Source organism: Cherax quadricarinatus, chromosome 59 (genome assembly GCF_038502225.1).
Source record: "Cherax quadricarinatus isolate ZL_2023a chromosome 59, ASM3850222v1, whole genome shotgun sequence".
In the NCBI taxonomy this organism is placed as follows: Eukaryota; Metazoa; Arthropoda; class Malacostraca; order Decapoda; family Parastacidae; genus Cherax; species Cherax quadricarinatus.
Genome location: NC_091350.1, coordinates 14356262 through 14428350, shown reverse-complemented (window position 1 = coordinate 14428350; position 72089 = coordinate 14356262). Strand labels below are relative to the sequence as shown.

The 72089-nt window shown below is 39.9% G+C and overlaps 1 protein-coding gene across 3 annotated transcripts; it reads left to right on the top strand.

Annotated features, from left to right (window-relative positions):
- The first annotated feature begins 16537 nt into the window (after positions 1 to 16537).
- LOC128698730 (polyprenal reductase) lies at positions 16538 to 66091 on the top strand. Of its 3 annotated transcripts, none has more exons than XM_053791051.2 (6): positions 16558 to 17641; positions 28604 to 28752; positions 31740 to 31946; positions 32446 to 32568; positions 46387 to 46550; positions 64953 to 66091. In XM_053791051.2, exons 1-6 carry the CDS (start codon positions 17418 to 17420, stop codon positions 65043 to 65045), a joined length of 960 nt encoding a protein of 319 aa, XP_053647026.1. In that variant the 5' UTR covers positions 16558 to 17417; the 3' UTR covers positions 65046 to 66091. The 3 variants fall into 3 exon arrangements, with proteins under 3 accessions (XP_053647028.1, XP_053647026.1, XP_053647027.1); XM_053791052.2 differs by having other exon boundaries at positions 16569 to 17641; positions 31755 to 31946; XM_053791053.2 differs by lacking the exon at positions 46387 to 46550 and having other exon boundaries at positions 16538 to 17641.
- Positions 66092 to 72089: the final 5998 nt, after the last annotated feature.

The following is a 72089-nucleotide window of genomic DNA, read 5'->3' as shown; positions in this document are numbered from 1 at the left end:
AAGTGCTATCAGTCTGTAATTCTTTGCAACTGCTTCAGTGTCCACTTTGTGGAGAGGGGCTATGTCTGTTGTTTTAAGTGACTGTGGGATGACCTGCATCCATGTTCTCTCCATAAAATGCTTCTTGCAGTTCTTGATGGATACGGAGTTCCAGGAGTCTGGGCCTGGGGCAGAGTGCATGGGCATGTCATTTACTGCTTTTTCAAAGTCTTGTGGAGTTACAATAATAACAGAGATTTTTTAGATGAATGGTTCAAAGAACCTACATGTTGTTAAATTAGACATATGCGCAACTCTTGGGTATCTTTATTGAGGAAACGTTTCGCCACAGTGGCTTCATCAGTCCATACATAGGAGAAACTTGAAGAACAGGAGGAGAATGAGGTAATCAGTCCCTCAACCTTGAGTCAATGTGGTCAGTCCATCAATCTTGAATAGAATACGGCATATGAGCGGAGAAGCAGCTTATAAACCGTATGGCAGGAGAGGTGCAGCAGTCGTAGGTGGTGTCACATTTGTCCAATGTGGAAGTAGGTCGTGCCCAAGGGTTAGGCAAGCGAAGAATTCCCAAGTATTAAGATCCCAAGAAGTTAACAACATGTCGGTTCTTTGAACTATTCATCTACAATCCTGTCAGACACTGCAACTTCTTGGGATCTTAATACTTGGGAATTCTTCGCTTGCCTAACCCTTGGGCACGACCTACTTCCATATTGGACAAATGTGACACCACCTACGACTGCTATACCTCTCCTGCCATACGGTTTATAAGCTGCTTCTCCGCTCATATGCCGTATTCTATTCAAGATTGATGGACTGACCACATTGACTCAAGGTTGAGGGACTGATTACCTCATTCTCCTCCTGTTCTTCAAGTTTCTCCTATGTATGGACTGATGAAGCCACTGTGGCTAAACGTTTCCTCAATAAAGATACCCAAGAGTTGCACATGTGTCTAATTTAACAGAGATTTTTTAGTTAACCAAATTTTGAGTCCCGGTCATAAAAACATAATTTAGATTGTCAACTCTTAGTCTGGTTAACTGCTCACTAAACGCTGAGTCATACTGGGACTTCGGAATCTCACTCTTTTTTTTTTTGCTGTCATCTATGTAAGTCCCTGTTGTGATAGAAACACAGGCCTTATCTCTAGGCTTTATTGAACATAGAATCTTCATAGTACTTCTGCAACAACAAAATATAATGACTAGTACATCTAATAATAGCTTCTACAGGGATGGTGATGTCTTGCATATGTCAAGAGAAAAGTTATAACTACAGGCCACATATTTAAACTCACCATGTAATCTGCATCGCTGATAAATGGATAAAGTAGGAGAGAATCACACACCATGTGTTGGTGCCCATGACACACACCAAACTGTTGTTGTTGTTAAGGGCCCCTAGAGGTGGTGCAGTATTATCCTGCTGCTGCTCCCCACAGGACCAGTATCACTACAATCTCCCCCTTCTAAAATATCAGAGACAGTAATCTCCCAAACTGTTAGGTGGGCGACGTACACGTCCCGACCTTCGTAGCCCTTGAGCCTCTTCACCAGGTTCGATATTTTCCAGCGGGGTTTGATTAACTGCTGGAGCAGAATCCTCTATTTCCATAGGGGTAGTCTCAAGGGGCTTTCCAGGAGAAAACGAAGCATCTTTCACATCTATTGGTGTATCTTGAGATTCCACACTAATAGGGATTTCAACTGGGGCTAAATGTCTTGTAGATACTGTAGTCTCTTCACCATTTTGGTAGCGAATGTGGGCGTAATGTGGATTAGCTTGCAGGAGCTCTACCTCTTCCACTAAAGGATCCGTCTTGTTCATCCTACGGTGACTCTTCAGGAGAACGGGTCCAGGATGACATAACCAAGTGGGCACGGAGGCTCCCGTAGAGGAACGACGTGAATAGTTGAGGAGTCTTTCATGAGGGGTTGCATTAGTAGCTGTGCACAGCAGTGATCTAATAGAGTGAAGAGCATCAGGTAGGACAGTTTGCCAGTGTTGAACAGGTAGATTGCGCGACTTTAATGTCATTGTAACTGCCTTCCATATAGTACCATTGAACCGCTCCACTTGACCATTGCCTTGAGGGTTGTAGCTTGTTGTTCTGCTGCAGGCAATACCTTTGCTAGCCAAAAACTCCTGAAGTTCGTTACTCATGAACGAGGATCCCCTGTCTGAATGGATATAAGCTGGCATACCAAAAATAGAGAACAACTGTGAAAGACAACTAATAACAGTTGAAGCAGCCATATTTGCACAGGGGAATACAAAGGGAAACCTTGAATATTCATCTACTATGTTAAGGAAATACCTATTCTGATTTGTGCTTGGTAGAGGTCCTTTGAAATCTATATTCAATCTTTCGAAAGGCTGGGTGGATTTTATGAGATGAGTCTTCTCTGGCTGATGAAAGTTTGGCTTGCACTCTGCACATACTCTGCATGCTCTGATCACTTGTCGCACATCTTCCACTGAGTAGGGCATGTTCTTTGATTTGACAAAATGGTACAGGCGTGTAACTCCTGGGTGACACAAAGCCTTGTGGAGAGCTGAGAGTGATTGCAAATCATGACATGCTGCTCCACAGTGGGACCTAGAGAATGCATCAGGTGAGATGTTCTCTTGACCCGGTCGGTACAGAATATCAAAGTCATAACACGATAGTTCCATCCTCCAGCGTAATATCTTGTCATTCTTTATCCTACTTTTGTGCCTCTTGTCGAACATATACATCACGGACCGTTGGTCAGTCCTTATGGTGAAATGTCTACCAGTTAAATAATGCCTCCAGTGGCGAACTGCTTCTATGATGGCCTGGGCTTCCTTTTCTACAGCAGCATAACATTTCTCTGATCCTTGAAAAGTTCTCGAAAAGAAGGCTACTGGTCGTCCTGCCTGAGATAAGACTGCAGCAATGGCAATGTCAGATGCATCCGTTTCCACTTCGAATGGTAGGGACTCATCAATGGCTTGAACTACTGAGTTTTCAATGTCCTGTTTGAGAGTATGGAAAGCGGCTTCTGCTTCCTTTGTCACAGGAAATGTGGAAGCACTCAATGGGCGGACTTTACTTGAATAGTTGTAGATCCATTGTGAGTAATAAGCAAAGAGACCAAGAGTTCTTCGGAGTGACTTTTTGTCTTGAGGCATTGGAAGTTCCCGTAGAGGTCGTAGTCGTTCAGGGTCTGGGAATATTGAACCTCCTTCCACTACATAACCAAGGATGCTAAGCCTTTTAGTTGAAAAAGTGCACTTTTCCTCATTGTAACTGATATTTTTCTTCTTGGCGGCTTCCAAAAACTTATCAAGGTTTGCATCATGTTCCTCCTGGGTCTTGCCACAAATGGTAACATTATCTAAATACGCGTAGGTTCCCATGAGTTGCTCTTCCTGAATGAGTGAATCCATAATTCGTTGGAAGCAGGCTACCCCATTGGTGACTCCAAAAGGGACTCTGGTAAACTGATACAGGCCATCACTAGCCTGAAACGCTGTGTATGGTTTATCTTCATTCCTTATAGGGACTTGATGATAGGCACTCTGCAGATCAATTGTGCTAAACACGTAGTACTGAGCAATTTTGTTCACTGTATCGTCAATTCGAGGTAGAGGGTACCCATCAAGAAGTGTAAATTTGTTGATTGTCTCAGAGTAATCGATAGCCAGTCTCCGTTTCCTATAACCATCTTTAACAACAACAACCTGTGCACGCCAAGGGGAATCACTCGGTTCTATAATACCCTCCTTCAGCAGCCTCTGAGTTTCTTTCTCAATGAACATCCGATCCTCATAAGAATAGCGGCGTGACTTAGCTGATATAGGATGGCAATCCGCGGTAAGATTTGCAAACAGCTTTGGTGGGTCTACCCTTAAAGTGCTAAGTCCACAGACAACAAGAGGAGGCAGTTCACCTCCATATGTTAAGGTGACACTACCATGCAGCTTCTGAAAGTCCTGACCAAGGATAACATCAGAGCACAGTTGTGGCAGAATAGCTAAATGTACATCTTGATAATCCTTTCCATTAACTCTGAGATTTACCTTACAAAACCCTAAGGTCTGAATAGAGAGAGATGTTGATGCCATGGAAACGGTACCTGATGAGTGATGTAGAGTCAAGGAGAGCCGTTTAACTAAGTCAAGGTTGATGAAACTCTCTGAGCTGCCACTATCAATAAGACCATCTACTTCTGTTCCTTTGATGAATACTTTCACAACTGCCTTTGACAGTGAATTTGGAGTAGCCGCAGAAGTCACTGTTGCTAGAGTCGCATGATCACTGGAATGTGTGGAGGCACTAGCTCTTGTTGATGCATTAGCACGACATACTTTAGCAAAGTGACCTTTCTTGTGGCATTTATGGCACATTGCTTCACGAGCAGGACACTTTGGACGTGGATGTCTTGAAAAACCACAAAAGAAACACACCGTACCTGCTGCTGCTGTCACTGAGGCAGGTTCCCCAGTAACTTCATTGCAAGAGTCTTGGTCAGGAATTGCAGCACTTACCACTCGAGAAGGCTGAGTGGTACTGTATACTTCAGAATTCTTCTGGGCTGAATCTAGAGCTCTTGCCTGGTCAAAGGCAGCGGCTAAGTCGAGAGTTTTATTCTCCAATAAACGCTGCCTTATTATTGGTGATTGCAGGCCACTGATAAAAGCATCCCTGATGGACTCTTCACAATACTGAGCAGCTGTCACTGCTTGGAAGTGACAGTCCTTACCTAAAATTTTCAGTGCTTGAAAGTATTCCTCTAAGGACTCATCAATCTGCTGGCGGCGAGTTGCAAGGCGATAGCGTGCAAAGATTTCATTTGTAGGTTTAATATACTGAGACTTGAGGGTTTTGATAGCATCTTCGTAGGTATTACACTCAGAAATAGCCTCATATATCTTAGGTGACACAAAATTGATGAGCAGACTTAGTTTATCTAGATCTTCTTTAGGAAGGGCTCCCAAGAAGTTTTCGAAAGTCTTAAACCAGTGCTTCCATTCCTGAGCAGCCGTTGATAAGCTGGGGTCACAGTCTAGCCTCTCAGGTTTCAGTAAACGCTCCATGTTGTGATGTAGTCTAGCGCAGGATCACCACCAGGTAGCCCAGGATTCTATGTTCAATAAATTGTTGTGATAGAAACACAGGCCTTATCTCTAGGCTTTATTGAACATAGAATCTTCATAGTACTTCTGCAACAACAAAATATAATGACTAGTACATCTAATAATGGCTTCTACAGGGATGGTGATGTCTTGCATATGTCAAGAGAAAAGTTATAACTACAGGCCACATATTTAAACTCACCATGTAATCTGCATCGCTGATAAATGGATAAAGTAGGAGAGAATCACACACCATGTGTTGGTGCCCATGACACACACCAAACTGTTGTTGTTGTTAAGGGCCCCTAGAGGTGGTGCAGTATTATCCTGCTGCTGCTCCCCACAGGACCAGTATCACTACAGTCCCATCTTTAAGCAGGGGTCCAGTACTGGATGTTGTTTTTGCCCTAGATCTGGCATAAGAAAAGAAGTATTTTGGGATTCTCTCAGTTTCATTTATGGCTTTAAGTTCTTCCTGTGTTTCTTGTCTCCTGTATGATTCCTTATGCTTAAGTTCAATATTTGTTATTTCTCTGACCAGTGCCTCCTTCTGTATTTTAGATATATTGACACCTTTCAGAAATAACAAAAAAAGGCACAATACCGTGACTGGAACGATACACAAATAACCCACACATAGAAGAGAGGATCTCACGTATGTTGTGTCATCTGCAAATAATATGGGTTTGAGTAGCTGTAATGCATTCGGTAGATCATTGATGTAGATGAGAAAGAGGAGTGGTCCAAGAACACTTCCCTGTGGGACTCCTACTGCGATTGGTTTTGTGGAAGAGTTTGCATCATTTGCATACACATATTGAGTTCTGTTACTTAGGTATGATTTTAGGTAGTTGAGGGAGTGGCCTCTGATACCATAATGCGTTAATTTGGAGTACAGCAGTTCATGGGCGACTGTATCAAAAGCTTTACGTAAATCAATGAAAATGCCCAGCGGGACTTCCTTCTTTTCGAGTGCGGTATATATTAGTTCTAGCATGTGTATGACAGCATCATTTGTGCTTTTATTATTCCTGAATACAAACTGACAAGGGTTTAATATGTTGTGTGAGACGTGGTAGGAACAGATCCGTCTATGGATTAATTTTTCAAAGATTTTAGAGAGCAGTGGTAAGTTAGATATTGGTCTATAGTTATTCAAGTCAGCTTGGTCACCTCCTTTATGGATTGGAGTGACCCTCGCTATTTTGAGGATTGTTGGGAAGGTAGATGATTCAATGGATTTGTTAAAGAGTGTTGCAATAATTGGTGACAATACTCGAGAAGCTTTTTTGTAAATAAAAGCAGGCAAGTTGTTTGTGTCACCTGCATTGTTATTAATATGAGGAAATAAATTTTTTTGGTTAATAAAACAAACAAACAAAATTTATTTCTTTGCAAGATTACATTGAGATTATAAAATTACAATAATGAGTTGCAGTGCAAAGAGGCACTATCATGCCCAGGAATTATGGGCTTCCAGACTACATAATACTAAAGAAATTAATCATACTTTGTTTAAGTTGTACATCTTTTTTTTATTTATAGTTGACAGTAATTTTACTCTAAATACAATAGTTTCAATACTAAATATTGAAATTATATTATGGGATTATAACATTGTGATTTGTTGAAAGTAGTTTCCAGTATGAGAGTGTTACAGTTGGGTGTAAGGCAGTAATGTTTTGGGCAGGTATTTATACTGCAATGTAGTATTAATAATGTATGAACTTTGGGCGTCTAGATTTAAGTTTTAAAATTTAGGTAAGTGGGAGATTTTTTGTAAAGTTAAATAATAAATATTGAGTATTTAGTCTCGGGTGAGTATGTGGCTTTTGAGAAACTTTATTGTTTATTTGACGAAACTGATAACAGTATTGCAAGTAGTACAGTTTATTATACATACATTTTAGGTACGTAATAATGGTTTAATAATTGAGAAGGGGTAATAAAATATTCGAGAGAGTTACTTCAAAACTGGTTAATTAGAATAGTGTGAGTATGGTTATTATTGAGAGATGATTTTTTAGTCCTAAATTGATTTGTGGGCAACGGACCTTTTGCTGGTTCGAGCAAAGAGTTCCAGATCTTCGGGCCCTTTATGTGCATTGCATTTTTGCATAGTGTGAGACGGACACGAGAGATGTCAAAAAGTGTTTTGTGCCTCGTGTTAAGCTTGTGTTCTGTTGTAGCTGTCTAGAAGAAGATTGAGCGGAGGGTTGTATTGGAGTTTAATGTTCTGTATATATAGCAGGCACAATAATAAGTGTGTATATTAAGTAAGTTCAAGCTCTTGAGTAGTGGGATGTGTTGTCTGGCACTGGAGTTTGTGATGATCCGCACCACAGCTTTTTGTTGGGTTATTAAAGGTTTAAGGTGATTGGCCGTGGTTAATCCCCAAGCACAAATACCATAGGTGAAGTTAGGGTATGTTAGAGTGATATGAAGTAAAGAGCACCATTTGGGGTACATTGTATCATATCTTGGAAAGGATGCCTGTTTTGGAAACTTTCTTAGTCACAGAAACCCAAGGCAAGCGGAAACCAAGCCTGTGCACATACTATGCACTTGGTATCTGCTGGCATGGGAAATCTGGAAAAACAGATGGGACATGCAACTATGACCACCCTAGAAAATGCCATGCCCATATGACAACAGGAAAATGCAAACTCCCTTCCTGTAAGCTTTTTCACCCTGAAACGTGTACCTCTTCAGTACAGGAAAGACTGTGCTATAACTTAAATTGCCAGGCATACCATCTAAAGGGGACAAAAAGATACAAAACATCCAGGCCATGGGAAAACCTGGGTAGCCACAGCCACTCAAGAGGGAGAGGTTTTTTAGTGCCAGGAAGGAAAAAAGACTGGCAGGAAATGGCAGAAATCGTACACCAAATCCAGTCATTCCTGGAGTGGAACCACAGTCGATGGCCTCCACTCCAAACCAACAGATACAGATACTAATGCCGGAAAAAAAAATCCCCCCCCAGTACCAACAATACCACCAGTCCGATAACATTCTTCTTTGCAAATATACAGGGTCTAAAGCCAGCAACAAACAACAAAATACCTTTCATCCGTGGACTGCTTGCAGAGGCAAAGGCAATGTTCGCGGCTTTCACTGAGACCCACATAAAGGATCACTTGGACAACGAAATATGGATCCCAGGTTACAACCTATACAGATGTGACAGAGTGAACAGGCAAAAGGGGGGGGGGTTGGCCTGTACATTGCAGAGTCACTTGTTTGCACAGAACTGCTTAATGCCTCAAATGACGTAGTGGAAGTTTTAGCAGTAAAGGTCGAGAACCAAAACCTAGTCATTGTGGTAGTCTACAAGCCTCCGGATGCAACATCCCAGCAATTCCAGGAACAGCTGTTAAAAATTGACCACTGTCTGGAAAATCTTCCAGCTCCTGCACCCAACATCTTGCTCCTGGGGGATTTCAACTTAAGGCACCTAAAATGGAGGAATATAGCAAATAATATTGTTGCAGAAATAACACCAGGAGGCAGCTCTGATGAAAACTCACACTCACACGAGCTTTTAAATATCTGCACAAAATTCAATTTAAACCAGCAAATAATAGAGCCTACTAGACTGGAGAATACACTAGACCTCATCTTCACTAACAATGATGATCTGATAAGAAATGTCACCATATCAAAAACAATATACTCAGATCACAACATAATTGAGGTTCAGACATGTATGCGTGGAGCCCCAGACCGACAAAATGAGACTAGTCACGAGGGAGCATTCACCAAATTCAACTTCAATAACAAAAACATAAAGTGGGACCAAGTAAACCAAGTCCTAACCGATATAAGCTGGGAAGATATACTAAGCAACACAGACCCAAACTTATGCCTAGAACAGATTAACTCGGTGGCACTCGATGTATGCACAAGGCTTATTCCTCTAAGAAAAAGGAGGAGTAGATGCAAAATAGAAAGAGACAGGCGCTCCCTTTACAGGCGACGGAAAAGAATAACAGAGCGGCTAAAGGAGGTCAATATATCTGAAATGCGCAGGGAGACACTGGTCAGAGAAATAGCAAGCATCGAACTTAAGCTAAAAGAATCCTTTAGGAGTCAGGAATCGCGGGAAGAACTAAAAGCCATAAATGAAATCGAAAGAAACCCAAAGTATTTCTTCTCCTATGCCAAATCAAAATCGAGAACAACGTCCAGTATTGGGCCCCTACTTAAACAAGATGGGTCCTACACAGATGACAGCAAGGAAATGAGTGAGCTACTCAAGTCCCAATATGACTCAGTTTTTAGCAAGCCGCTAACCAGACTGAGAGTCGAAGATCAAAATGAATTTTTTATGAGAGAGCCACAAAATTTGATTAACACAAGCCTATCCGATGTTATCCTGACGCCAAATGACTTCGAACAGGCGATAAATGACATGCCCATGCACTCTGCCCCAGGGCCAGACTCATGGAACTCTGTGTTCATCAAGAACTGCAAGAAGCCCCTATCACGAGCCTTTTCCATCCTATGGAGAGGGAGCATGGACACGGGGGTCGTCCCTCAGTTACTAAAAACAACAGACATAGCCCCACTCCACAAAGGGGGCAGTAAAGCAACAGCAAAGAACTACAGACCAATAGCACTAACATCCCATATCATAAAAATCTTTGAAAGGGTCCTAAGAAGCAAGATCACGACCCATCTAGAAACCCATCAGTTACACAACCCAGGGCAACATGGGTTTAGAACAGGTCGCTCCTGCCTGTCTCAACTACTGGATCACTACGACAAGGTCCTAAATGCACTAGAAGACAAAAAGAATGCAGATGTAATATATACAGACTTTGCAAAAGCCTTCGACAAGTGTGACCATGGCGTAATAGCGCACAAAATGCGCGCTAAAGGAATAACAGGAAAAGTCGGTCGATGGATCTATAATTTCCTCACTAACAGAACACAGAGAGTAGTCGTCAACAGAGTAAAGTCCGAGGCAGCTACGGTGAAAAGCTCTGTTCCACAAGGCACAGTACTCGCTCCCATCTTGTTCCTCATCCTCATATCCGACATAGACAAGGAGGTCAGCCACAGCACCGTGTCTTCCTTTGCAGATGACACCCGAATCTGCATGACAGTGTCTTCCATTGCAGACACTGCAAGGCTCCAGGCGGACATCAACCAAATCTTTCAGTGGGCTGCAGAAAACAATATGAAGTTCAACGATGAGAAATTTCAATTACTCAGATATGGTAAACATGAGGAAATTAAATCTTCATCAGAGTACAAAACAAATTCTGGCCACAAAATAGAGCGAAACACCAACGTCAAAGACCTGGTAGTGATTATGTCGGAGGATCTCACCTTCAAGGACCATAACATTGTATCAATCGCATCTGCTAGAAAAATGACAGGATGGATAATGAGAACCTTCAAAACTAGGGAGGCCAAGCCCATGATGACACTCTTCAGGTCACTTGTTCTATCTAGGCTGGAATATTGCTGCACTCTAACAGCACCTTTCAAGGCAGGTGAAATTGCCGACCTAGAAAATGTACAGAGAACTGTCACGGCGCGCATAACGGAGATAAAACACCTCAATTACTGGGAGCGCTTGAGGTTTCTAAACCTGTATTCCCTGGAACGCAGGAGGGAGAGATACATGATTATATACACCTGGAAAATCCTAGAGGGACTAGTACCGAACTTGCACACGAAAATCACTCACTACGAAAGCAAAAGACTTGGCAGACGATGCACCATCCCCCCAATGAAAAGCAGGGGTGTCACTAGCACGTTAAGAGACCATACAATAAGTGTCAGGGGCCCGAGACTGTTCAACTGCCTCCCAGCACACATAAGGGGGATTACCAACAGACCCCTGGCAGTCTTCAAGCTGGCACTGGACAAGCACCTAAAGTCAGTTCCTGATCAGCCGGGCTGTGGCTCGTACGTTGGTTTGCGTGCAGCCAGCAGCAACAGCCTGGTTGATCAGGCGCTGATCCACCAGGAGGCCTGGTCACAGACCGGGCCGCGGGGGCGTTGACCCCCGAAACTCTCTCCAGGTATGCTGGATGTGGGTCTGAAATTTAAAATTACAGTCAAGATGGAGACCAAGAAATTTGTCTTCACTGTGTCTTGTAATGGGGGAACCAGTTCTCGATGTTTAGCTGGATATTTAATGATCTGTTTCCAAAAAGGGTGAAGTAAGTTTTGTCTATATGGAGAGTGAGTTTGTTGGTCGTCATCCAGTTTGATATTTTTAGTAGCTCGCTGTTTACAGTGTCACTAAGTATAACCTGGTCTGGGTGAAAAAAGCCATAAGAACAGAACTGGTTTAAGGAGTCGAGATGCACTTGGGAGGTCTTGTGTCCCTCGGAACGATTCTGCTGAGATCTGTCACTCATTTCTGCAACTTTGCAAGCTCCTGATGATGTGCTGATTGTAACACGAAAGGCCTAGAGCTATTATTCATCTCTTCCTGTGGTGGTTGTGCATATTAATATAATGCCACAGTATAGTATGTCATTGATGTCAGCTAGGTTTGTAATATCATGTACATGTATTTGTAGTAAATAAAAGATGTTGTGCTATTATTAATGCTTATATGAGGTGTTGACCGTCAGAGTGCATCAACCCAGCAGTGTAAGTAAGTAAGTAAGTAAGTTTATTCAGGTATACACAAATACAGTTACATAGAATTATCATACATAGCAGCATGTGTGTAGAGAACCTGGGATAACCCAAAAAAGTCAGACAGAGTGACTTATTTCCATTCGGGTCCTTTTACCTTATTATTATAATATAAAGGTTATAATATTTTCTCATTATTCTACAATGAAGATAACATCTTATTATCATACAAAAAGACTACTACACGAGGGTCATTAAGTCTATCTACAATACGAGGGTCATTACTAGGAATAAGGTAAAATTTACAAGTATGTTAGCTAAAAAATAGAAAATCATTCCCCTCCCTTTCTGTAGCTACATTCATCAGACACCTTTTGGCACTCTTCTTGAACTGGTTCATGCTGTGACTGGCTTTGACATGTGCGGGTAGTCTGTTCCATTCCTTTATTGCTGTACAATAAAAGGTGTTTGAAGCCTGTCCAATGACTGTGGGCACTACAAAGTTGTGCTCTCTCCCCCTAGTACTATGACTGCTTTGGTTCCCAACCTTGACAAAATTGACAGCAAGATATTCTGGACACTGTTTGTGAGCAATTTTATAAACATGATTTAGCTTCAGTTGTTTTACTCTGTCTTCAACATTCAGCATATCCAACTGATGTAATTCATCCTGGCCTACATGTTCTCTTGGTCCCAGCCCCAGGATGAATCTTACGATTTTGTTCTGGGTGATTTGCAGTCTATCTTTCAGTTTTTTTGTCAAGGCAGAGTACCATGAAGAGCAAGCGTAATCCATATGGCATTGTTTAAGGGCTAGACATAGGGTCCTGCGAGCCTCAGTAGGTAGACACTGTGCTTGTCTATACAGGAACTTCAGTCTGGCATTCGCTTTCTTTACTACACTGTTCCCTATCAATTCTCCTGACATGCATGGGTCAAAGGGGATTCCCAGATATTTTACTGATGAAACCAAAGTGATGGGCTCCCCATTACACTGAACATTAAAATTATTTACCCTTCTCAGTTTATGTTTCGTGCCAAAGAGAATGGCTTCAGTTTTCCCTAGGTGTAACGATAGTTTGTTGTCTACTAACCATTTGCTGCAGGACTCCAGTTCCAGTGTTAAAACATTAGCAATATCTTGTGGGTCTTTACCTGTCACTAACAGAGCAATGTCATCTGCATACAGTAGGAGTTTGCACTTGACACTGATAGGCATATCATTGACATAACATAAGAATAATAAGGGACCCAGAATACTACCTTGGGGAACTCCACATGTTATCGGCAGGGGTTCTGATTCCGTTTTGTTGATTTTGACTATTTGTCTCCTGTTGCTAAGGTAGGACTTAAACCAGTCTACAGAACCTATACCGATAGCTTGAAGTTTCTTACATAATATATTGTGGTTGACAGTATCGAAGGCCTTTTGCAGGTCTCAGGTTACCATACCTATGAGGTTCCCCTTTGACATTTCAGTTCTCAGGTAATCCATCAGATTAATAAGGGAGGTGTCGGTTGAGTAGGATCTTCTAAAGCCTGATTGAAAGCTATGGAGAATGCTGTTGTCATTAAGGTACTTAACTACTTGAGAATAAACCGCCCTCTCCAGAATTTTAGATATTATACTGAGTATACTAACAGGCCTATAGTTGCTTACATCAGACCTTCTATTTTTCTTGAAGATAGGAGTAACTCTGGCCTCCTTGAACCCCTCCGGTACGGTATTAGTGGTGATTGATAGATTTATTATGTGAGCAATAGGGATTGACAGTTCAGAAGCACCATCTTTTAGGAACTTAGACGGGATGTTATCAGGGCCTGTGCTCTTAGTTGGGTTTAACCTGCTTAGTTCTTTTTGAATGAAGTCATGAGATACACTTACTAGTTGACAACTGTTTGGGGCCTGGTGGCTAAAGCTCCCGCTTCACACACGGAGGGCCCGGGTTCGATTCCCGGCGGGTGGAAACATTTCGACACGTTTCCTTACACCTGTTGTCCTGTTCACCTAGCAGCAAATAGGTACCTGGGTGTTAGTCGACTGGTGTGGGTCGCATCCTGGGGGACAAGATTAAGGACCCCAATGGAAATAAGTTAGACAGTCCTCGATGACGCACTGACTTTCTTGGGTTATCCTGGGTGGCTAACCCCCCGGGGTTAAAAATCCGAACGAAATCTTATCTTATCTTATTGGTATATTATGTTTGAAACTTATCAGAGTCTGTGTTAAAGGTATTTGATGCAGCTGGTAGTTTACTTACTAGTGTTGATGCAACAGATGTGTAGTAGGAATTAAAGCAATTTGCCACCTTAGATGTTTCGTGGCATACCTCATTATCGATAGTGAGTACTATGTTAGACCTATCTACTGGCTTATGGCTATATCCCAACTGTTTTAGTTGTTGCCAGAGCATTTTGGGGTTATGCTTATACTCTTCAATTTTTGAGCAATAGTGCTTTGCCTTTGCTTCTTTTATAAGTCTCTGTACTCTGTTCCTCACCCTTTAGAATTCATTTAGTGCTGCAATATCCTGTCTGTTTGCTTTAAATCTTTTTAGTAGCTGGTCTCTGAATTTCATATTATCTAATATCTCAGTATTCATCCAGGGTTCAGTTCTTCGTTTAATCTTAACCTCTTTAACTGGTGCAATATTATCAAGGATGGTAGTTAGTTTAGTTTAATATGTTTATTATGCACCCCATACCCATCCTGTGGGCGGTAGTCAAAAGATTACAGAGGTACATAATTGGTCCAGGGACTGGACTCCAAAGTTTTGATAGCTGAGCAAGTTACAGAGGTAATGAACTCACAATTTACAAAGGTAATGAACTCACAATTTACAAAGGTAATGAACTCACAATTTACAAAGGTAATGAACTCCAGGTAAGTCTGGTCACAATCATGACAAGTTACAAAGGTATTTACAGATTACAGAGGTACGTAATGGGTCCAGGGACTGGGCCCCCAAAGTTTTGATAGCTGAACTAGGTACAAAGGTAATGAGCTCACAAGTTACAAAGGTAACGAATTCTGTAGAATGGTTACTTACGTTTATACTTTGGCTACAATCATGAACAAATTATAGAGTAATGAGCAATTCACACTTCCACACCCGGTCACAACTGTAATGAGTTATTGGTGCAAATATTGATTGTTGAGTCACACACACACACACACACACACACACACACACACACACACACACACACACACACACACACACACACACACACACACACACACACACACACACACACACACACACTTTAGTTTAATATCTTTATGCACCCCATACCCATCCTGTGGGCGGTAGTCAAAAGATTACAAAGGTACATAATGGGTCCAGTGACTGGACCCCAAAGTTATGATAGCTGAACTAGTTACAAAGGTAATGAACTCCAGGTAGATCTGGTCACTAATCATGGCAAGTTACAGAGGTAATGAATCAGCTTCACTCCTATACATGGTTACAGTCATGAACAAATTACAAAGTAATGAACCACTGATACGTCCACACCTGGTCACAATTGTAATGAGTTATAAATACAAATATTAAGTGGATCATACACCCACACTAGCGCGCGCGCGCACATACACACACGAGGGCGCACGCACGGACATGTGCACACGAGCGTACAAATATATGCATACACACAAGGACGCACACCCACACACACACACCCACACACACACCCACACACACACACACCAACACCCACACACACACACACCCTCACACACACACACCCTCACACACACAGGATGTTCCAGGGAGGGGACACAGAAACAAGAGGCCACAATTGGAAGTTGAAGACACAAATGAGTCAGAGAGATAGTAGGAAGTATTTCTTCAGTCATAGAGTTGTAAGGCAGTGGAATAGCCTAGAAAATGACGTAGTGGAGGCAGGAACCATACACAGTTTTAAGACGAGGTTTGATAAAGCTCATGGAGCGGGGAGAGAGAGGGCCTAGTAGCAACCGGTGAAGAGGCGGGGCCAGGAGCTAGGACTCGACCCCTGCAACCACAAATAGGTGAGTACAAATAGGTGAGTACACCCACACACACACCCACACACACACACACACACCCACACACGCACACACACACCCACACACGCACACACACACCCACGGGGCCAGGAGCTAGGACTCGACCCCTGCAACCACAAATAGGTGAGTACAAGGATGGTAGTGAACATTGTTTTGAATTTTTCCCAGGCATCGTTTACGTCCGTGCAACTTGTTATCTCTGTCCAGTCACAATTGTGTAGCCTATTTACCAGTGTTTCTTTACTGTAGTTTCTAGTTGACCTCATTTTTATTGTCCTGTGTAGGCCTATCCTATCCCTAGTGATTTTCCTGGTGCAGTAAATGATGAAATGATCACTAAGACCTGTGGTAATGACGCCTGACTGACTAATGTTCTCAGAGCGGTTACAAAGTATGTGGTCAATTAGGGTGGCTGAGAACTGTGTGATCCGGGTTGGTGTATTAATTAGTTGAGTGTAGCTATTTAATCCTAGAATTTGCTTATACCTTTTACATAGCCCGTTATTTTGCTGCTGAAAACAGATATTGAAGTCGCCCAGTATTATTGTCTCGCAATTGTTTTCAACTCCGGACAATACTCTGGAAAAGTCTTCTAAGAACTGGTCCTGGGTGGGAGGGCGATAACTAGTTCCTACTAAGATGGGTTTGGTCTTGGGAAGCAGCACTTCAAACCATAGAATCTCCAGTTTATTGTTATTTAAATCAGGTCTTGGGTTGTACACTGCTGGAGGCTGTCACACTCAACACCAGCTGCTGGGCTCGCCATCCCAACCGCTCGGTGGATGTTCCACTGACTCGCCTTCGAATCGGGCACTCGCGACTGGCGGCTCATCTGTAACGCCTTCGGATGACAGACTCTCCGTACTGCCGGTGGTGCCCCTCACAGCCTGAGACGGTGGAACACTTCCTGCTGTGGTGTCCACGTTAACACTGCACGGACTACTCTCCGTGCGGCCTTGCGCACACTTGGGGTGCACACTTTCACTCTACCTGTCCTCTTCAACAGGGAGGGGTTTTGCCCTCTGGACGGTCAGGAGATATTGATCTGTACCTGCTCCTTCCTGGTGGCTTCAGGGCGTATCAGGGACATATAATACGCAGTTATTAGTCAAACCATTCTTCCACTTTAGTGGAGGTTCCCTCTCCCAGCACTGGACGGCCGGGCTCGATACAGCGTATGCTGTCAGTGGCCCTGACACCCAACAGTAGAACACCAGCTGCTTCTTGGCAATTTATTAGTCAACACATCAAGGAATTTTAAAGTACATCGCTCTTATCCTGAATATTAAGAAAGTGAAACCAGAGTTACAGGGGTTGATTCGTGTCTGCAGCAGCCGCGTCATAACTTGTATTTTAACAACCCCAGCATCAAAAGGAAAAAAAAAATGACAGCAAGTCTAACTTGACCGTGAGTGAGACGCAGCAGTTCTGGCAGACCTCACTAGAAGCCTTTAATAAACTATAGCTAAAGTCAGCAACTTATTGTTAGTACCCAGGAGTTCGCCAACACTACTGTCACTATTACTGGATGATACTAACGTAATGATTTAGCGCTTTTTTGTGAGCAAAATACATCTCCAGGTCTCTCTCCAGGAACTTTCCACTTTTTTTTTAGCTCTTCTCTGCCATACCTGTGAACCGACTCTTCTGAAAGATGGAAGTTCTTAATAGCATTATATATCTCCTGATGGAATGGAATTTAAGTATGCTGATGTTTATAGTATATTTTGTGATAATAAGTGTCAGCGGTACTCTAATAAACTTCGTAAGGAACTGGGTGCCACTGCCTCATGCTTTCATACAGGCCTTCAAATTTGGTAAAATGGCTCACACTGCCCAAGTCAACGCTCTTGTTGCTCATCTAGAAGTCCCCAAGAGGTAATATAATAAATATAACCCATTTCATAACATTAAACAGACAGTTACAAAGACACTATCCACATCTGTTTTATTATTGTGTTCACTGTATGTATGTATATGTATTTTGTTATATTTTTTATTAACAAATCGGCCATTTCCCACCAAGACTGGATGACCTTCCCCCCCAAAAAAGCACTTTTATCATCATTCAGTTCATCACTGTCTTGCTAGAGGCACACTTACACTACAGTTACAAAACTACAACATTAACACCCCTCCTTCAGAGTGCATTTAGTTAGTTTAATATGTTTATTATGCAGCCCATACCCATCCTGTGGGCGGTAGTCAAAAGATTACAGAGGTACATAATGGGTCCAGGGACTGGACCACAAAGTTATGATAGCTGAACTAGTTACAAAGGTAATGAACCATTTACACTCCTTCAGAGTGCGGACACTGTACTTCCCACATCCAGGACTAAAGTCCAGCCTGCCAGCTTCCCTGAATCCCATCATAAATGTTACCTTGCTCACACTCCAGCAGCACATCAGGTCATAAAAACCATTTGTCTCCACTCACTCCTATCCAACACGCTCATGCACGCTTGCTGGAAGTCCAAGCCCTTCAAACACCTCCTTTTTCCCCCTCCCTCCAACCTTTCTTAGGCCGACCCCTACCCCTGCCTTCCTTCCGTTACAGATTTATATGCTCTCCAAGTCATTCTATTTTGTTCCTTCATCTCTAAATGTCCAAACCACCTCAACAACCCCTCCTCAGCCCTCTGGATAATAGTTTTGGTAACCCTGCACCACCACCACCTAATTTCCAACCTACTGATTCTGAGCAATATATTCACATCATACATGGCCCTCAGACACGACCTCTCCACTGCCTCCAGCCTTCTCCTTGTTGCAACATTCACCACCCGTGCTTCACACCCACATAAAAGCGTTGGTATAACTATACTCTCATACATTCCCCTTTTTACTTCCATGGATAATGTTCTTTGTCTCCATGTATGTATATGTATGTATGTTTGCTTATCTATTTATTTATCTATATACGTATTTCTCTTTTATTTATTCCCTGGTGAGTACTAAACCCTTAGGGATTATATAATAGTTATTGCTATGCATATCTGCTTGATTTAGAAAAAATTAAGACATTCATAGCTATAAATTATGTTTCAAGAAAACTGAATTATTAACCTCAGTGCTAATAAACCAGGATAACCCAGACTGACAAACATTTTAGCTCATTTCATTTGGATCCTTTATGTCCTCTTTCCTAAGCTGCGACCCATGACACAACAGTTAACTAACTCCTAGGTATCTATTTACTGCTAGGTAAATGTGGGCAGCAGGTATGAAGAAACTTACCCATACATCCCATTTTGGCCAGGGATTGAGCTTGAGGCTTATGAACTAGTTGCAAAGTACAGTGTTATCAACCAAGCAACTTATATATCAGTACGAATATCAAGTGAAGAATAAGCTAATATTTCTAGGTACAGGTCGGCCAGCACTAATCTGGCAATCAGTTATCCAGTTCCATCAGTAATCCAGCACTAATTTTGGCTAGCGTAATTTCAAATTTCATCATTATACTCAAATCATTATACTCACTCAAATTTCATCATTATACTGACTTAGAAATTGTGCAGATGGTTGTAAATCCAGCAGTGGAGGAGAGAGCAGTGATGAAAATGAGGAAGATGTAGCAGGAAGTCTCTCTATTGATAGGTTAATTAAGTGTATTCCAACCTAACCACTCTGTAATCCGGCAAACTCACTAATCCGGCACACTACAGGTTCCAGCGATGCCAGATTAGTGATGGCCAACCTGTACTGCAGATTACTATGCCCATTTAGCCACGGAGCTAAGATTTGGATATGCCCTACTGTAATAATGAGCTTAATGCAATCATTGTGGAAATTGAGAACTTTAGCCTGTAAAAATATGTGTATATTAAACCTAAATAAAGCTTATAGTGCAAGTTAGTGAAGAACCCATTTATTCACTAGCATTTCCCCCCAAAAATGATGCAGGCATATATGAAGTGCTATATCAAAACTGTCCTAGTGAAATGTGGCAGTGGCATAGATCACACTGCAGTTTACTCCTTTGTGAAGTAGTATGGTGAGTTTCAGTGCAGTTGGTTATTCTGTTGAGGTTAGATGGCTATTTTATGTCATGTCAATGCTTTGTTGCTATTTTTATTTTTGTACAACAGAATTGCATCTTTAACAGAAAGAACAGTATGTGACTGTGAAATTCTGCTTCAAGCTTGGTGAAGCTGCAAGTGAAACTCAGAATGCTTAAGCAAGCATTTGGTGACAAAGCAATGATTTGGACATGGTATTTTGAATAGTTTTCTTGATTCAGAGCAGGACAAATGTCAGTTGAGGATAAGAACATTCTGGTCGTTCATCAGCATCAAAAGTGAACGTGGCCTGTGGCCTGGTAGGCAACGCTCTCACTTCAGACACTAATTATCCATGGTTTGACCCGCAGCAAGGGATCACCTAGCTAGCAATTAGGTACCTAGGTGCTAGTCGACTGGTGCGGGTCGCACCCTGGGAAACAAGATTAAGGGCCTCAATGAAAATAAGACAGACAGTCCCTTGATGATGCACTGCCTTTCTTGGGCTATCCTAGGTAGCTAACCCTCTGGGGTTTAAAATCCGAAGAAAATCTTCAAAGGAGGTGACCAAGCTGACCTGAATAACTATAGACCAATATCTGACTTACCACTGCTCTCTAAAATCTTTGAAAAATTAATTCATGGACGGATCTATTCGTACCTCGTCTCACACAACATACTAAACCCCTGTAAGTTTGGATTCAGGAATAATAAAAGCACAAATGATGCTATCATACACATGCTAGAATTAATGTATACCGCTCTCGAGAAAAAAGAAGTCCCACTGGGAACAGTCGACCATGAATTGCCGCACACAAAATTAGCACACTGTGGTATAAGAGACCACTCCCTCAACTACTTAGTCATGCCTTAGTAACAGAAGCCAATATGTGTACACAAATGGTGCAAACTCTTCCACTCAACCAATCGCAGTAGGAGTCCCACAGGGAAGTGTCCTTGGACCACTCTTTCTCATCTACATCAGTGGCCTACTGAATGCATCACAGCTACTCAAACCCATATTATTTGCAGATGACACAACATATATCTTCTCCCACCCAAACCTAGTCATATTCGCCAACACTGTCAATGCCGAATTGCAGAAAATATCTGCCTAGATGATGACTAATAAACTTACCCTGAATACTGACAAAACCTATTTCATTCAGTTTGGAAACAAAGCTGCAAATGTTCAACTTAACATAATGCTAAATGGATCACCTGTCACAAGACTCGCAGAGGGAAAATTCCTAGGTATCCACCTTGACAGTAGCCTCAAATTCCAGACACATATACAACAAATTTCCAAGAAAATCTCTAAGACAGTAGGCATACTGTCAAAGATATGGTACTATGTTCCACAATCAGCTCTCCTTGCACTGTATCATTCACTCATCTACCCTTATCTTGCATATGGAATTTGTGCATGGGGATCAACAACATTAAATCACCTAAGACCACTAATAACCCAGCAAAAGACTGCAGTCAGAGTGATAATAAATTCCCACTCACGACAGCATACCCCACCAATATTCTAAAGTCTAAATCTGCTTACCATAAAGAACATCCATACTTATTCATGTGCCTACTACATACATACATAGAACAATACATGCAAACATAAACCCTCCATTCAAACTTCTCACCAACCTTAACAGGACACACAACCATAACACAAGACACATCTCTTTTTGATGTACCCCATGTCCATATCACACTGTGTAAAAACTTTATGCATAAATGGCCCCAAAATTTGGAATTCATTACCAGAAAATACTAAAGAAACCTGGTCTGAAAATCAATTTAAGACACTTCTCAAAAGCCACTTAATCACTCTAGACTAAATACTCAATACGAAACTTATCAATAAATCTCCCAATCACCCAAATCTTAAAACTTCAAGCCTAGATGACCAAGTTCATACATTGACTAATACATACTACATTTTTTTTTTTCAACAAACCGGCCGTGTCCCACCAAGGCAGGTTGGCCCAAAAAGAAAAATGAAAGTCTCTCTTTTTAAATTTAGTAATTTATACAGGAGAAGGGGTTACTAGTCCCTTGTTCCTGGCATTTTCGTCGCCTCTTACAACACACACAGCTTACGGAGGAAGAATTCTGTTCCACTTCTCCATGGAGGTAAGAGGAAATGAACAAGAACAAGAACTAGTAAGAAAATAGAAGAAAACCCAGAGGGGTGTGTATATATATGCTTGTACATGTATGTGTAGTGTGACTTAAGTGTAAGTAGAAGTAGCAAGACGTACCTGAAACCTTGCATGTTCATGAGACAGAAAAATGGACACCAGCAATCCTACCATCATGTAAAACAATTACAGACTTTCGTTTTACACTCACTTGGCAGGACGGTAGTACCTCCCTGGGTGGTTGCTGTCTGCCAACCTACTACCTATACTAATACTACATAGTAGTATAAATACCTACCCAAAACAGTATTGCCCTACACCAAATTGTAGCATCCACATACTGTAAAGTAATTTTAGCAGATCACAATGTTATATTCCCATAATATAATTTCAATAATTACTTTTGAACCATTGTCGACAGGAATATAATTGAATCATGTTTCATAAAAAGCATTTTTTGAAAATATGAATATATCCTTTGGTTTATATAAATTAGATTCATTTATAATAAATAGAACTGTTGTACAACTATGATAAATTTATCTAGTATTAAGTAGTCAGTGAGCCATTAAATTGAGTTGGCCCATAATGCCTAGGCATAATAGAGGCTCTCTTTGCACTGCAACCCATTACAGTGGTCCCTTGTTTTTCGTAATTAATCCGTTCCTGGAAGTGTGACTATTATCGAAATTGACGATTTTCAAATCCATTTTCCCCATAAGAAATAATGTAAATACAATTAATCCGTTCCAGACACCCAGAAGTATGAAAACAAAAAATTTTTTTACACGAAATATAGATGTAGTACATACACAATACAGTGGGACATGATGAATGAAACATTAATAGCATAACACTTACCTTTATTGGCAATTCTTCTTAGTGTATGGAAGACTGGAGGAGGGGAGAGATTGGATTAGTTACTGTTTGGAAGGGGAATCCCCTTCCATCAACACCTCAGGTACCAAGTCCTTTTCTGGGGTTACTTCTCTTCTCTGTTTCTTAATGCCACTAGAACCAGCTTGAGAGTCACTGTACACCTGTGACACTAAATACTTGTAAAGAGAGCTCCGTTTCTGGCATCTCTTTAAAACTTCCCTAAAATGGGCCAAGACTTTGTCACTGTGCAAGTTGCCGATATGTCTTGCAACAGCCTTGTCAGGGTGATGTTTCTCCATAAATCTTTCCATCCTACCCCACATTTCAAAAATCTCCTTAATTTCTGAAGAAGGCAACTTCTTCCATCTCTCTTCCTCCTCCTCTGCAGCAGTATTCTGAGCTGCAGTCTGTTGTTGTTCCTGCTGAGGTTCTTGCAGCTCCTCAGTGGTTAGCTCTTCATTGTGGTCCTCCACCAACTCTTCCACATCCTCCAAACTCACATCCAACCCCATGGAACTCCCCAATGCCACAATAGATTTCACAACTGTTATAGGCTCATCAGGGTTAGCCCCAAACCCTTCAAAATCCCTCTTGGACACAATCTGGCCACAATTTTCTCCAAGCAGAGTTTCAAAGTCATGGTAGTCACTCCCTCCCAAGCCTTACCTATAAGGCTTATGCAATGGACGATACTGAAGTGATCTTCCCAAAACTCTCTTAGGGTCAAGTGAGTGTCTGAGGTCACATTAAAGCACCTTTGAAACATTGCTTTGGTGCAATTTTTTTTAAAGTTTGAAATGACCTGCTGGTCCATGGGCTAGAGGAGAGGAGTGGTATTAGGGGGCAAGAACTTACTGTGATGAACCCAGACTCTTCCAGAATTAGGTCATACAAGTTTGGAGGATGAGCAGGTGCATTGTCCATTAGCAGGAGGCACTCGAGATCCAATTTCTTTTCCAGGAAGTAATTCCTCACACTAGGGCCAAACGCTTCATTGAGCCACTCGACGAAAATTTCCCTCGTGACCCATGCCTTATTATTAGCTTTCCAAAACACACACAATTTACTCTTCATAACATTGTTTTTCCTGAACACTGGGATTTTCAGAATAGTACACTAGTAATGGCTTCATCTTGAAACTCCCACTAGCATTAGCACAGAACATGAGAGTCAACCTGTCTTTCATAGGCTTGTGTCCTGGTAGTCCCTTTTCCTCCTGAGTAATGCAGGTGTTCTTTGGCATTTCCTTCCAAAAGAGGCCTGTTTCATCACAATTGATCACTTGTTCAGGTTTCAATCCTTCAGCCTCTAGGTACTCCTTAACCCTTTCAGGGTTTTGGCCGTACTAGTACAGCTTACGCACAAGGGTTTTTGACGTACTAGTACGCCTAAATTCTAGTGCCCTCAAATCTAGTGAGAGAAAGCTGGTAGGCCTACATATGAAAGATTGGGTCTATGTGGTCAGCGTGCGCGGTATAAAAAAAATCCTGCAGCACACAGTACGTAATGAGAAAAAAAAAAACTTTGACCGTGTTTTTGGATTAAAACAGCGACTTTGCACTGTATTTTTGTATGGTATTTATTATTGTATTCTAGTTTTCCTGGTCTCATTTTATAGAATGGAAGACATATTACAGAAATTGAGATGATTTTGACTGGTTTTACGAAGAAAAGTATACCCTGAAATTGAGCTCAAAGTAGCAGAAATGTTCGATTTTTACCAAAGTTCAAAAGTAAACAAATCATGCTATGCGTCCAATACACATCAGCTGGTGAGTCTAATATTCTTTCACAAGTGTGCTGATATTATATACATGTATACCATTTCTACACCAATGCAGTGGTCTGCATAACAATAATTCTTCTATTTTTTTGTGAGAATAAAAATTCAAAGTGGAAAGCAAAAGATTGTAAGAGGGGCATGGGGACGTAACTAATGAACAGAGGAAATGTTATTTTAGTGCCAGGAATGTCTTTCTTGTTTATTCTGGACCCTATTAGGAAATTGGCATCTTTTGAAATTTGTGTGAAATTGGCAAAATTGCTAAATTCTGACCACTGTATTGGATAGTTGAAATTGATAAATGGGTGGTTTCTTGTACTCATTCGATAGAAAAAATGGAGTTCTAGTGAAATAGTTATGATTTTGTCCACAAGTACACTGGAATTGGCCGAAAATAGGGCTCAAAGTGGTCAAAATCACCGATGCATAAACATCATCGAGACCGCTAACTTTGCGAGAGCATGATTCCGTAAGTTTTCCATCAAATTTCATACTTTTGGTGTCATTATGGTCGGGAAAAGATTCTCTATCTTTTCACAAGAATTTTTTTTTTTTTTTTTTTTTTTGAAATTTGGGCGACCCTGAGAAGAAGTCTCTGAGAGGGCCTGTTGACTCTGAAAGGGTTAAAGTCACTTAGGTATTTTGTAGCTGCAATTTTGTCCAAACTGGCAGCCTCACCATGCCTTATCACACTGTGTATGCCACTACGGTTCTTAAATCTCTCAAACCAGCCTTTGCTGGCCATAAATTCACAAATATCAGTACTCGTTGCAGGCAATTTCTTTACGAGATCGTCATGCAGCTGCCTAGCCTTTTCACAAATAATCAACTGCATAAGACTATCTCCTGCTAATTGTTTCTCATTTATCCACACCAATAATAACTTCTCAACATCTTCGAGTACTGGTGATCTCATTATTGTCAGCATATTTACCCCCTTTGCAACAACAGCTTCCTTGATCTCCTTTTTCTTGGCCATGATGGAAGCTATGGTTGTATGGGGTTTGTTATACATTCTGGCCAGTTTGGCCACACTTATGCCACTTTCATATTGTTCGATGATGTTTTTCTTGAATTCAATCGTATTTCTCACCTTCTTTACCAAAGGCCTGGCACTAGGAGCTTTCTTTGGAGCCATGGTAGCTTATTTAGCAGTTGCAAGCACTAAAATGAGTGGAATACATATTATGAAATATTTCGTATGAACAAGTGAGGGGACCATCACTCACTTGTAAACAATGGCACACTGGCTGGGAAGGGAGGGCGAGGCGGCTCGGAGCCATGTGTATGCGTCTGGGACAAACAACGATTCGTGAGTCAAACGACAATTCGCTAACCAATGTTTTGATGAAAATAACGTTACGATTTTCAAAAATTACGACTATTGAGCCTTACGATTATCGAGGGACCACTGTATTATAAATACATAACCTCAATGTACTATTTGCAAAGAAATAAATAAATTTGAATTTGAAACATTGGAAAAGTGAAGAAGGCTCTTCACAGAGATTGTTGTCAGAGTATCCAGGACATTGCAAGTGCTGTGTGAATTTCTTATGGGTCATATCAAAGTATTTTGACTAAATATTTAAACATGAGGCAAGTGGCTACAAAATTTGTGCTTTGCTTGCTGACTCAAGACCAGAGAGAATATTTTCTGGCCAAAAACAACATGGCAATCATCCCCCGCCCTCCCTACTCCCCAGATCTAGATTAGATTAGATTTTGCCACCGAAGTGGCTAGTTTATTGTGCACCCCATATCCATCCTGTGGACGGTAGCGCGAGAGCATGTGGATACACAAAAGGCCTAGGAACTAGGCCCCAAAGGGTTAACAGGAATACATATGGATTTATATCTACATATCTATAGTTCACTTATCTGTTACAAGCAAATTTAGGAAATTTGCTTAGTATATCTGGTATCTTATTTTCATTAATAAGATATCTTGACATGTCACATAGGTTATTATACTGTCTGTCTCTGTATTCTTCAATAAGTGGACAATTAAGCACATAGTGTTCAAGAGAGTGACCATATGCCTGATCACATAATTTACATTTAGTTTGATCATCATCTGTGTGTCTCCCAAACTGCCAGAAGTACTTGTAACCAAGCCTAAGCCTGGCCACTACAACATCAGTCAGTCTGTTCACATTGCAAGTTGCTCCATAAACATACTTACCTACGTTCATGTTATCATAGTGGGTTATAGATCTACTCAGGCTTCTAACTGCATTCCTATAACAATCATCTTCATTATTTACCTCTCTCCTAATATTATTCCTAATGCTAGACACAGTTATACCAAAGTTATATTCTACGTTCTCCTTCTGGATACTCTTCTTGGCTAACATATCAACTTTATCATGAAGGATAATCCAATGTGTGATGGGATCCATAGCAATTGTACATTAATTCCTTTGTCCCTAATTTTTGAGTATCTATACCTGGCTTCCCCAATGAGCATGTTGTTGGAGTCATTATATGAGCCAAGAGCCTTCAATGATGACATAGAATCAGTAATGATGATAGAGTTAAGCTCAGTGTCATAGGTTAGCTTTAGCGCCATTAGGATTGCAAACAATTCAGTTTGCAGTGTAGACGCCCAGTTGTTAATTCTTATGCCTAACTCAACAAATTTATTATCGTTCTTAACTAGGGAGGTGGCAACAAGAGCAGATGCAGCCCTGCCAGAAGACTCCTGTTTAGATCCATCAGTGTATATAACTTGTGATAACTTATTACTACCAGCTAGGCGAAAAATTTCTTCTTGAGCAGTTGCTCTAACAAGAGATTTAAGGAAGGGATTACTAGCAATGAGCTTCTTGGGAGGGACTTGTAGGTATGTGATATTAAATGAACACATCTTCCATGGAGGGGTGAAATGCTCTTGTTGCTTACAGTGATACAGTTCATGCAGGTTATAAAACTTAATGCAATTGCACGTTTTCACAATCCATTTAGATCTGTGTGTATTTACCTCTAGACACTTGGTAAGATTCACTGTGACAGTGTCTGGTTCGTTTCTCAACATTCTAACACCGAGTACAGTGTTAATTTCAACAATCCTATCACTGATACTAGAAATACCAAGCTCCTTCCTCATGTTAAGAACTTTTGTAGATCTGGGACAGCCAAGAATAGTCCTGAGAGCTTCATTTTGCATTAACTCCAAGGGTCGGAGGGAACTTTCTCTAGCTAATATCAACATGGGAGCAGCATAATCAATTAAGGACCTAACAGATCTAGCCCCTTGTGATTTCTTTCTCTTCTCAAAAATAAAATTGGCACTCAAGAGATGGTGTTTTAACAACATGGAGGAGATTCAAACTGAATCCAAGGCCACACTACACACTTAGAAGAGTTCCAGAAATGTTTCAAGAAGTGGCAGAGACACTGGGATCAGTGTATAGCCTCCCAAGGAGAGTATAGGTCGGCCATCACTAATCCGGCAACCAGTTATCCGGTTCCATCAGTAATCCGGCACTAATTTCAGCTAGAATAATTTCAAATTTCATCATCATACTGACTCAAATTTCATCATTATACTGACTCAGATTTCATCATTATACTGACTGAAATTTCATCATTATACTGACTCAAATTTCATCATTATACTGACTCAAATTTCATCATTATACTGACTCAGAAATTGTGCAGATGGTTTAAATCCACAGCAGCAAGCCAGTGGAGGAGAAAGCAGTGATGAAAATGAGGAAGATGTAGCAGAAAGAGTCTCTGTTGATAGGTTAATTAAGTGTATTCTAACCTAATCACTGTAATCCGGCAAACTCACTGATCTGGCACATTACAGGTCCCAATGATGCCGGATTAGTGATGGCCGACCTGTACTTTGAGGGAGGCAACTTCAACCAGGTGATTAGATAAACTTGTATATTTTCTTTTGTGGCAATCCAGGAACTTTTTGATAGCACCTCGTATACATTCTGTATACCATCAAAGCTAAAAATTCATATTCAGTATAGCTTGCAATATTTTTAATTTTATACTTTTTATATTTTCAGATGGTTTATGCATTTTTATATATTTGCTTCTGTGATAGTGACAGTAGCCATAATGCAAATGTGGACCTTGTACGTAATGAGGTCTCCTTTGCCAGCATGGGCCAGTCTTACTCTAGATGTTCTCTCCACACCACACAGGAAACCAACAGGTGCACCATTATTTTCTACATGGCTTTTTATGTATAAAACAGGAAACCTGGATTAATTATGATCGCTCATAGATAATACACTTAACACAGAGTACTTTCCATATGTATACCATGGACTCCAAGATTATATTTGTAATTTATATGATCATGCTTCTATATCATAAAATTTCTTAATATTAAATTGTTATTTTAACTTACAGAAACTGTATTTCATATCTGGTTTTCTATTAAAAAGCATCTTCTGATACCTTTTTCCCCAGTGAAAATAATTTACTATGTAAGTTACTACATATGATATGATACATATGCTATGATATGGTACATATGATAATTGTAATTGTGTGGACCTATACTTAACCCTTTCAGGGTCCAGAGGCCAAATTTCCAAGTGTGCACCAGTGTCTTAAGAATTTTCAAAAAATGATTTTGTTATTTTTTTCTTATGAAATGGTAGAGAATCTTTTTCTGAAGGTAATAAAACAAAAAGTATGAAATTTGATGGAAAATTGATGAAATTATGCTCTCGCGAATTTTGATGTGTCAGCAATATTTATGCACCGGCAATTTTGCCGACTTTGACTCCCATTTTAGGCCAATTACATTATTCCAGTTGACCAAATTCTTAGCTATTTCACTAGTATTGCTTCTATTTTATCAATTGAGCACAAGAAATTGCCAGGTCAACTGTTTCAACTGCAAAATAAAGTGATCAGAAACTTGTAATTTGGTCAATTTAATGCAAAGTTCAAAATATTCCATTTCAAAATAGGGTCCAGAATAAACAATGCAGGCATTTCTGGCACTAAACTAATATTTCCTCTGTTCATTAGTTATATTTTCAGGCTTTACAAATGAATTACATTTTGATTTTTTATTCACATAATGAATTTTTATTCAAACCCAAAAATAGAAGATTTACTGTTATGCAATATTGTAATAATTGTATAAATAATATCACCACATTTGTGAACGTATATTAGACCCACCAGCTGGCGTGTATTAGACGTGTTAGGTCATTTGTTTACTCTTGAACATTGGCAAAAATTTAACATTTCCGCTATTTTGAGCTCAGTTTCAAGCCATTTCCAGTACTAAAACCAATTAAAATCATCTCTGTTTCTGTAATATATCTTCCATTGTATCAGATGAGACCAAGAAATAACAAATACAACCATAAAAAGACATACAAAAAACACTGCAAAGTCACTGTTTTAATCGAAAATTACGGTCTCAGTTTTCTTTCTTACATTATGTACTATGTGCTGCAGGATTTGTTTTATGTGGTGCACACATACCACATAGATGTATTCTCTCCTATCTAGGCCCAAATTTACTGCTCACAGCTTATCCGAGTGAGCTGAGCTCATGGCGTAGATCTATGGTTTGGACCCTCAGCATAAAGCCGTAGATCTACAGCATGGACCCTGAAAGGGTTAAAGCATGAAATCATAGATAAACAAGCGAGGTGTGCAGGTTTTGGGTTGAGGGAGGAGCTGGCTCGTAACTTTGATATTGACTCGTAACACAGAGCAAAAAATCGACCCAGCGACGGCTCATATCTCAAAAAACTCGTATGTTGGGACACTTGTAAGTCAAGGTTCCACTGTATATATGTGTTTATATATTTATTAGTTGCCACTCTTAGGTTATTGTATAAAATTATTATTTTATTAAATTAATAGTACAGTGGACCCTTGACCAACGATGGCATCGTATAACGTTAAATCCGACTAGCGATACATTTTAACGCAAAAATTTTGCCTCGACTAGCGCTAAAAAACTCGACCAACACGATTCGTTCCATTCGAGACGCGACCACTTGTGGCCTGAGCGTGCCTCGCTTGTCCCGTGGGTGCCAGTGTTTACAAGCCAGCCAGCCACCGCGGTCCCATCCAGACATACAATCGGAACATTCATATTATCACAGCGTTTTTAGTGATTGCACCTGCAGAATAAGTCACCATGGGCCCTAAGAAAGCTTCTAATGCCAACCCTACAGCAAAAAGGGTGAGAATTACTATGGATATGAAGAAAGAGATCATTGCTAAGTATGAAAGTGGAGTGCGTGTCTCCGAGCTGGCCAGGTTGTACACAAAACCCCAATCAACCATCGCTACTATTGTGGCCAAGAAAACGGCAATCAAGGAAGTTGCCTACTTCAAAGATTAAGGAAATGTGTGCAGTGTGGCTTAAAGTGCAAACCTTTTTTGATGAAAATCACCCTGACACAGCTACTGCAAGCTGTGTTGGCAACCTGTGCACTGACAATGTTGTGAAACACTTTAGGAATGTCATAAAGGAACGGGAGGTACAGGCCTCTATGGACAGATATGTTGTGCGACAGAGGTCCAGTGACTCTCAAGCTGGTCCTAGTGGCATTAAAAGAAGAAGGGAAGTAACCCCGGAAAAGGACTTGACACCTCAAGTCCTAATGGAAGGGGATTCCCCTTCTTAACACTAACACCATCCACACTCTCTCCTCCTCCCATCCCATCAATCATCACCAGATCTTCAGTAAAAGTAAGTGTCATGTAATTGTACATGTCTTCTTCAGTTTGTGTGTATTAAAATTAATATTTCATGTGGTAAAATTTTTTTTTTTTCAATACTTTGGGGTGCCAGGAACGGATTAATTTGATTTCCATTATTTCTTATGGGGAAAATTAACTTGACTAACGATAATTTTGACTAACGATGAGCTCTCAGGAACGGATTAATATTGTTGGTTGAGGGTCCACTGTATTTAGCTACAGAAAAAAGTTATGTGAGGAAATTGGAGACACCCCAGGAATGCAGTAAATTTTGAACTGCTTCTGATCCAAATGAGACTGAAATATGAATGGTATACTGTATGAGTGTCTTTTTTAAATAATTACTGAACAAAATAAGAGCTACTCCTATATAATTATGTATGTCCAGTAATAGTGTATTATTGTTTAACATGAATGTTTCTTTAGGTGCTGCATTCATTGTAATTGAAATAACAGTGTATTTTCTTGCAGTAAATGTTACTACAGCAGCGTTGGGACTGTCATTACTGGCTGCCCAGATATATAGAAGATTGTATGAGAATCTCTTCATTAGTGTGTTTAGCTCGGGTCGTATAAATATTTTGCATTACATCGTTGGCCACACACACTACTTAGGAGCTGTGATTCTCCTGGTATCTGAGGCTCCAGGGTTTGATGGTGAAGGTGTGTAAAGTATTAATAGGTAAAAATTAGGATTGGATAACAATCTTTTACATATTCTAGTATTGTATATACTGTATTTCTTCACTGATATTACCTGGAGAGGGTTTCAGGGGTCAGTGCCCCCACGGCCCAGTTTGAGACCAAGCTTCATGGTGGAATCAGGGTCTGATCAACCAGGCTGTTACTGTTGGCAACACATAAACTGATGTACAAACCACAGCCTGGCTGATCAGGTACTAACTTTAGGTGTCCGTCCAGTGCAATGTGTTCACATTATCCCTGTTTTAAATATGAAACATAAAGGGACAAAAAAATTCCTTAAGTTGAGTTCATAAAAAATGCTGACCATATCTTGCAGTATTTGCTACCTATAATGTAAATTTTTTTGTAAAATATTGTACAGGTAAATAATTAGATTATGTATTAATGGCATTTTTTTATGTTAGCCAAAAATAGTTGGCATTTGTATTAGGTTTAACTAGCATTCTTTTCATTTCAGAACAGGATGTTTCAATCTCTGGTGTTACGTACTTGCAAATTGTAGGAACACTTGTGTGTTTCTTTGGCTTTGCCATCCAAAATAAAAGCCTACGTTTGTTAGCTGCTCTAAGAAAACACCACGGTAAGACATGTGAGAAAGATAACATTAAGTGAAGAATAATTTCTAAAAAGACAAGTAAGATGAGGTGTAAAGAAAGTCTAAAGGCAGGGTGGCAAAGCTAGATACCATCAGAAAGAATAAAAAGGCACAATTCTGTGACTGGAACAGTACACAGATAACCTGCACATAGGAGACTGAAAGTTATGACATCGTTTAGGTCCAACTTGGACCATTAACCCTTTGAGGGTCGACAGGCCCTCTCCGAAACTCGTTCTCAGGGTCGGCCAAATTTAAAAAAAAAAAAATTATTTTCTCTTATGAAAAGACAGAGAATCTTTTCCCGATCATAAAGACACCAAAAGTTTGAAATTTGATAGAAAACTTACGGAATTATGCTCTCGCAAAGTTAGCGGTCTCGGCGATGTTTACGCATCGGCGATTTTGCCCACTTTGAGCCCCATTTTCGGCCAATTTCACTGTACTAGTCGACAAAAAACATGAATATTTCGATAGAACTCCATTTTTTCTATCGAATGGGTGCAAGAAACCACTCATTTATGAAATTCTACTATCCAGTACAGTGGTCAGAATTTAGCAATTTTGCCAATTTCACACAAATTTCAAAAGATGCCAATTTCTGAATAGGGTCCAGAATAAACAAGAAAGACATTCCTGGCACTAAAATGACATTTCCTCTAGTCATTAGTTATGTCTCAAGGCCCCTCTTATATTCTTTTGCTTTCCACTTTGAATTTTTATTCTCACAAAAAATATAAGATTTACTGTTATGCAGACTACTGCATTAGTGTAAAAAATGGTATAAATATTATTGGTGCACTTGTGAAAGAATATTAGACTCACCAGTTGACGTGTATTGCACGCTTGGCACGATTTGTTTACTTTTGAAATTTGGTAAAAATCGAACATTTCTGCTACTTTGAGCTCAATTTCAAGGCACCTTTCTTTGTAAAACCAGTCAAAATCATCTCAATTTCTGTAATATGTCTTCCATTCTATAAAATGAGACCAAGAAAACTAGAATACAACAATAAATACCATACGAAAATACACTGCAAAGTCGCTGATTTATTAAAAAAAAATGGTCAAATTTTTTTTTTTCTCATTATGCACTGTGTGCTGCAGGATTTTTTTTAGATTGTGCACACTGACTTCATAGACCCATTCTTTCATATGAAGGCCTACCAGCTTTCTCCCACTAGATTTGAGGCCGCTAGAATTTATGAGTACTAGTACGTCAAAACCCCTACGCGTAAGACGTACTAGTACGACGAAAACCCTCAAAGGGTTAACTAGCCACTATTCTGTCCTCTTGTTACACTACTCCTATCCCCACCCCCTCTCTTATGTTCTGGCTCCCTTCCCATTGCATCTCTGGGTGACTACTTAACCCCTTCAGGGTCCAAGGCCAAAATCTGAAGTGGTGCTCCAGTGTCCAAGAAATTTTGAAAAAAAAAAATTATTTTTTCTTACAGAATTAAAGAGTATATTTTTGTGAAGGTAATAAGACAAAAAACAAAAATTTCCGATCAGTACTTACCAAGATACAGTGGCGGGAAGTTGACCCAAAATGACCGGGTGGCGGCAACATCAGTGACTTCCGCAAAACCCCATTTTTTTATTTTACGTTTTTTTATACTTTTTTCTTTTCTTTTCTATTTTTTTCTTTTTCTAATAACATTTGTGGCCTGTGAGGCCAGTATAATGTATATTGTATAAGTGTACACTCATTGTATTCCACGCAATAACTGCACTAATTTATCATTATATTGCTTACAAAACTTGTTTACAAATTTATTGTAAACAAAATGATGAAAATATTAGTGTGGTTATTGTGTTGAATACAACGATACCATATGGTACAATGGTGCCATAGGGTGCATTTGTACCATATGGTACAATGGCACCATATGATACAATGATACCATATGGTACAATATGGCACAATGGCACATGATACAATGGTACCATATGATACAATGGTACCATATGATACAATGGTACCATATGGTACAATGGCACCATTTGGTACAATGGTACCATATGATACAATGGTACCATATGGTGCAATGGTACCTTATGGTACCATATGGTGTAATGGTACCATATGATGCAATGGTACAATGATACCATATTGTTCATTGTACCATATGGTACTGTTGTATTCAACACAATAAACACTAATGTTTTCATTATTATTTTGTTTAAAATAGTTGTTTACAACAAAAATGTGCAAAAATGTTGTATATTAGTAATGTTCTATTATATATTTACAAGTGTACAGGAACCTGACGTGTTCCTCGAGGTGGATGACAAAGCACTTTGTCTGGGAAACTGCAGTCAGTAGCTAGCTTGTGTCGCCACTCACTCAGTCTTGGCTGGTGTCTCATGCCACCAACACCTATTGACCATATGGTACATGGTATCATATGTTACAGGGTACCATATGGTACATTGTACTATATGGTATAGGGTACCATGCAGTACAGGATAACATATGGTGCAGGGTACCATATGGTACAGGGTACCATATGGTACAGGGTACCATATGGTACAGGGTTACCATATGGCACAGGGTACTATATGGCACAGGGTACCATATGGTACAGGGTACCATACAGTACAGGACACCATACAGTACAGGTCACCATATGGTACAGATACAGGGATAACTATTGAAATAAATCACCCTGACTTTTTTGGGTTATCCTAAGATTTTATACGTATGCTGCTATGTATGATAATCTGCGTAATTGTATTTCTGTACACCTGAATAAACTTACTCAAGTGCATGTGGCATCATAAGTTTATTTAGTTATACACAAATAAAGTTACATAGCATAGCATATACTTAGCAGCATATATTTGGAGAACCTAGGATAACCCAAAAAAGTCAGACAAACTTATTTCCATTAGGGTCCCTGTACCCTGTACCATAATGTGCCATATGGTACAATGTACTATATGGTACATTGTACCATATGGTACCATTGTACCATATGATACCATTGTACCATATGATACCATTGTATGACATGGCACCATTGTACCATATGGTACCATTGTACCATATGGCACAATGGTACCATATGGTTCAAAACCATAGAATTTGTCTTCAGCTCCACTTCCATCAGTCTTAGAACTGTAAGTTGTGAAGAGGAGAGTCAGAATTCGCCCGGAGAGTGAGTGGGGAGTGAGAGCTTCCTTGCCGCCAGGCACAGTGGACAAAGCTACTTTGCCGGCGTTCCCACAATGCCATGCAGGCGTCCAGATTTTTTCTGTGGTGTGCACACTGACCACCCAGACCCATTCTCTCAGATGTAGGCTTATCAGCCTTCTCTCACTAAATTTGACGCCGCTAGAATTTTGGCGTAGATCTACGGTTTGGACCCTGAATGTAAAGCCGTAGATCTACGGGACGGACCCTGAAAGGGTTAATGGCTCATATTGGACCAAAATGTTGTCATAAGTTTCAGTCTCCTATGTGCTGGTTGTGTGTGTAATGTCTAGATACTGTCAGTAAATAAGTCATTTACTGAAGGTTCAGTATAAATGTGATGTGAATCTGAGTTTACAGGTTGTTTCTGTACATTCCAAAAACCCCATAATTATGAGCAGCATTTTGATCAAAATTTAGCTATTGTACTTAAAATGGGATTTATAGATGAATTTGATATAAGACAACATAGTGTCTGCATGTGTGTGTCATATGATGTAAGTGGCACTTCTACATAATCCTGAGAATTAATTAACTAATTTTTGTAACACACTGGCCATCTCCCACTGAGGTAGGGTAACCTGTAAAAGAAAAAGCATTTTCACCATCACTCACTCTATCATTGTCTCAGCCCTCTGGTTAATACTTTCAGTAATCCCGCACAGCCTTCTTATCTCCAAACTATGAATTGTCTGCATAATGACACCACATGCTGTCCTCATGAATGACACCTCCACTGCCTCCAGGATCTTTCTCACTGCAACATTCACAACCCATGCTTCATACCCATATAAATGTTGGTACCACTGCACTAGCACATTCCCTCTTTTACCTCCATGGATGACATTCTTTGTCTCCACATATGCCTCACTGCACTACCCGCCCTTTTTCCCCCACGTCAAATCTATGGTTCACCTCATTTTTTCATAGACCCGTCCACTGACTAAATTCACTCCCAGATGTCTGAACATATTAACTACCTCCATACTTCTTCATTTCAATCTGATGTCTCATCTTTCACTACCAAAATTTTTTGTTAGCCTCATCGCCTTGCTCTTTCCTATGTTCACTTTGAATTTCCATCTTTTACATACTTTACCAAATTTGTCCACCAACCTTTGCAACCTCTTTTCAGAATCTCCCAAGAGCACTGTGTTATTGGCAAAAAGCAACAGTGACAGTTTGCACTTTGTATTAGATTTTTTATCTTTTAATACCACACCTCTCTCCAGCATCCTCACATTCACTTATTTTACAGTCCCAGCTATAAATATGTTAAGCAACCATGGTGATGTTATGCACCCCTGTATAGGCCTGCTTCTACTCGTTTATTGTATATACAGTACTTGTTAAAATAAACTGATATACAATATCAGGCTTCAGATTAAAATTGTTTAAGACAAAATTTTGACTCAAGCTGAAGTGTAGTATACTAGGGTAGGAACTGTACTAGTTGAATTTAATTTTATGGTACATTATGGTCAGGTTATATTATCTGTACACTGTTATCTTGCAAGACTGAAATAATTATCAGGTAGTGTTCTTAGACATTTTATTCAAATTCAGATTAAAAGTTTGCTTCTTTGTATAGTGCACAATGTGTAGTTTACATGTTGTAAAATATTGTAAAGCACAAAGAAAGCCACTAACATGCATGAGCATTTTGGGCAGACTAATCCTGATGCTTACAGACTACTTAAAACTAGACACAGGTTATGGAGTGGGCACCTTTTCAAAGACAGTGATTATGTGTGAATGATGTTGAAAGTTTTTTTTTTTTTTTTTGGTTCGCCCTGCTTTAGTGGGAGATGGCCAGTGTGTTGAAAATAAATTATAGAAAAGAAGGGTAGCAAAAATTATATAATTAATAAAATTTATAGTAGAGGGGTTGCAAAAAATATATTACAATTAGTACAATTTTAAGGGTGTGTTAACACTTAAATTAATTTAGTGTTCTTAAGTTAATTGGGATTTCTTGAGTAGTTTCAAACTGGTTCTGTGATTTGGGAGATGAGGTGATTTTTAATTATAGCTCTAAATTGATTGCTGTTCAATTTTTTAGATTCTTCAGGCTGGATTTTTTCTAAGTTTTGGACTCTTTTATCTTCTGGAGTCTATGTAGGAGTATTTACACACAGGATATCAAAAATGTTTATTCCTCATATTTTTCAATTCTGCTCTCCAAGAATTAGTATTTTCATTCAAGATGCTCTAGCTGTCAATTGCCCAATAATGGTAAACATGGAATTCATTCCTTAAAATTGGCACCTAATGAAAATTATCTGCATGTGAAGTGAAGAACATGGTTATGCTTAAGAAACCTACAAACATGCCAGACTTTTTTTTTTTTAATATTGTATTAGGTATGAATCATTACAATTTATCTTGCATTATAGCTGTCATTGCTTGTTGATATGGAAGTATGTATGTGGAGAGGACTGATGTAGCCCTACTGGGTTAAAGTGGATGGCTGTGGCTCTTGTGTTGATATGAATGCAGTTTTTCAGTAGTGTATTGTTGTACTGGAGTGCTCACCTATTCTGTAATGCATCTTAGACCTGCTTTATCCTACAGTACTTTATGCAGGTTATACATTGCTTCAGAGCAATGTTTCTAGATGTGTGAGTTCTCCTTGGTGGAAAAAGTCTGTAACTTTACCAGTAATATGAAATAGCTTATGCAACTGTTGCAATGTTAGCTGTTGTCTAAATTTTCTTCTATGTCATCCTCTTCTGTTATTGACTTCTTTCTCCTGACTGGGAATCGAGCTCCTCCAGAATTTCAACTGTAATTGGTTCATCATCGTCATCTCACAGCTCATATATATCTTCCTCACTCATATCTTCAAAGCACTGACATCTCCCAGTTCTTGACAGAACCACAATCCGATAAAATATCCAAAATCTTTTGATGAACACAAGGTGCAGTATGTGACACTTCTAGAAAATAAATGTAAGTATTGTAGGTGGCAGTAGGAAAGGGGAGGAGCTGCACCTCTTCACAAACACTTGATCTTTAGACCCAACTTTAGTTGGTTCAAAAAAAATTCTCAGAGCATAGTACCCAGATTTTGCTCGTAACTTGATCATTTCATGCTTGAAAATCATACTATCAAGCCTTTTGCACACTATGCAATGTTGAATGCTCTTTTTCAGTTGTGTTTATATAAAACTGCACCAGTAGTATTCTTTATAATTGAGGGGTTTGGAATATTGGCAGTTTGGAGGGACGTTTAATCTGTCGTATCTGAGTGTCTCTGCAAAGACAGTGATTATGTATGAGTTATGGTGAAAGTGTTGAATGATAAAAGTATTTTCTTTCTTTTTGGGTTTTTCTTTCTTTCTGGGTCACCCTGCCTTGGTGGGAAACAGCCGACATGTTAAAAACAATAAATAAATAATCTTTATTTTAAGAACACCTAGTTGCTCGTTTAATGTGTTATTATTGGTTTGAGAATGTTTGCTGTTGAATAGATTAATGTGAAGGAGGGGTGTTAATGTTGCAGTTTTATAACTGTAGCGTAAGTGCACCTCTGGCAAGACAGTGATGGGGCGAACGATGGTGAAAGTTTTTCTTTTTTGAGCCACCCTATCTTGGTAGGAAACAGCCGATGTGTTAATAAACAAATAATGTAGCTAAACCTTAGGAGAGGCCTAATATAAATAGAAAATAAAAAATGTGAGTATTTTATAAAATGCATTAAACATTTATGTACATGCTTGTTTGTTATGTATTTCTTGACTAGATTAGGACAGTATGTATTAAATATCTTTTTTGTTTATGCATTTTTATGTTTTCAAAAAAGGCAGAAATTTAACAAAAGATTTCTTGAAGAAACAAATTTCAGTTAAACTAGTGAATATGACCTTGCAGACTTCTTGAAAATTTTGGAAAGCATGAACATCACTTAAATATTTAACTTTTTTCTTAAACACTTTTTTTTTTTTTTTCAATTTATTCTAATGGGTAGCTCCCTATTCCTTGTAAATCAGAAATGAAGTAAAGATGAAGTTAAAGGCAATAATTTCATGACTGATCCTTGATAGTTTTTTTTTTTTTTTTTTTTTTTTTTTTTTTTTTTTTTTTTTTTTTTTTTTTTTTTTTTTTTTTTTTTTTTTTTTTTTTTTTTTTTTTTTTAGCAAGTCGGCCGTCTCCCACCGAGGCAGGGTCACTCAAAAAGAAAGAAAATCCCCAAAAGGAAAATACTTTCATCATTCAACACTTTCACCTCACTCACACGTAATCACTGTTTTTGCAGAGGTGCTCAGCACACAACAGTTTAGAAGCACATACATGCGTGTATAAAGATACACAACATATCCCTCCAAACTGCCAATATATAGCCGGACTCAAGTCCGGCTATATAAAAATAACCGGTTTCCCTGAATCCCTTCACTAAATATTACCCTGTAGGTAATGATGTAAAATATTGATGGGAAGTAGACACAGTTGCAGTTACTTTCAAGTTTCATTGGCAAAGTTTTGTCCATGTAGTCTATATCAAGTATACATAGTAGAGTGAGGTGAGGATTAAAGTGAAGTGGGCATCAGATCACATCAGTTCCTAAATGTCTCAGTTTAGATGTCCTGCTAAACTGTTCGAAATGCTGATGAAGGCTGATTCAAAACACCTACTTTAAATATCGATCTCCTTGGCAATCAGTTGTGCTCCATGCCAGTTTATCAAATATTTGTGGGAATTTTTGTAGACTAGCGGTATCTGGTAGTATTGGAGGTATCTTTGATATTTAACTTCTGTGATTTTTTTTTTTTTTCCAACATGATGGCCATCTCCCACCAGAAACCATTCATCTCTGTAAGCAGTTACTGTCTACCTTTGCAGAAATGGTCTTATATTCAAGATATTTCTTCCTTGTTATGCCCTTGATGGTAGTAGATGAAGCATTGGCTACACTGAGTTTGCTGTTAGAAAAGATCTTGGAAATGTGTTCAGTAATGGTCATTGGGAGGTACATAGTGCTTCCCAGGGATAATAGTTGGTGGGAGGTACATAGTGCTTCCCAGGGGTAATAGTTGGTGGGAGGTACATAGTGCTTCCCAGGGGTAATAGTTGGTGGGAGGTACATAGTGCTTCCCAGGGGTAATAGTTGGTGGGAGGTACATAGTGCTTCCCAGGGGTAATAGTTGGTGGGAAGTACATAGTGCTTCCCAGGGGTAATAGTTGGTGGGAGATACAAGTGCTACTTCCCAGGGGTAATAGTTGGTGGGAGGTACATAGTGCTTCCCAGGGGTAATAGTTGGTGGGAAGTACATAGTGCTTCCCAGGGGTAATAGTTGGTGGGAGATACAAGTGCTACTAGACTTACGATGGGGTTAGGTTCTGACAAGCCCATCGTAAGCAAAAATATTGTAAGTCGAATATTAACCCTTAAACTGTCCAGACATAGATATACGTTTGCTTGTGTAGCGCTCTGAACGTAGATCAACATTTTATTTTTCATTCCTTCAAAATTGGGGTGATAGGCCAGAGTTGCCTACACGAGAGAATGGGTCTTAACACTCAATGTATGCAGTATTAAAAAATCTGGGACCACTTAGTACCTTCTGGGAGCACCAGTTCAATTGAGTGCCAGCTAGAGCAAATACGTGGCAAACACCAGGGATTCACTGATGTCATGCCGAATTAACACCCCCCTTTTAAGAGGAAAGTAAAAATAGGTTAGGTAAATACATGAGTGGATGTGGGTGGGTGTGAGTTGGACCTGACTAGCTTGTGCTACTAGGTCTGATGCCATGCTCCTTCCTTCAGTGGATGTGACCTGACTAGGTGGGTCATTGGTCTAAGCTGGGGGATGACATGGGCCTGCCTTGCATGGGCCAGTAGGCCTGCTGCACTGTTCCTCCTTTCTTATGTTCTTATGTATTTGGCAGGCCAGCTGGCTGACTTTGGCTGTCTCTGGATGTCTCTGTCTATATCTCTGTCTATATCTCTGTCTGTATCTCTGTCTGTCCATATCTCTGTCTATATCTCTCACATGTACACATAAGTACAGTTATTATACATAGTGTAAATTACCTAGGATAACCCAAAAATTCCAGGCAAAGTGCTATACTGTGCTTGTAGATATAAGACATAAATAACCATGACACAATATGCATTTTTACTTGCTCAGGAATCAGGGAGCGGCTCATAAACCAACAGTTTTACAGCCGCTCCCTGAGACAGAGACAAGCAGACGGAAAGACAGACACAGACAGACAGAAAGGCAGATAAGCAGAGCTAGACAGACAGACAGACAGAGACAGATACAGACATGTTTGTGTGTAATAGTGAAAACAAATAGAGGGTTCCCTGCAGCAGTGCCCATTATCAAGTGTCACTGGGCTGTCAACAGTTTATCAACATGTCATAACACCATTCTTCAAGGAGTTTCACATATACTACAGGCACACACAGGCAGACAGAAAGACAGATAAGCAGAGCTAGACAGATAAGCAGAGACAGACAGATAGATAGATAAACAGATATGTTTGTGTATAACATTGAAAACAAATAAAGCGAGGGTTTCTTGCAGCAGTGCCCATTATCAAGTGTCACTGGGCTGTTAACAGTTTACCATGCTTGTCAAAACACCATTCTTCAAGGAGTTTCACATATACTCCAGGCACACACAGGCAGACAGAAAGACAGATAAGCAGAACTAGACAGACAGATAAGCAGAGGCAGATAGACAGACAGACAGACAGACAGACAGATAGGCAGACAGACAGACAGACAGACATATTTGTGTGTAACAGTGAAAACAAATAGAGCAGGGTTCCCTGAGTGCACATTCATCAAGTATCACTGGGCTGTCAACAGTTTACTGACACTTGTCATAATACCATGCTTCAAGGTATACTCTAGCATGTCTAAAACATTGCTGGGACCTATAAATAACTTTGTATACATTTTTAGACAATAGTAAATATTTAAACCCAGGCAGTGAAAATGTTCACCTGTCAGTGTGATTGTGACTATTCGAGTAATATTTCAGTACCTAATATTAGTGTCAGAACAAAGATTGGCTATGAAATCACAAGAACTATTATAAATTGTAATTATCAGAACATAAAAATATATAAATTAAAATAAAAAAGAGAAAGAAGGGTATATCGGCAACACTTCTTCAAGTGGCAGGAGTAGATGTTACTGTCAGGTGAGCATCCAGTGCCAACTTAATGGTCTTATATCTTGGAAAGTACTGACCCTAAATTTTTTTTATCCTATATGTAGAAAAATGCACTCGTCATTTAACCCTTTCAGGGCTTCCGACGTACTAGTACGGCTAAATTCTAGCGCCTTCAAGTCTAGCAAGAGAAAGCTGGTAGGCCTACATATGAAAGAATGGGTCTATGTGATCAGTGTGCACAGTATAAAAAAATCCTGAAGCACACAGTGCATAATGAGAAAAAAAAACCTTTGTGTTTTTGGTTTAAAACAGCGACTTTGCACTGTATTTTCGTATGGTATTTATGGTTGTATTCTAGTTTTCCTGATCTCATTTTATAAAATGGAAGACATATTACAGAAATTGAGATGATTTTGACTGGTTTCCCAATGAAAAGCACCTTGAAATTGAGCTCAAAGTAGCAGAAATGTTCAATTTTTGCCAAAGTTCAAAAGTAAACAAATCATGCCAAGCATCCAATACATGTCAACTTGTGAGTCTAATATTCTTTCACAAGTGCACTGATATTATTTAAACCATTTCTACACTAATGCAGTTGCCTGCATAACAGTAAATCTACTATTTTTTGTGAGAATAAAAATTCAAAGTGGAAAGCAAAAGAAATGTAAAAGGGGCCTGAGGATGTGACTAATGAACAGAGGAAATGTTATTTTAGTGCCAGGACTGTCTGTCTTGTTTATTCTGGACCCTATTTGGAAATTGGTATCTTTTGAAATTTGTGTGAAATTCGCAAAATTGCTAATTTCTGACCACTTTATTGGATAGTTGAAATTGGTAAATGGGTAGTTTTTTTTACTCATTCGATAGAAAAAATGGAGTTCTAGCAAAGTAGCTATGATTTTTGTTGATTAGTACATTGGAATTGGCCGAAAATAGGGCTTAAAGTTGGCGAAATCGCCGATGCGTAAACATTGTCGAGACCGTTAACTTTGCGAGAGCATAATTCCATAAGTTTTCCATCCAATTTCATACTTTTGGTGTCATTATGATCGGGAAAAGATTCTCTATATTTTCATAAGAAAAATTTTTTTTTTTCCTAAAAATTTTCAATCTTGAGAACAAGTTTAGTGAGGGCGTCTCAACCCTGAAAGGGTTAAAAATTTTTTTTTTTTTTTTTTTTTTTTTTTCAAAATATTCAGAGCTTTATGCAACATAGATCTACGTTTGGACAGTTTAAGGGTTAATTTATGATTAATAAATAAGAAAATAAATAACTACTGTCACTGAATAAGTAAAACAAATAATTATTGTAACAAAATACAGTGGAACCCCGGATTTCGGCCATAATCTGTTCTAGAAGGTTGGCCTAAATCTGAAAAGGCCGAAAACCGAAGTAATATTTCCCATAAGAATTAATGTAATACACTTAATTCATTCCAAACACCCAAAATTATTAACAAAAAATACATTTTTTAAAGATTAACTATACACCTACCATCCGACTTACGACCTGCTCGACATATGACCACTCGACTTACGACTGTTTTGTATGCCAAATTTCTGGGAAATAAACAACTGTTTGTGTTGTACAGAGTGTTTATCCTAAGCCTTACAGTATAATACAGTACAGTACTAACAGCATAAAATGTAAAGTTAAAACTGAAATACCCAAATATAAAACAATAAAATAAAATCATTACAAAAATGGGATGTTGATATTCAGTAGTAAGGTTCGACTTATATCCATTTTGACTTATGACCGGTTGGTCGGAACCAAGCTTAGTCGTATGTCGGATGGTACCTGTAGTTTTACATACACAATGAGAACTAAATAAAATGACTAATGAAATGGATAAGTGAACATTTAACATCACATTATTGAAGATTCTTGTTGGTGTGTGGAAGACAGGGAGGGGGAGAGAAGGAAGACTGATTATTGTTTGGAAGGGAATTCCCCTCCATAAGGACTTCAGGTATCAAGTCCCTATCCAGGGTTACTTCCCTTCTTTGTCTTATACTGGCACTAGGACCAGCTTGAGTCACTGCACCCCTGTCGCACAAAAAAACTGTCCAGAGAGGTTTGTTTCTTGCGTCTCTTTAAGATTTGCCTGAAGTGGGACAAGGTTTTGTCACTGAACATGTTGCAGATATGGCTTGTTTCAGCTTGGTCAGGGTGATTTCTTCACAAAACTGCACCTCCCTCCACTTTGCACAAATGTCTTTAATCGCTGAAGAAGGCACCTTCTTCCCTCTCTCTTTCTCCTCTGAACCAATTTCCTCAGCTGCAGTGTGTTGCTGTTGTAGATGAAGGTCATGCAGCTCTTCATTGGTTAGCTCTTGGGTCCATGGTGGCTTATTTCGCAGTTGCACTCAATGAACAACCACAAAAAACAATGGATTATAACGAAATGTTTTAATGAATGCGCGGAGTGTTGCTCACTCACCGAGACACAGCCAAACTGACTCACGCACGTGGTGTGGTGGGCGGACGCTTCCAATACGGCTGATTTCCGAGTTGCTGGCTGAAATCCAGGATAGAATTTCAGCCAAAATTGGTCAAAATCCGATTTGGCCAGTATCCGCACCGGCCAATATCCAGGGGTCCACTGTACTGGTATTGAAAAGTAAATAAATGAATACAAGTTATGGACTTGCCACCTTAATGCTGAGTAATTATCTTAAGCTTCTCCAAAGTAACTGCTTTTGCATCATCGTAAAGTTGAATTATCGTAAATTGAGGAACACGTGTACATATTGCTTCCTAGGGATAATAGTTGGTGGGAGGTACGTAATACTTCCCAAGGGTAAAAGTCAGTTGGAGGTACATGGTGCTGTCCAGGGGTTATAGTTGGTGGGAGGTACATAGTTCTTCCTAGGGGTAATAGGTGGCAGGAGGTACATAGTTCTTCCTAGAAGCAATAGTTGATGGGAGGTACATAGTGCTTTCCAGGGGTAATAGTTTGTGGGAGGTACATAGTGCATTCCAGGGGTAATGGTTTGTGGGAGGTATATAGTGCTTTCAAGGGGTAATAGTCAGTGAGAGGTACATAGTGCTCTCCAGGGGTAATAGTTTGTGGGAGGTACATAATGCTTCAAAGGAACTTCTGGGATGATTAGGAATTGATGTAACCAGATGTCTACCATTCCTGGTGAGTGAGAAATGACCTAATGATGACTAATATTGCCAAAAGAGTTTTACAGTTAAATTTTGAAATTTGGATTGTTCATTCTTATGGCTTCGTAAAAAAAATATTTTTATACAACCCCTTTTTCCTCCTTAAATTCATACAAGGGTATGTGAATAAATATTTTTTACAAGAACAGTATTATATTGTTATATATTTATAACTAGGGCTGTGGAGTCAACACACAAAACCTTCAACTCCAACTCCTTTATTTATGGCACTTCCAACTCTGACTCCACAGCCCTGTCTATAACTGGCTTAAACTGTAAATGACTTGTTTTCTCAGGTAAAAAAGTGACGGAAAAGCACATTATGCCACAAGGAGGGATGTTTGAAGTGGTATCATGTCCACACATGATGGCTGAAGTTTTGGTGTACCTGGGCATCCTCCTCATCTTACAGAGGCACACAGGCTGGATCATTGTTACACTTTGGGTTATTTCCAACCAGGTTTGTCTTGATATTGTGATAAGTTTGCAATTCTGTATTTAGAATTTTCGGAATATGACACGAGTTTTCAGGTGTCTCGTAGCTCAATTGCTAGCGCACTCAGCACACACACTGAGGTCTAGAGTTTGAATCCTCAGTACAGCTGGAAAACATTAGGATGTGTTTCCATAAGACACCTGCTGTCCGTGTTCACCCATCAGTATAAAATGGGTACCTGGGTGTTAGTCGACTGGTGTGGGTCACATCCTTGGACAAAATTAACCTAATTTTCCTGAAATGCTGTGCATAACAAGCTGCTTTCTACAGTAAACTGTTATGTTACACAGATTTGTTTGCCACATTTTGGTTAGTGCGCTATTGAAAAATTGTGGCACAGTTTTATACAACATTTCGTAAAATTAATTTAACACGGTTCTGTTTGTGGGCACTGAAAAATTTTCCCAGCTCAAGCTGCCACCTGGCTGTGGGTCAGCAGGGTAGACTTCCCGCCATCCCCTGTCACCCCCGACACTCCTGCCATCCCCTGTCACCCCCGACACTCCTGCCATCCCCTGTCACCCCCAACACTCCTGCCATCCCCTGTCACCCCCGACACTCCTGCCATCCCCTGTCACCCCCGACACTCCTGCCATCCCCTGTCACCCCAGACACTCCTGCCATCCCCTGTCACCCCCGACACTCCTGCCATCCCCTGTCACCCCCGACACTCCTGCCATCCCCTGTCACCCCCGACACTCCTGCCATCCCCTGTCACCCCCGACACTCCTGCCATCCCCTGTCACCCCCGACACTCCTGCCACCCCCATCTCAGCCTTCACGTGTCCAATTCCATTCTGTCTTAGGACAGAATTGTGTTTTGATCTTTTAATTGCCAGATCTTGTATCTGCCAAGCAGTCATGGCACCCAGTAGGCATACGAGTGCTGCTGAAAGTGGCAAGAAAAGGTATAAGCGTTTAAGTCTTAGAATTAGCGAAGAAAATAGAAATATGTATTAGATAACAGACATCCTGTGGCCTTAATGAAGCGTCAGTTTGTACAATTAAAAAGAATGACGTAAATATATAAGTTGGTTTGATAAATAAACCGACTGACTTGACTGACTGACTTATTTGACTGATTTACTTGACTGACTGAATCGACTGGCTTATTTACCGACTGACTTGACTAATTTACTGATTTAAAGTTAGGCTTTTTCACTGAAGAGGACCCTGACAAATCTAGACGCAGTGCTGTGAAACAGTATCTAGAGTAGCTGATACCTAACCATCAGCTGTATAATGTACTGCAGGGTAAAATAGCCCAGAAATCCATTACAGAATTTATGCACACAAATAACAAAAAAAGGCACAATACCATGACTGGAATGATACACAAATAACCCGCACATAAAAGAGAGAAGCTTACGACGACGTTTCGGTCCGACTTGGACCATTGACAAAGTCACACTAACCAGAAGTGGAGCAGGACGGCTATATATAGGCAGGAAGAGGTGGTGGTAGTAGTACAACCATCGACTTCAGTACCAGAACCTCTACCATCCACCTCAGCCCATTAGGGCCACAGCATAATTCTCCACTCTCTTCACAATCATCCACACACCAGCACCCACAATTTAAGGTAAGAAATATTATTATTTCTGTTGCATTTGTAGTCTTAGGCACTAAAAACAACATAAGACATCGCAATGAACTACAATTACATATTCTGGAGGTCTAAAAAAATGTTGTTTGTTTTTTTGGGGGCTCCCAGGAATGTAAGCATATTTTTCCCATAAGTTCTTCGGTTTATCTAACATGGATTTACCTAACACGACATTTTCAGGAACATAACGTCCATGTAATATAACAGTCTACTGTATATAGTAATGTGTCATTGATGTCAGCTAGGCTTTTATACCCTGTACATGTACTTGCAGAAATAAGGATTATTAATTATTACTATATTACATTAACGAAACGGATGCCTAATAAACTGTACAGGCGAGCCTCATTGAATGTTAAGATGATTTTGGGAAAGGTTATTTTTAATGAGATATTTTCCCATTGAATCCCATTATAAAACTCACACGTAGTTAGTTCTTACTGAGAATATGATATTTAGCACAAAAATGTATGTTAAACATTCTGCCTTACACATTTGATATTACTACACTGTGAATGTAGGGAAGAGCAAGGTGATGAGATTAACAAAAAATTTAGGTAATGAAAGAGGATATCAGATTGGAAGAATGGAGCATGGAGAAAGTGAATGTGTTCATTTGGGTGTGGATTTGTCATTCGACAGGTCCATGAAAGACAATTGGGGTGAAAAGGTGAATGGTGCACTGAGACATCTGTGGAGACAAAGATGGAGGCAAAATGGAGAATATATCAGAGTATAGTGGTACCATCATTGTTATATGAGTACTTTGCTAATGCCATGGTCATTGAGGTAAACAGTAGATGTCATTGGCTCAAGAAAAGACAATTTTTATCCAAGATTGAAAGACATACTGAGTGGAGGGAATAGATTTCCAGGTAGCACATTTCTTAAAGTTGGAGGGTGAAAGAATGTTTGTATTACCATCTGTGTTATCAAATATTGGCAAGATCATTTGAATGCTGGTATTGAGCCAGTCTGTCCTGTGAGATAATCCAATTCCTACAGTATTTAGATTCAATCCAAGGAAGGAGACAAGAGGCTCAATTCCTTGAATCAAGAGCCCCTTTGCCTTGCCAAGGGACTTCCCCTTGAAGGGGGTGTAGAAGCATTAATAATAAACAGATTAGGAAAATGCTATTGTTTCTGTGATGAAATGATAAAAGGAGAGACTGAATTGTAAATAGACTAGATTTCAGTGAGGTAATACAAGAAGTTCAGCAACACTTTTAACCCTTTGAGGGTTTCGGCCGTACTAGTACGGCTTACGAACCAGGGTGTTTGACGTACTAGTATGCCTAAATTCTAGCGCCCTCAAATCTAGTGGGAGAAAGCTGGTAGGCCTACATATGAAAGAATGGGTCTATGTGGTCAGTATGCACAGTATAAAAAAAATCCTGCAACACACAGTGCATAATGAGAAAAAAAAAATTGACCGTTTTTTTGGAATAAAACTGCGACTTTGCACTGTATTTTCGTATGGTATTTATGGTTGTATTCTAGTTTTCTTGGTCTCATTTTATAGAATGGAAGACATATTACAGAAATTGAGATGATTTTGACTGGTTTTACAAAGAAAAGTACCTTGAAATTGAGCTCAAAGTAGCAGAAATGTTCAATTTTTACCAAAGTTCAAAAGTAAACAAATCATGCCAAGCGTCCAATACATGTCAACTGGTGAGCCTAATATTTTTTTGCAAGTGCGCCAATATTATTTATACCATTTTTTATACAAATGCAGTAGTTTGCATAACAGTAAATCTTCTATTTTTTGTGAGAATAAAAATTCAAAGTGGAAAGCAAAAGAATGTAAGAGGGGCCTTGAGACGTGACTAATGAATAGAGGAAATGTCATTTTAGTGCCAGGAATGTCTTTCTTGTTTATTCTGGACCCTATTCGGAAATTGGCATCTTTTGAAATTTGTGTGAAATTGGCAAAATTGCTAAATTCTGACCACTGTACTGGATAGTTGAAATTGGCAAATGGGTGATTTCTTGCACTCATTCGATAGAAAAAATGGAGTTCTAGCGAAATATTCATGTTTTTTGTTGACTAGTACAATGGAATTGGCCGAAAATGGGGCTCAAAGTGGGCAAAATCGCCAATGCGTAAACATCGCCGAGACCGCTAACTTCGCGAGAGCATAATTCCGTAAGTTTTCCATCAAATTTCATACTTTTGGTGTCATTATAATCAGGAAAAGATTCTCTATCTTTTCATAAGAAAAAAATTATTTTTTTTTTTTAAATTTGGCCGACCCTGAGAACGAGTCTCGGGGAGGGCCTGTCAACCCTCAAAGGATTAATTTGCATAGTTTATATAATAAAGGCATACTTTTTTTTTTATAATAATATCCATATCTGAAACTGGTTATTTTTATATAGCCAGACTTGAGTCCTGAAAATGGGAAGTACAGTGCCTGCACTCTAAAGGAGGGGTTTGGGATATTAGAAGTCTGGAGGGATATGTTGTGTATCTTTATAGGTATATGCTTCTAAGCTGTTGTGTTCTGAGCACCCCTGCAAAAACAGTGATTGTATGTGAGTGAGGTGGAAGTGTTGAATGATGATGAAAGTATTTTCTTTTTGGGGATTTTGTTTCTTTTTTGGGTCACCCTGCCTCGGTGGGAGATGGCCGACTTGTTAAAAAAAAAAAAATCCATATCAGTTGGCATCCTCTCCAAGATATGTTACTATGTACACTCTACTACTCTCTAATCTATCCCTACCTCATCTAAACTGTTTGTGCCTTGGGATCCACTACAGTTCAACGATGAGAAATTTCAATTACTCAGATATGGTAAACACGAGGAAATTAAATCTTCATCAGAGTACAAAACAAATTCTGGCCACAAAATAGAGCGAAACACCAACGTCAAAGACCTGGGAGTGATCATGTCAGAGGATCTCACCTTCAAGGACCATAACATTGTATCAATCGCAGCTGCTAGAAAAATGACAGGATGGATAATGAGAACCTTCAAAACTAGGGATGCCAAGCCCATGATGACACTCTTCAGATCACTTGTTCTATCTAGGCTGGAATATTGCTGCACACTAACAGCACCTTTCAAGGCAGGTGAAATTGCTGACCTAGAAAATGTACAGAGAACCTTCACGGCGCGCATAACTGAGATAAAACACCTCAATTACTGGGAGCATTTGAAGTTCCTGAACCTGTATTCCCTGGAACGCAGGCGGGAGAGATACACGGTTATATACACCTGGAAAATCCTAGAGGGACTAGTACCGAACTTGCACACGAATGAAAGCAAAAGAATTGGCAGACGATGTAACATCCCCCCAATGAAAAGCAGGGGTGTCACTAGCACGTTAAGAGACCATACAATAAGTGTCAGGGGCCCGAGACTGTTCAACTGCCTCCCAGCATACATAAGGGGGATTACCAATAGACCCCTGGCTGTCTTCAAGCTGGCACTGGACAAGCACCTAAAGTCGGTACCTGACCAGCTGGGCTGTGGCTCGTATGTTGGTTTGCGTGCAGCCAGCAGTAACAGCCTGGTTGATCAGGCTCTGATCCACCAGGAGGCCTGGTCACAGACCGGGCCGCGGGGGCGTTGACCCCCGGAACTCTCTCCAGGTAAACTCCAGGTAAACAGTAAATCCTTAAGGCAGTAGTAACTCAACAGAAAGCAGCTATACAAATGATCACTCAGTCTATAGCCAGAGAACATACTCCTTCACTCTTCAACAGTCTAAACTTCCCTAATACAGTGGAACCTTGGTTTTCGTATGCCCTGATTTTTGTGGGATTCAGTTCTTGATGGCTTATTTTATCTAAATTTTGTTCCAGTTTTCGTACATCCCCCCAGTTTTCGTAGAGATGACAATTGTCCGCTGTGCCAAACGCGTCTGCCTGCCCATGCCCACACAAAGCATCCCACGTGCTCTGACTCAGTCTGGCTTTTTTTTTTTTTTTTAAGTGAGCATTACCCCGTGTGTTTGGATAATATTTCGTAATAATCCATTGTTTTTTGTGCTTGTTTATTGAGTGCGACTGTTAAGTAAGCCACTATGGGTCCAGAGAAAGTTCCGAGTGCCAGCCCTTTGATAAAGAAGGCAAGAAACATGATAGAATTCAAGAAAGAACTCATAGCAAAGTATGAAAGTGACAAAGTGGACAGTAGTAAAGTATGAAAGTGACCGCAGCTGAGGAAATTGCTTCAGAGGAGGAGGAAGAGAGAGGGAAAAATATGCTTGCTTCAGTGATTAAGGGCATGTGTGCGAAGTGGAATAATTGCAAAGTTTTGTGGAGAAATATCACCCTAATAAAGCTGTTGCAAGCCATGGTTGCAACATGTTCAGTGACAATGCCTTGTCCCATTTTCGGCAAATCTTAAAGAGACACCAGAAACAGGCCTCTTTGGACAGATTTTTTGTCCTTACGGAAGGGGATTCCCCTTCCAAACAATAACCTCTCCTCCTCCCTCTTCATTCCTCGCTGTCTTCCATACGCCAACAAGAGTCTTCAATAAAGTTAAAAGTAATGTTAAATGTTCACTTATCCATTGCATTAGTCATTTATATTTATTTCTCACTGTTTTCTGTATGTAAAACTATAATTACAGTGGACCCCCGCATAACGATTTTAATCCGTGCAAGAGGGGTAATTGTTATGCGAAATAATCGGTATGCGAATGAATTTTCCCCATAAGAAATAATGGAAATCAAATTAATCTGTGCAAGACACCCAAAAGTATGAAAAAAAAATTTTTACCACATGAAATATACATTTTCCCACACACAAAGAGAAGGATACATGCACAATAGTAGAGTAGTACATGCACAGTATATATTGTGCATGTACTAGTCTACTAAATGAAGAATAAATGACACTTACCTTTATTGAAGATGCAGCAATGACTGATGAGACACTGTGTCCTGGGAGTGCCTTTTCCTCCTGAGTACTGTAGGTCCTGTTTGGCATTTTCTTCCAGAACAGGCCTTATCACACTGTGTATGCCACTACGATTCTTAAATCTCTCAAACCAACCTTTGCTGGCTTTAAATTCACCAATATGAGCACTAGTTCCAGGCATTTTTCCCCGTTCACCTGGGTGTTAGTCGACTTGTGTGGGTTGCATCCTGGGAGACAAGATTAAGGACCCCAATGGAAATAAGTTAGACAGTCTTCGATGACACTGACTTTTTTGGGTTATCCTGGGTGGCAAATCCTCTGGGGTTAATTGTTTCTTGGTATTCTCAATAAGCCACACCAACAACGGTGCTACAGCAGCAGCAGCAGCTGACGGTGGTACAGCAGCAACAGAAGATGCTACAGCAGCAGCAGACGATGCTACAGCAGCAGCAGACGATGCTACAGCAGCAGCAGACGATGCTACAGCAGCAGCAGCAGCTGACGGTGGTACAGCAGCAACAGACGATGCTACAGCAGCAGCAGACGATGCTACAGCAGCAGCAGCAGCTGACGGTGGTACAGCAGCAACAGACGACGCTACAGCAGCAACAGACGATGTTACAGCAGCAGCAGACGATGCTACAGCAGCAGCAGCAGCTGACAGTGCAGCAGCAGCAGCAGCTGTACCACCAATAGTAGCGATGGTTGATTGGGGTTTATTATACAACCTGGCCAGCTCGGAGACACGCACTCCACTTTCATACTTATCAATGATCTTTTTCTTCATCTCTATTGTAATTCTCACCCTTATTGCTGTAGGGTTGGCACTAGAAGCTTTCTTGGGGCCCATGGTCACTTATTTTCCAGAAAAAGCACCGAAAACACTGTAATAATACGAAATATTCCGATTGTATGCTTGGATGTTACCGCGGAGGCTGGCTGGTAAACAATGCCACCGGCGGAACATGTGAGCGTGGCTCAGGCCGCACATTGGACGCGTCTCGGACGAAAATCGGTGAGCGGGTTTTTAAGCGGTATGTGAGGCAAAATTTTTGCGATTAAAGCATGCGGTATGCGGATTAATCGCTATGTGATGCCATCGGTATGCGGGGGTCCACTGTATTCTTTATAAAATGTATTTTTTGTTAATATTTTTTGGTGTCTGGAATGGATTAATTGGATTTACATCATTTCTTATTGGAAATATTGCTTAAGTTTTTGTACAATTTGGTTTTTGTCAGACTTTCTGGAACGAATTAATCACGAAAACCGAGATTCCACTGTATACATAAAATTCACCCATACTACTGTGCATACTACAATGGCACCTTGGCTTACGTTTAATCCATTCTGTGACCTTGCTCGTATCCCAATCTGCTCATATGCCGAGTCAGTTTTCCTCATTTAAATTAATTGAAATGCAATTAATCCATTCCAGTAGAATTCCTGTTCTCAGGAGGCAGGAATATGATGGCTTACTTATCTATCACAATTCATCTAATATGACATAATAAACAATATAAATAACATAGAAACCTGATATATACTCTAGAATGAATAAAATATTTCATTATCTGACAAGTTGGGGGGGGGCCATTCCCTACCTCAAGCGGCTGCCTTATTGTGGGCCAGCGGGGCAGACCTCCCGCCATCCCCTGCCATTCCTGACACCACCATCCCAGCTTGTGTTCAGTTCCACTTCTCTCCTACAAGCTAGCTGTGTTTGTGAATTGTGTTTTGATTTTTTAACCCTTTGACTGTTTTGGTCGTATATATATGTCTTACACGCCACTGTTTTGGATGTATTTATACGCATAAATTCTAGCGGCTTCAAACCAAGCAGGAGAAAACTGGTAGACCTACATGAGAGAGAATGGGTCTGAGTGGAGGGTGTGCACCCTGTGAAAAAAATCTGGGACTCAGCGGTGCATTGTTGGAACGCCATCTTGGTAGTCCATTTTCACCATGCCTCGCGGTAAGAAATACCTCGCTCCTCAGCGGATTGGAGGTCTTTTGTTCCCAAGTGATAGCTCTAACAGTGATGGAAGTGTCAGTGAAAGTGAATTCCATGGTTTTCAAGCAGGTGTGACCGAAAACAGTGCCCAGGATAACGTAATTAGTGATGAAAACCCAGATGACCCATGACCCTCCACCTCTGGTGCTGGGCCGGCTCACTCACGTTCACCTGTACCAGGACGAAAGTGGAAACTATTTGCCTGTATACAAGACTCAGATGTGAGCAGTGAAAGTGATAGTGATAGTGATTTCAAAGCTATTGAAAGCAGTTCTAGTTGCGACAGTGAGGGTGAATATTCCCCAGTGAAGCGGCAGTATATACGACGTAGCATGCGGTCTGGTAGTGTCATATGCTGTTCCAAGGGGAAGGAGTAAATCTCGGAGCACATCCCGTGGCCCTACACCACAACCTGATAGTGAAGATGACGATATTGTTACGATGGGTATGAATAATGTGAGTGAGGCAGCAGGTGGTGGTGGTGATAGTGATGGTGGCATGAGTCATGTGGCACCAGCAGCAGGCCACGCTACTACCGACGCTGCTGACTCTGCACAACTACAACCAGCCTCACCCAACCCCTCATTCCCACAACAACCACAACCACGTTTCAATATCCAGAACCCACCAGCAGACCACATCTGGTATTGGCAGCAAGGTGACGATTTTATTCCCAATCCCCATGATTTTGATGAAACACAAAGTGGAATACGGCCATCGTGTACACTTGGGAACAATGCCACTGAACTAGAATGCTTTCAGTTATTCTTTGATGAACCCCTGATGGATATTATTGTCAGGGAAACCAACATATACTATGAGTACACCATGGCAAATACAGTTCTTTCACCAAGATCACGGCTACACCAGTGGAAGGATACAACTGTGGGAGAGATGTACCTGTTCTTTGCCACAATAATGCTTATGCCACATGTGTATAAGCACACAGTCACCACATACTGGTCAACAGAACGCCTGATTTCAACCCCAGGTTTTAGTGATATTATAGGTGTGAATCGATTTTTGATACTGTGACGTATGTTACACTTTTCAGACAAAACAAGGCCTGGCAGAAGTGACAGGTTATATAAGATCAGAAATGTGTTTATGTACCTGAAACAAAAGTGTTGCATGCATTTTTATCCCTTCAGGAAGCTTGTTATTGATGAGTCTTTGATTTTATTCAAAGGAAGACTCATTCAAGCAGTACATACCAAGCAAGAGGAAACGCTTTGATATAAAGTTATTTGTACTGTGTGATTGCAAAAGTGGCCTCGTTTTGGATATCATTGTGTACACTGGCAGTAATACATTGAGAGATACCAGGAAGTTATTGGGTATCTCTGGTGATGTCTCGAACAATGATGGACCCATATCTTGGTATGGGGCATATGTTATATATTGATAACTGGTACACAAGCTCCATACTCAGTGATTTCTTGCGAGTGAACATGACAGACGTGTGTGGCACAGTGCATGGTAATCGTAAGCATATGCCAAGGTTTGACGCTGGCACTCGCAGAGGTGAGGTGCAGGCCTTTGTTGCCAGTGACATCAAGGCATACACAAATAACCCGCACATAAAAGAGAGAATCTTACGACGACGTTTCGGTCCGACTTGGACCATTGACAGAGTCACACTTTGTCAATGGTCCAAGTCGGACCGAAACGTCGTCGTAAGATTCTCTCTTTTATGTGCGGGTTATTTGTGTATCGTTCCAGTCACGGTATTGTGCCGTTTTTTGTTATTTACATCATGGCATTTCGGTGGCATGACAAACGTAATGTCACATTGTTAGACATCAGTTCACCGAAACGAAATGGCACACACTGGCAGGCACAATAGAGAGACCAGTGAACCCATTCTAAAACCTGCAGCTGTCATGGACTACAACCTCAATATGCGCTTAGTGGACAAATGTGACATGCAGATTGGGTTTGCTAAATGCTTATAACATATACAAGTTGAAGACCAACAACAAACCAAAATACGTATGGTGAATTTTGTTTGTCAGTCATCAGACAAATAATCGTCAAGTACCAAGGAGCAACACCTGCAATAGACCAGCGCCCACGAAATTACCAACACACGCCATCTCATTTGAGGCCTGGTGATCGTTACCCCATACAACTGCCTCCTACTGCTTTAAAGAAAAGTGCTCAGAAGAGGTGTTATGTATGTGGACATACCACAAAACACCCACAAACACGCAGAGACACTCGTTTTATGTGTGAGGAGTGTCAAGTACCACTCTGCATATACCCATGTTTCAAAGAGTTCCACAAGCTGCAGCAGTTCTAGGAACGTGTTTAGTGACTGTACATATGTATATATATTATGGAACAATAGTAATAAACAATGTTTTGTATTGCTTGTGTAAACAAGTTTTATACACAATCTAATAGTGATAATGTTTGTTCAGTTATTGTGTTGTAAACAATGAGTGTATATTTGAACAATGCACCTTACACTGGTCTCACAGGCCACATAAGTTACTTAGAAAAGAAAAATATTGGAAAATACAAGAAACCTTCGAATTGGAGTAAATAAAAGAATACCAGGTGGGCGGCATTCACCGCTGTTGCCATACGCCGCTCATTTTCTGCCAACTTTGTGCCTCTATATCTCGGTAAGTACTGATGGCAAAAAATTTTTTAGGCTTAAAACACTCGGTAAAATAATCCTAACATTTTGGCAAGAAAAAATAATTTTTTTTCAAATATTTTGCAAATATATTTAACCCTTTCAGGGTCCGTCCCGTAGATCTACGGCTTTTCGGTGAGTGTCCAAACCGTAGATCTATGCCAAAATTCTAACGCCGTCAAATTTAGCGCGAAAGCGCTCATAGGCCTACATGTGAGAGAATGGGTCTGTGCCGTGGGTGTGCGCCGTAAAAAAAAATCTAGGCGCCTGCATAGCATTGTGGGAACGCCGGCTCAGTCACCCTTGTTCACCATGCCTCGTCGCAAGTCAGCTCTCACTCCCCGGAAAATTGGGACTCTCCTCTTCCTGTCTGATAGTTCTGACACTGATGGAAGTGCAAATGAAGACAAATTCTACGGCTTTGATGAGTTAGTGACCGAAAATAATGACCAGGATATCGATAATAGTGCAGAAAACCCCGACGATCCTCGACCTTCTACCTCTGGTGTGGGCACTCGTGACTCACGGTCGGATGTTCCTAAACGTAAGAGAAAACTAATATTTTCGCATGGCCAGGCCTCTGACTTCAGTAATGACGATGATTCTGACGTGGATTGTGATTTTATTGCGCTCGACGATCATTCGAGTAGTGATAGTGAGGAATCATATTCACCAGTGAAGCGTCGGTATGTTCGCCGCCGCATGCGCTCGGGTAGTGTACCCTATGCTGTGCCCAGGGGACGGAGTACATCCCGGAGTACATCCCGTGGCCCTACACCCGTTTTAGGTAGTGATAGTGAGGATGATGTGGTTACACTTGGCATGGATGGGCCACAGGCATCAGTGGATGGTGTTAGTGGTGCTGGTGGTGGTAGTGGCACCGCCATGCGTGACTCACCGTGCCACGCGGGGACCCACGCTGCTGACTCGTCAGTTCAAGGACAAAGCAGAGCGTCAGCCACCAGCCCGCCACAACCACAACCACCCGTACAACCAGCCTGTGATGTCCAGTATCCACCACAAAACCGTATGTGGGATTGGCAGCAAAATCCCAATTTTGTTCCCAAGCCTCACCACTTTGATGACTCTCAAAGTGGAATTCTACCTACCTGTCCCCTTGGAACCACGGCCAATGAACTGGAATTCTTTGAATTATTCTTTGACCAGCCATTGATGGAAATTATTGCCAGGGAAAGTAATAAGTATTTTCAGTACACCATGGCAAATACGATCTTATCACCACAGTCAAGACTACACAGGTGGAAAGAGACGACTGTTGCAGAAATGTATTTGCTTTTTGCAACAATAATGCTTATGCCTTACGTCTATAAGCATAATGTAAAAGCATACTGGTCCACAGATCGGCTAATTTCTACCCCATCCTTCAGTGAAATAATACCAGTGAACAGGTTTATCTTACTGTTACGTATGTTGCACTTCTCTGACAAAACCAGGCCTGACAGAAGTGACAGGTTATACAAGATTAGAAATGTTTTCATGTATCTCAAACAAAAGTTCAGGATATACTTTTATCCATTCAAGAATCTTGTAATTGACGAGTCTTTGATTTTGTTCAAAGGTAGACTGTCATTCAAGCAGTATATACTGAGCAAGAGGAACCGCTTTGGTATAAAATTGTTTGTACTCTGTGATTGTGACAGTGGCCTGGTGTTGGATATTGTTGTATACACGGGTAGTAAAACATTGAAAGATACCAAGATGTTATTGGGTATCTCAGGTGACGTAGTGAGAAACATGATGGCACCTTATCTTGGTAAGGGCCATACATTATATACCGATAACTGGTACACAAGCCCATTACTCAGTGATTTCATGCGAGTGAACAAGACAGATGTGTGTGGCACAGTGCGTTCTAATCGTAAACATATGCCCAGGCTCAACGCAGGTGTTTACTGCCAATGACATCATGGCATTACGGTGGCATGACAAACGAGATGTCACATTGTTGACAACCATTCACCGTAATGAAATGCAAGACAGTGGCAAAGTTGATCGAGTGACTAATGAACGTATTCGAAAACCAGTGTCAGTGATTGATTATACACAAAACATGCGCTTGGTTGACAAGTGTGACATGCAGATTGGTTTTGTTGACTGTGTTCGTAAGAGTTACAAGTGGTACATGAAACTTTTCTTCCATCTCATGGACATTTCAATGCTGAATGCATATAATATGTACCAAATAAAGACTGGTAACAGACCACTGTATGGTGAATTTTGTTTGTCTGTTGTCAGACAACTCATAATGAAGTACCAGGTAACAACACCTGCAATACAACATGGTCCTCGAATTCATCACTATATACCCAAGCGTTTGAGGAGAGAAGGTGATCATTTCATAATACAGCTTCCTTCAACTCAAAAGAAATTTGCTCAGAAGAGATGCATTGTCTGTGCACAAACAAAACGACGGCAACAAAGACGCAAAGACACTCGGTTTATGTGTGAGGAATGTAAGGTGCCTCTGTGCATGGTGCCTTGTTTCAAGGAGTTCCACAAGCTCCAGCAGTTCTAAAACCATGTCCAGTGATTGTAAATATGTAAATATATGATAGAACATTAGTATTATACAATATTTGTGCATGTTTATTGTAATAAACAACAGTGGTAAACAATAATATGATAATAACTTCAGTGCGGTTATTGTGTTCAATACAGTGAGTTTATATATATACATTATATACAGTATTGGTCTCTCAGGCCCCAAATGTTAGTAGGAATAGAAAAAAATTGGAAAAGAAAAGAAAAAACAACTAAAACAACAAAATAATATAATACGCGTATGTGGAATTCGTCGATGTTGCCACCACCACATCATTTTCTATAAACTTCTTGGCACTGTATCTCGGTAAGGACTGATCAGATTCTATTTTTTTTTTTGTTTTATTACCTTCACAAAAATATGCTCTTTAATTCTGTAAGAAATTTTTTTTTTTTTTTTTTTTTTTTTTTTTTTTTTTTTTTTTTTTTTTCAAAATTTCTTGGACACTGGTGCGTGACTTCAGATTTTGGCCTTGGACCCTGAAAGGGTTAATTACCATATCTTGTATCTGCCAAGCATTCATGGCACCCAGTAGGCATACCAGTGTTGCTGAATGACTTATTGACATGATTGACTGACTTACTGAGTGACTGACTTACTGACTTGACTTAATTGACTGACTTGACTGACTTACTGACTGAATGGCTGAATGACTTACTGACTGAATGACTTGACTGATTTACTGAATGACTTTACTGACTTACTGAATGACTTAAAGTTAGACTTTTTCACTGAAGAGGACCCTGAAATGGTGTCTAGAGCAGCTGGTACCTTACCATCAGTTGTATAATGTACTGCAGGGTAAAATAGAACAGAAATCCATTACAGAATTTATGTACACTCCAGTACATCCATCGACTTCAGTACCAGAACCTCTACCATCCACCTCAGCCCAGTAGGGCCACAGCATAACTCTCCACTTTCTTCACAATCATCCACAAACACCAACATCCACAATTGAAGGTAAGAAATGCTATTATTTCTGTTGCAGTTATAATTTTAAGCAGGAAAAACAACATTATACATCACAACAATGAGCTACAATTATATATTCACTTTTACTTTTGTAAGATCTGGAGGCCTAAAAAAAAGTTGTTTGAGGGGGAAGCTTGCGTCCTGAATTTTTGCTCGTATCCAGAAACAAAAAATCGACCTAGGGACTGCTTGTACCCTGAAAAACTCTTATGGTGGGGCACGCATAAGCCGAGGTTCCACCGTACTTATACAGGACAGTCAATTCTAATATTAATCCTGCTCTGAAACTCTTTCTTGATAGTTGCAACAGAACTCATAGTCATAATACTAGACACAAAAATCTTTGATATTCCCCATGTCTAATTCAACCTATGTAAAAATTCAATGTGCATGAAAAGACCTAAAATCTAGTACACTTTCCCTGAAGATTCCAGAGTCCATCTATCTGCTAGCCACTTGAAAGCTACTATTAAATACACCTCCTTACCTTAACCCCTTGACTGTCGCAACCCCAAATCCTGAGGTGTCTCCTGGTGTCGCAAAAATTAAAAAAAAAAAAAAAAATCTTATGAAATGACAGAGAATCTTTTCACGATGGTAATGACACCAAAAGTATGAAATTTGATGGAAAACTTACGGAATTACACTCTTGTGAAGTTAGCGACCTCAGCGATATTAACCCTTTGACTGTCGAAGGGCCCAATCCTGAAGTTGCTCCTGGTGTCGCAAAATATTCGAAAAAAAAAAAATTATTTTTTCTTATGAAATGATAGAGAATCTTTTCCCGATTGTAAAGACACCAAAAAAACGAAATTTGATGGAAAACTGACGGAATTACGCTCTCGCGAAGTTAGCGACTTTGGCGATATTTAAAAATCGGCAATTTCGCCCACTTTGAGCCCTATTTTCGGCTAATTCCGTTATTCCAGTCAACCAAACTCATAACTATTTCTTCAGAACTCTATTTTTTCTATCGATTGAGCACAAGAAACTGCCCATTTACCGATTTCAACTACCCAATAACATGGTCAGAAATTTGCAATTTGGCCAATTTCACGAAAATTAAAAAATACGACAATTTCAAAATAAGGTCCAGAATGAACAATGCAGACATTCCTGGCTCTAAAATAAGATTTTCTTTGTTCATCAGTCATGTCTCCAGGTCCCTGTGATATTACTCTTGCTTTTTATTTTGAAATTTTATTCAAACAAAAAATAGAAGATTTACTGTTATGCAGACTACTGCAATACTGTAATAATTGTAAAAATTACATCAACCCATTCATGACTGCGTATTAGAATGGCTATTTGGACATTTATTGGACAATGACATCATTTGTTTACTTTTGAACATCGGCAAAAATCAAACATTTCCTGTACTTTGTGCTCCATTTCCAGGTTCTTTTTATAGTAAAATTAATCAAAATCACCTCCATTTCTATAATATAGTTTCCATTCTATCAAATGAGACCAAGAAAACGAGAATACAACCACAAATACTATACGAAAATAGACCACAAAGTCGGCATTTTAATTAAAAAAAACGGTCGGAGTTTTTTTTTTCTCATTATGCACTGCGTGCTCCAGGATTTTTTTTATGTGGTGCACACTGACCACACAGACCCATTCTCTCACATGTGGGCCTACTAGCTTTCTCCTGCCTGATTTGAAGCCGCTAGAATTTATGAGTATATATACGTCAAACACGGTACCTCACAAACGTATATATACGGCCGCGACAGTCAAAGGGTTAATGAATCGGCGATTTCTCCCACTTTGAGCCCTATTTTCAGCCAGTTGCATTGTTCCAGTCGACCAAACTCATAACTATTTCTTTAGAACTCCATTTGTTCTATCGATTGAGTACAAGAAACTGCCCATTTACCGATTTCAACTACCCAATAAAGTGGTCAAAAATTGGCAATTTGGCCAATTTCACGCAAATTAAAAAATATGCCAGTTTCAAAATAGGGTCCAGAATGAACAATGCAGACATTCCTGGCTCTAAAATAACATTTTCTTTATTCATCAGTCATGTCTCCAAGCCCCTCTGATATTACTCTTGCTTTCTATTTTGAATTTTTATTCAAACAAAAAATAGAAGATTTACTGTTATGCAGACTACTGCAATATTGTAATAATTGTATAAATAATGTCAACCCATTCATGGCTGCATACTAGAATGGCTAGTTGGACATTTATTGTTTACTTTTGAACATTGGCAAAAATCAAACATTTACCCTACTTTCAGCTCCATTTCAAGGTTTTTTTGATAGTAAAACCAATCAAAATCACCTCTATTTCTATAATATGTTTTCCATTCTATCAGATGAGACCAAGAAAATGAGAATACAACCATAAATATTATAGGAAAATAGACCACAAAGTCGGCATTTTAATTAAAAAAAAATGATCGGAGTTTTTTTTTTTTTCTCATTATGCACTGCATGCTGCAGGATTTTTTTATATGGTGCACACTGACCACACAGACCCATTCTCTCACATGTGGGCCTACCAGCTCTCTCCTGCTTGATCTGAAGCCGCTAGAATTTATGAGTATATATACGTCAAACACGGTGGCTCATAAGACGTATATATACGACCGAAACAGTCAAAGGGTTAATGTGATCCTGACAACAATTCATTATGCTGAACAATTCCTGAAACCTGTCTTTCATCCAATATTGTCTTTGTTCTTCGTCCATCATTTCTTCAACTTGGTTACCTTGCTTCATCCTTAGTTTTTGTTTTTTAACATGTTGGCAATTTCCCACCAAGGCAGGGTGACCCAAAAAGAAAGAAAAAGAACTTTCATCATCATTCAACACTTTCACCATCACTCATACACAATCACTGTCTTTGCAGAGGTACTCAGATACGACAGTTTAGATGTCCCTCCAAACTACCAATATCCCAGACCCCTCCTTTAGAGTGCAGGGATTGTACTTCCCATTTCCAGGACTCAAGTCTGTTTAACCAGTTTTCCTGAATCCCTTCACAAAATATTACCCTGCTCACACTCCAACAGCTCATCAAGTCCCAAAAACCATTCGTCTCCATTCACTCCTATCTAACATGCTCACGTATGCTTGCCCCTCGCCCAGAAAACCTTCTTTACCCCCTCCCACCTACCTTTTCGGGTACAAGCCCTACCTACCAACTAAATTACTGAATAAGTCCAATGTAATACGTATAAACTAAGTTCAGTAGGATCCCCATATCCATGGATTCGGTTTCCACGGTTTCAGTTACTCAGGATTTACTGTGGCTGAAAAGTAAGCTTAATAGTAATGATGGTGACAGTTCTTCAATGCCTAAGAGAAGCCTTGAAGTGTTTCCCATCAGTGAAACAGTGATAACCCTTCACTTGTGCATAATTTATCAATTAAACTTTATCATAGGTATGTATGTAAATGGGTCCACTACTATCCACAGTAGGTCTTGGAACATATCCCTCATGGATACGCGGTGACTACTGTATTCTTATTCTCACATACTAGTGATCATAATTTAGCTTTAAGGTTGCCCGAAATGCCTTGTATAATAAGGGCTTTTTTCTGAAGTGGTTTATATGTCAGTTACCCTATACTGTACTCTAATTTATAGAAATAAAGTTTTTTTTTTTATTGTTGAAAACAGTCATTTTAGAGTTTTGATACTTTACGATTACACATTTTATTGTCCACAGATTCAGGTTGCAGTGATGAACCACAAATGGTACCAGGAGATCTTCAAAGATTATCCACGCAAACGTAGAGCTATTTTCCCATTTTTATTATGAATATTATTTACTGTGTATATTACTAGTGTATAAATAGATGATCATCTGACCAGATTGTATATGGAGTATAATACAGAAAGTCCTCACTTAACGTTATTGATATGTTCTTGGAAACTGTGACTTATAGCGAAACAACATAGTATAACGAAACCAATTTTACCATAGGCTAATTGATAGCATGAGTCCACAGCGCACCTTTAGCACTCATTGCAACAGGGTTAAATCAAGAAATAAATGGTTGCAAAGTGGAGCCTATCCTGGGAGCTCAGGGTGCAAGGCAGGAACCAACCCTGAACAGGATGCCATTCTATTATGGTACACTCACACACACACACACTCATACTAGGACAATTTAGACACACCAATTATCCTAATGTGCACATCTTTGGGATGTGGGAGGAAATTGGAGTACCTGGAGAAAACCCATACAGACATGGGGATAATGTGCAAACTCCACACAGACAGTGGCCCTGGCTGGGAATCGATTTTTTTCCTCATCGTTATAACAAAACGACGTTAAGCGAGGGCTTAATGTACTGGAGACTGAACCTACTTCTTTAAAACTGCAAGAAGGCCAGGTCAGTGCTCAGTATACTTGCACAGTTTTTTACTGTCACAATACAGTATGGTAAAATTCTCATTTCCTCACTCAGCTACTGTGAATGTTCAGGTTGTAGTTGGTGGTTTGAGAAAACATTCTTACAGAATACATAAATGCTGTAGACACAAACATGGGGTGAGGCTTTATTCTGGGCTAGTCTTTATGAGGAAAAGCAGCCTTAGAAAATATCTAGAACAATTATTAATATTTGTCTTGGTATGTAGATATTGCTTTTGGAGAAAAAATGGTATATTTTTCAAATGCTGTTATAGTATTTATCTCATTATAGACACTGTTAATTCATTTATTATGTACAATAGATTGTATTACAGAGATGTGGTTTAAGTTTTGTAATTTTCATGAATTTTGATATATAATTTTGAGCATATCTTATATACTCTGTACTGTGATTGATAAATATGCAAATAAAAGTGTAAATTTGTTAGTCATATTATATAGTATTCCTTGTCTGATTGTATTATTAAGTGAAAAAAGTTGCTCAGGTGATTCAGAGGTAACTTTTAACTACATTATTGATACATACAATAGTAATAGTTATTTCAGTAAATGTATTTCAATGTACATATTTTTGTTGTTATACTCATTGGAAACTGGTAAACCCATATAATTCATATAATGCCTGGGTAATGAGAGATAAACAGGTTTGATCCAAGGAAGGGGAGGGTAGCTATATACCCCTGAACATGGTGGCTGTAGTGTTGTGGTGTTTGTTGGCTGTGCTGTTTGGTGACCACAGTGTTTGATAAAGTGTGTTTGGCAACTGTGTTGTTCACTAAGGTGAATTTGGTGGCCGTGGTACTCACTGTGAAATGAAGTAGCCACCCCAGTTTCAGCCTGGAACTAAGAGGTCATTGTTCAAAACATAGTAATAATAATTCCACAGGCTGAAGTCAGGGTGAAGGAAAAAGAGGGGAGGAAATAAAAGAAAGGGGGTAATTACCACAGTTAATAATTGTTGCCACCACTGGGATAGTTAGCTTTAATAGTTTGATTTCTGGTAGGTTCTGGTTGTCAGGGTAGTATTACCTGTGAATGAGCAGTAGGCCTCCTACCAGTTGCTTGAATCCCCAGAAAAACACACTAATACCATAGTACACACAATTTACAAACTTCATATACATGACTCGAGAGAGGAGAAGCAAACACTTGGAAAATTAGAGTTTAAAGATGAAGAAACAAACTTAACATGAAAACTGAGGATATAAAAGTATAAAACTGCATTTAAAAACAAACAATATTGTATTGCAAATTTAATATCTACTCAAAAACCAACTGAAAGGATCACAACATGTTTTCTTTGTACATATTCTAAATTCTTTCTACCGTACCTTCCATAAAATTTCAAGAGGCCTTAACTTTCAATTTAATTATACAATACTCAAAGCATTTTCCTGTTGTACGTAGAGCAGGTATGTTTCATCCATTCTTCATTTATTACAAAAAATGACAAGGGTGGCTCACAACTAGGGTTTGGCCTCACTTTGATTTCACAGTCATTACAGATGGCTTAGTCATAGCTGGTCGCCACTAATTTCCAAAATAATAGCTTAAATCTTATTTGCACTTAAAACAAGCTCAGTGTACAGGAGGGCATCTCTGTTGATACAAGTTTTCCCTCCAGAACTCATACTCTATAAAAGCTTTATGGTAACTTGCATAATCCAGTTCTTGGGAGAGATTGCAGAGACCCTCCTATTGGAGATTACAAGGTTTGTTAACAACTCCTGGGCTAGTCTGATTCCTGACAAAATTAAAACTTATTTGGAGCATTGCTTTGTGCCATTAAAACTGTATAGTCCTTGTGGCTTAGCGCTTCTTTTTGATTATAATAATAATGTGCCATTAAAAAGAAAGATGGAGGAATTAGGCCAACTGCCACAGGCAACACTCTTCACTGCCTCATTTCTAAAGCTGATATCTGAAATATTTGCACAGAAGCAGCTATGATACTCAACCAAACCAGCTTGAATTTGGGATACCCCAAGGAAGCAAAGCAGTGGCTTACGCAGCAAGGGTGTATATCAGTAACCTGCCTGACTACAATGCAGTATGAAGCAAGGGTGTATATCAATAATATGCCTTAGGACAATGTAGTATGCAGCAAAGGTGTATATTAATAACCTGCCTAAGGACAATGTAGTATGTGGCAAGGGTGTATATCAATAACTAGCCTGAGGACAATGCAGTAAACTTCAAGAATGGATTTAACCTGAAAAGAGATGTAATAGTAACAGCTGTTCATGAACATTTCCCTAGTTTCTTCCCTTTTATTTCAGCTGGATACAGCAAGGAATCAATGCTTGTTAGGGGAACATGAAATCTTTTCATTGGAGGGTGGCCAACTTTTCTGTATAGAGGTTAGGAAAATAGCTGTCAGAGTGACCACTGACCTAAACATCTGGATGATGGCACACTGGCAGGCACAAAGGAGTCACTTCTAGCAGATCTTGCTCAGGTGATGACACGGACAGTATATAGAACTCATCCTTAATCCATCCAAATGTGAACTCAGCCAATCAGAGAGTCATTGATGCAGTGAGATTCATACTACCAGGTATGTCAGCCATTGCACCCTGCAAGTAGTGTCTTCCTTGGAGCTTCTCTTAGAACTGATGCAATTAACACAATTCTTGAGAACAAACTGGATTTGAGGAAGATGGAACAGTGAATAGGCAGTCTAGATGCCCACAATGCCTTGTATCTTCTCACATATTTCCTAAGATGTGCTCCATCATATGACAACTCAATACTACATGAATATGACAGACTCCTGAGGTTGATATTCACAAAAACACTCTACCTTATGTAGCGGGACCAAGGTACATCTCCAGTCAGACTAGGAGGTATTGGTATCCACAAGGCATCACAGATTGTATTTCCTGCTTTCCTGTTCTCTTGCGTGGTATCCAGTGAACTTGTAGCAGTGATTCTCCTGAACATCTTAGGAACAATGTTGGGGTTTGTGACCAAAAGTTAAATTCATGGACAGGCTCTGGTGTAATTTAATAGGCTCTACAACCAGGCCTGCTTTCCCCACCAATTACAGTCACACTGGGATAGCAAAATAGTGGAGAATATAGCCTCAACAAGTCATCCTGTGGCTCGGTTGGCTTCATACTCAGCTCAGAGACCCTGAACCCATGTTAAAAGTGCACTTTTAAGTTCCTTAAGAAACTAGGCAAAAGATTCATTAGGACAACTAAGGCTCACAAGGGAGCTGGTTTTCTGTTCTAACAGCAATACAGTTTAGAAGGGTAATGCCTGTTGTATCCTGGATATGTGCCCCAGCTCTGAGAAGCTGGATGAGTTTTTTTGTAATATGATTTTTGACAAATGTGTAACTATATGGACATGTAATGTATCCCTCAAACTCGTGTATTGTACACTCCATCTCTGTACCATCAATGTATCTTTTAAGCCTTGTGTACCACACTGCATAATAAAATATGCCTTTCGGTGAAACTGCAAAAGATCGGGTGGTAGGTGAGGTTTAATATTCTGTTCTGAGGCTATGGGTCCTCACAATTTTCACTAGAGGTGAACCCCATTTATTACCTTATATTACTATCAAAATTCTCCAATTTCTTTACATGTTTGACAAGGTGTGGGTTCCATACTGGTGCTGCTTACTCCAATATGGGTCTGACAAACATGGCATAGTGTTGTGAATGACTTTAAATGTTGAAACTATTCTTAGCTTTGTCAGTTGCTCCTATGCTACAGTAGTTATTTGATTGATGTATACCTCAGGAGATGTATGAATCTATCTCTTCCATCACACCATTCACATATACAGTGGACCCTCGAATTTCATAATTAATCCGTTCCAGAGAGGGATTTTTTTTTTTTTCAACAAGTCGGCCGTCTCCCACCGAGGCAGGGTGACCCAAAAAAGAAAGAAAATCCCCAAAAAGAAAATACTTTCATCATCATTCAACACTTTCACCACACTCACACATTATCACTGCTTTTGCAGAGGTGCTCAGAATACAACAGTTTAGAAGCATATACGTATAGAGATACACAACATATCCCTCCAAACTGCCAATATCCCAAACCCCTCCTTTAAAGTGCAGGCATTGTACTTCCCATTTCCAGGACTCAAGTCCGACTATATGAAAATAACCGGTTTCCCTGAATCCCTTCACTAAATATTACCCTACTCACACTCCAACAGATCGTCAGGTCCCAAGTATCATTCGTCTCCATTCACTCCTATCTAACATGCTCATGCACGCATGCTAGAAGTCCCAGCCCCTCGCCCACAAAACCTCCTTTACCCCTCTTTCCAACCCTTTCAAGGACGACCCCTACCCCTCCTTCCTTCCCCTATAGATTTATATGCTTTCCATGTCATTCTACTTTGATCCATTCTCTCTAAATGACCAAACCACCTCAACAACCTCTCTTCTGCCCTCTGACTAATGCTTTTATTAACTCCACACCTTCTTCTAATTTCCACACTCCGAATTTTCTGCATAATATTTACACCACAAATTGCCCTTAGACAGGACATCTCCACTGCCTCCAACTGTCTCCTCGCTGCTGCATTTACCACCCAAGCTTCACATCCATATAAGAGTGTAGGTACTACGATACTTTCATACATTCCCTTCTTTGCCTCCATAGATAACGTTTTTTGACTCCACATATACCTCAACACACCACTCACCTTTTTTCCCTCATCAATTCTATGATTAACCTCATCCTTCATAAATCCATCCGCCGACACGTCAACTCCCAAGTATCTGAAAACATTCACTTCTTCCATACTCCTCCTCCCCAATTTGATATCCAATTTTTCTTTATCTAAATCATTTGATACCCTCATCACCTTACTCTTTTCTATGTTCACTTTCAACTTTCTACCTTTACACACATTCTCAAACTCATCCACTAACCTTTGCAATTTTTCTTTAGAATCTCCCATAAGCACAGTATCATCAGCAAAAAGTAACTGTGTCAGTTCCCATTTTGAATTTGATTCCCCATAATTTAATCCCACCCCTCTCCCGAACACCCTAGCATTTACTTCTTTTACAACCCCATCTATAAATATATTAAACAACCATGGTGACATTACACATCCCTGTCTAAGACCTACTTTTACCGGGAAGTATTCTCCCTCTCTTCTACACACCCTAACCTGAGCCTCACTATCCTCATAAAAGCTCTTTACAGCATTTAGTAACTTACCCCCTATTCCATATACTGTACTTGCAACATCTGCCACATTGCTCCTCTATCCACTCTATCATATGCCTTTTCTAAATCCATAAATGCAATAAAAACTTCCCTACCTTTATCTAAATACTGTTCACATATATGCTTCAATGTAAACACTTTATCTACACATCCCCTACCCACTCTGAAGCCTCCCTGCTCATCCGCAATCCTACATTCTGTCTTACCTCTAATTCTTTCAATTATAACCCTACCGTATACTTTTCCTGGTATACTCAGTAAACTTATTCCTCTATAATTTTTACAATCTCTTTTGTCCCCTTTCCCTTTATATAAAGGGACTATACATGCTCTCCGCCAATCCCTAGGTACCCTCCCCTCTTTCATGCATTTATTAAACGAAAGTACCAACCACTCCAACACTATATCCCCCCCCTGCTTTTAACATTTCTGTCATGATCCCATCAGTTCCAGCTGCTTTACCCCCTTTCATTCTACGTAATGCCTCACGTACCTCCACCACACTTACATTCTGCTCTTCTTCACTCCTAAAAGATGGTATACCTCCCTGGCCAGTGCATGAAATTACCGCCTCCCTTTCTTCCTCAACATTTAAAAGTTCCTCAAAATATTCTTGCCATCTACCTAATACCTTCCTTTCCCCATCTACTAACTCCCCTACTCTGTTTTTAACTGACAAATCCATATGTTCCCTAGGCTTTCTTAACTTGTTTAACTCACTCCAAAATTTTTTATTATTTTCATTAAAATTTCTTGACAGTGCCTCTCCCGCTCTTTCATCTGCTCTCCTTTTGCACTCTCTCACCACTCTCTTCACCTTTCTTTTACTCTCCATATACTCTGCTCTTCTTATAACACTTCTGCTTTGTAAAAACCTCTCGTAAGCTACCTTTTTCTCTTATCACACCCTTTACTTCATCATTCCACCAATCACTCCTCTTTCCTCCTGCCCCCACCCTCCTATAACCACAAACTTCTGCCCCACATTCTAATACTGAATTTTTAAAACTATTCCAACCCTCTTCAACCCCCCCACTACTCATCTTTGCACTAGCCCACCTTTCTGCCAATAGTCGCTTATATCTCGCCCGAACTTCCTCCTCCCTTAGTTCATACACTTTCACCTCCCTCTTACTTGTTGTTGCCACCTTCCTCTTTTCCCATCTACCTCTTACTCTAACTGTAGCTACAACTAAATAATGATCCGATATATCAGT

Bases quoted from the DNA above. Each gene is read 5' to 3' on its own strand.
- LOC128698730 (XM_053791051.2), top strand. From the start codon at position 17,418: ATGGAAGTTCTTAATAGCATTATATATCTCCTGATGGAATGGAATTTA. The intron at 31,947-32,445 runs GTGTGTAAAGTA...TTTTCATTTCAG, and splicing joins TCCAGGGTTTGATGGTGAAG to AACAGGATGTTTCAATCTCT. The intron at 32,569-46,386 runs GTAAGACATGTG...TTGTTTTCTCAG, and splicing joins TGCTCTAAGAAAACACCACG to GTAAAAAAGTGACGGAAAAG.